The 72089-nt window shown below is 46.0% G+C and overlaps 1 protein-coding gene across 1 annotated transcript; it reads right to left on the reverse strand.

Annotated features, from left to right (window-relative positions):
• Positions 1 to 15993: 15993 nt before the first annotated feature.
• LOC136624792 (uncharacterized) lies at positions 15994 to 49176 on the reverse strand. Its single transcript, XM_066598728.1, has 7 exons — positions 49074 to 49176; positions 39971 to 40009; positions 29485 to 29549; positions 28439 to 28544; positions 28236 to 28351; positions 25862 to 25976; positions 15994 to 16904 (listed from the first exon to the last, which is right to left on the reverse strand). Exons 1-7 carry the CDS (start codon positions 49135 to 49137, stop codon positions 16729 to 16731), a joined length of 681 nt encoding a protein of 226 aa, XP_066454825.1. The 5' UTR covers positions 49138 to 49176; the 3' UTR covers positions 15994 to 16728.
• Between the last annotated feature and the right edge of the window lie 22913 nt (positions 49177 to 72089).

The raw sequence follows: 72089 nt of genomic DNA on the forward strand, positions 1-72089 counted from the left end.
TGAGAATCTTTAGCTAGACTGCTCCACCATGACTAGATCTAACTGTTAGCTAGGTCTATTTGATTATCCTGTGGCTGTATCTAGTCGGTGAGGGCTTTTACCTTGCTTTCTTCGGTCCTCATAGGGCATCTGACTGCTGTATATTCAAGTGGCCAGCTGAGGCGACCATCTAGTTTTAGCATCTGGCACTACACAGCGTGGCCGCTGACTATTTTTCAGCATTTATGCCTTGTGGCCAACCAAAGCGATCGTCTGGCACTATACAGCTTAGTCGCTGATTATTTTTCAGCGTTTACGCATTGTGGCCAACCGAAGCGACCGTCTGGTACTATACAGCGCAGTCGCTGTTTATTTTTTCAGCATTTACGCCTTGTGACCGCTTAGTCTTAGCCTCTGGCATGACATAGCATAGTCGCTGACCATCGTTCAGCGCTTACGCCGTGGTTGTTATGTCACTACTGACTCCATCTTGAATTATTACTTATTCAACAACCCTCACTGCCTAAATCAGTAACTTTGCGCCATTACGATTGAACAACTAATCTTAGATCTGTGCATCATAGCGACAGTGCTGTGGTACATATACTCTGTGTACTTTAATTCATCAACTTTAGCTCCTGATGAACCACGGTTTTTAAGTGAGGAAACGCGTTGAGCCTTAAACCTACTGAGCCTTAAGAGCCAAGTCTGAAACCTATTGAGCCTTAAGAGCCCTAAACCTACTGTCTGCAAACGTGCTTACATATTACAGGTGCACTGCAACCTCAGCTCTGGTATTAGAGCTGGAGTATTATTGTAGGCCTTCAATATGTCATTCTACTGCCATGAACTGTATTCCCAATTCGGGCCCTCCCTTTGAGCACATTGATTAGGGAGTCTCCAAAAGTACATCAGATCCACTCTAAGTTTTTTCGGAGTCAAGTACTGCATTATCAGTCCTAGCACGACACTTTTGGTTATCCTATATTTGAGTTTATCTAAGCACTGAGCTTCCATCAAACATTGATTATACCTCCGATTTATATTATTATAGAAGGAAGGTGTTTAGAAAGGGTACTTAGTATCCTTCGTCTACATGTTGTCTGTGTTCATCAGCCCATATATGTTTTTTAAGTGATATCCTAATAAAGAATTATAGTTTTTAAGTCTATAACTGTGAAGGGCTTTAACTGTTATTTACTATAGACTCTCCCGTCTCTGTGATAAACATCTTAAGACTGCATTCACAAGGGTGACACGATATCGCCACAAGAAAATCGCAGCGATATCGCATCTGTGTTCTATGCAATATCGCTGCATTTTCTAGCGGCGATATCGTGATTTTGTATTGTTACAAATTCATGTGTGAGGGGGCTTTAAATATAAGCCCTATCCTGAAAAATAAGCCCTAGATGCATTAAAAATACCCCCAAAAATATATTACCTAAGAGGCACTGTCATGTCAGGTCTTTTCTTCAGCTGTATGTTTCTTTAGTCTTTTGCCAGCCCTTCCTGGATTAGAGGTTCAAAATCCAGGAAGCGCTGGCTGTGATTGGTTATCGAGCACCGTGGCTCAGCCAATCAGAGCCAGCACACGATGAACCAATCACAGTCATTCAATCTTTTGAGCAGAGTCTGTTCTATTTTTGAGCGCGGTATTCGCCACAAGATCTCTGCAGCTGAAAACAAAAGAAAAATCGTGACGATTTCCGCAACACCGGTGTGAGGGAAGCCTTAAAGGGGTTGTCCCGCGCCGAAACGGGTTTTGTTTTTTTTTTTAACCCCCCCCCCCCCCCCCTTTGGCGCGAGACAACCCCGATGCAGGGGTTAAAAAAACAACCCGCACAGCGCTTACCTGAATCCCGGCGGTCCGGCGTCTTCATACTTACCTGCTGAAGATGGCCGCCGGGATCCTCTGTCTCCGTGGACCGCAGGGCTTCTGTGCGGTCCATTGCCGATTCCAGCCTCCTGATTGGCTGGAATCGGCACGTGACGGGGCGGAGCTACACGGAGCCGGCATTCTACACGAGCGGCCCCATAGAAGACTGCAGAAGACCCGGACTGCGCAAGCGCGGCTAATTTGGCCATCGGAGGGCGAAAATTAGTCGGCACCATGGGAACGAGGACGCCAGCAACGGAGCAGGTAAGTATAAAACTTTTTATAACTTCTGTATGGCTCATAATTAATGCACAATGTACATTACAAAGTGCATTAATATGGCCATACAGAAGTGTATAGACCCACTTGCTGCCGCGGGACAACCCCTTTAAGGCTCAGTAGGTTTAAGGCTCAACGCGTTTCCCCACTTAAAAACCATGGTTCATCAGGAGCTAAAGTTGATGAATTAAAGTACACAGAGTATATGTACCACAGCACTGTCGCTATGATGCACAGATCTAAGATTAGTTGTTCAATCGTAATGGCGCAAAGTTACTGATTTAGGCAGTGAGGGTTGTTGAATAAGTACTAATTCAAAATGGAGTCAGTAGTGACATAACAACCACGGCGTAAGCGCTGAACGATGGTCAGCGACTACGCTATATCATGCCAGAGGCTGAGACTAAGCGGTCACAAGGCGTAAATGCTGAAAAAATAAACAGCGACTATGCTGTATAGTGCCAGACGGTCGCTTCAGTTGGCCACAATGCGTAAACGCTGAAAAATAATCAGCGACTAAGCTGTATAGTGCCAGACGGTCGCTTTGGTTGGCCACAAGGCATAAATGCTGAAAAATAGTCAGCGGCCACGCTGTGTAGTGCCAGAGGCTAAAACTAGATGGTCGCCTCGGCTGGCCACTTGAATATACAGCAGTCAGATGCCCTATGAGGACCGAAGAAAGCAAGGTAAAAGCCCTCACCGACTAGATACAGCCACAGGATAATCAAATAGACCTAGCTAAAAGTTAGATCTAGTCATGGTGGAGCAGTCTAGCTAAAGATTCTCAAAGCAGCTCAGCTAAAGCACCAGATATAGAGCGCAACAAAATAAATGAAAGAAAGAATATCAGGGACCTGTGCTCTGATGGTGAGCAACAGGTCATAATGACTGTCTAGGCATCAGCGCCAGAAATACCTTGCCTGGGACTCCCCCCTTCATTATCCAACCAATCGGGGAAAACCTGGGAGTGACCCATGGGAGGGGAGAGTAATAAATGAAAAAAAAAGATTAAGGTAAGCTGCGCACAGTTAACCCTTTTGTATGTATCCATGAGTGTATTAGGCAGATAGCGGTGTAGACGATCGGTCACCGCTATTACCGATGTCTTACATTTCCAGTATGATACTAAGTTCAGGCTTCTAAGTGATCAGGACCGTGTGTGCATGCGCGCGCCGCGTAGTGACGTCGGCGCATTGGTCACGTGATGGCTGACGCCGATCATGTGATGCGGAAGTCTCCGGTTGTTATGTGATGGCTTGCCTGCAGTGTAAACAGGGCTGGTCATGCCGCATGGTGACATGGGAGAGCCGGTCACATGGTGGAACAGCGCCGATCATGTGACGCAGAGACGTCCGGACCACCGAGCCTGTAATGTAAACAGTGCATGGAGTGCAGTCAAAAAGAAAGTTGAAGCCATACAGCGGGGATTTGACTTCTGCAGATACCGGTCATACATTGGTCCTAATTTAATTTTGACACAGATTCGCGAGTACTATGTATGCAGTAGCTCGATGCGGTCTCTGTGTGTTCCATATCACTAAGTGTGCAGCAAAACCAAGTTCGCATAAAATACAGGTTGTAATCAAATCATTGCAGTAAGCCGCAGGATTTTGGCATCGGTGTAATAAACCGATGTAGGCAAGGTGCAGAAGGTATCAAGCATAAAAGTAATAATTAAGATGTCAGATGGATGATGCATAATATAAAGATTAAGGCTCGTGGTAGAGCTGCAATGGTAAGGGGGGATCGGGCATTTGCGGAGGGGAGAAAAAAACGTTAAGGAATTTTGCAAGATGGCGAAGAAACGGAGACTGATTACAAAAAACAATTGAAACATAGATTCTCATTCATTCCAACTGGATTCAGGCTGTTGAGGCGGTAGATCCACGCGGCTTCTTTTTGCAATAAGCGTTGATCTATGTTGCCCCACCTACCATGCGTGCGAAGGAGTTCAATACCCTGAAATTTTAGGGCATGAGCATTGCCATTGTGTTTTTCCCAAATGTGGTCAGCAAGGGGTGTGGACTCATGTCTTTGTACATTGCCCACGTGTCCCAGAATCCTGCGACAAAATTGTTGTATCGTCTTGCCTATGTAATTCCTGGGACACGGGCAAGTAGCCATATAGATGATGTTCTGCGTTCTACAATTTATGAAATCGCGACAGTAGTATACTTTATTTGAAGAAGCACTTATGAAGGAGTTGCCCTTTAAGATAAAAGGGCAAGCCGCACAACCACGGCACGGGAAGGTCCCGCAGGGTTTGTTAGACCCCAGCCAGGTCTTTTTGGTTTCGTCCGGGTACAGGTGACTTTTCACCAAATGGTCCTTGATGTTATGCCCAAGTGATGAGTGGTGCCGGTGAAATTGAATTCGTGATATCCGGATCATTTTTAAGGATGTCCCAGTAGTGGGACAAAATTTGTCGTATTGGAGTTGCGGCTGCATCGTAAGTGCCTATGACGCGGGTGAACTGTTCTACTGGACGAACGCGAGGTGTAAGGAGATCTGTGCGTTTTTGTTGACATGCATAGTTAAATGCTTCCAGAACTACTTTCTCTGGATAGCCTCGAGCCTTGAACCTTTGGATGAGTTTCTCACTTTCGTCCCTGAAGGACGAGTCGTCCGAACAATTACGTCTTAGACATAAAAATTGGCCCTTCGGGATTCCTTGCTTAAGGGGGGTAGGATGATAGCTAGGCCAGCTGAGCAGGTTATTTGTGGCGGTGGTTTTGCGGTACAGTGTGGACGCGATAGTGCCATCCTCGTTTTTATGAATCAGTAGATCTAGGAAAGGTAAGATAACAGGGTTGATCTCACTAGTAACTCGTAAGTTTAGAGTGTTGTCATTTAGTGAGTCCATAAAATTTCTAAATGAAGCAGGAGTGTCTTTCCAAAAAACGAGGATGTCGTCAATGTAACGCAGCCAAAGTATGATGTTGTCAGACCATGGTAAATTATTGTAGATGGTCCTTTCCTCCCACCAGCCCAGGTACAGGTTGGCATAGGATGGGGCACAAGGCGTCCCCATCGCTGTACCCCTGAGCTGGTGGAAGTACTTGGAGTCGAAAAGAAAATAATTGTGTGTTAAGATGAACTCGACAAAATAGCGGTGACCGATCGTCTACACCGCTATCTGCCTAATACACTCATGGATACATACAAAAGGGTTAACTGTGTGCAGCTTACCTTAATCTGTTTTGTTTTTTTGTTTTTTTTTCATTAATTACTCTCCCCTCCCATGGGTCACTCCCAGGTTTTTCCCGATTGGTTGGATAATGAAGGGGGCAGTCCCAGGCAAGGTATTTCTGGCGCTGATGCCTAGACAGTCATTATGACCTGTTGCTCACCATCAGAGCACAGGTCCCTGATACTCTTTCTTTCATTTATTTTGTTGTGCTCTATATCTGGTGCTTTAGCTGAGCTGCTTTGAGAATCTTTAGCTAGACTGCTCCACCATGACTAGATCTAACTGTTAGCTAGGTCTATTTGATTATCCTGTGGCTGTATCTAGTCGGTGAGGGCTTTTACCTTGCTTTCTTCGGTCCTCATAGGGCATCTGACTGCTGTATATTCAAGTGGCCAGCTGAGGCGACCATCTAGTTTTAGCATCTGGCACTACACAGCGTGGCCGCTGACTATTTTTCAGCATTTATGCCTTGTGGCCAACCAAAGCGATCGTCTGGCACTATACAGCTTAGTCGCTGATTATTTTTCAGCGTTTACGCATTGTGGCCAACCGAAGCGACCGTCTGGTACTATACAGCGCAGTCGCTGTTTATTTTTTCAGCATTTACGCCTTGTGACCGCTTAGTCTTAGCCTCTGGCATGACATAGCATAGTCGCTGACCATCGTTCAGCGCTTACGCCGTGGTTGTTATGTCACTACTGACTCCATCTTGAATTATTACTTATTCAACAACCCTCACTGCCTAAATCAGTAACTTTGCGCCATTACGATTGAACAACTAATCTTAGATCTGTGCATCATAGCGACAGTGCTGTGGTACATATACTCTGTGTACTTTAATTCATCAACTTTAGCTCCTGATGAACCACGGTTTTTAAGTGAGGAAACGCGTTGAGCCTTAAACCTACTGAGCCTTAAGAGCCAAGTCTGAAACCTATTGAGCCTTAAGAGCCCTAAACCTACTGTCTGCAAACGTGCTTACATATTACAGGTGCACTGCAACCTCAGCTCTGGTATTAGAGCTGGAGTATTATTGTAGGCCTTCAATATGTCATTCTACTGCCATGAACTGTATTCCCAATTCGGGCCCTCCCTTTGAGCACATTGATTAGGGAGTCTCCAAAAGTACATCAGATCCACTCTAAGTTTTTTCGGAGTCAAGTACTGCATTATCAGTCCTAGCACGACACTTTTGGTTATCCTATATTTGAGTTTATCTAAGCACTGAGCTTCCATCAAACATTGATTATACCTCCGATTTATATTATTATAGAAGGAAGGTGTTTAGAAAGGGTACTTAGTATCCTTCGTCTACATGTTGTCTGTGTTCATCAGCCCATATATGTTTTTTAAGTGATATCCTAATAAAGAATTATAGTTTTTAAGTCTATAACTGTGAAGGGCTTTAACTGTTATTTACTATAGACTCTCCCGTCTCTGTGATAAACATCTTAAGACTGCATTCACAAGGGTGACACGATATCGCCACAAGAAAATCGCAGCGATATCGCATCTGTGTTCTATGCAATATCGCTGCATTTTCTAGCGGCGATATCGTGATTTTGTATTGTTACAAATTCATGTGTGAGGGGGCTTTAAATATAAGCCCTATCCTGAAAAATAAGCCCTAGATGCATTAAAAATACCCCCAAAAATATATTACCTAAGAGGCACTGTCATGTCAGGTCTTTTCTTCAGCTGTATGTTTCTTTAGTCTTTTGCCAGCCCTTCCTGGATTAGAGGTTCAAAATCCAGGAAGCGCTGGCTGTGATTGGTTATCGAGCACCGTGGCTCAGCCAATCAGAGCCAGCACACGATGAACCAATCACAGTCATTCAATCTTTTGAGCAGAGTCTGTTCTATTTTTGAGCGCGGTATTCGCCACAGGATCTCTGCAGCTGAAAACAAAAGAAAAATCGTGACGATTTCCGCAACACCGGTGTGAGGGAAGCCTTAAAGGGGTTGTCCCGCGCCGAAACGGGTTTTGTTTTTTTTTTTAACCCCCCCCCCCCGTTTGGCGCGAGACAACCCCGATGCAGGGGTTAAAAAAACAACCCGCACAGCGCTTACCTGAATCCCGGCGGTCCGGCGTCTTCATACTTACCTGCTGAAGATGGCCGCCGGGATCCTCTGTCTCCGTGGACCGCAGGGCTTCTGTGCGGTCCATTGCCGATTCCAGCCTCCTGATTGGCTGGAATCGGCACGTGACGGGGCGGAGCTACACGGAGCCGGCATTCTACACGAGCGGCCCCATAGAAGACTGCAGAAGACCCGGACTGCGCAAGCGCGGCTAATTTGGCCATCGGAGGGCGAAAATTAGTCGGCACCATGGGAACGAGGACGCCAGCAACGGAGCAGGTAAGTATAAAACTTTTTATAACTTCTGTATGGCTCATAATTAATGCACAATGTACATTACAAAGTGCATTAATATGGCCATACAGAAGTGTATAACCCCACTTGCTGCCGCGGGACAACCCCTTTAAGCCAGCTGCAGACAAATGGGTGAGATTCTGCATGCGGGATCCCACAGCAGAGTCCGACCCTGTGTCTGGCCAGCAACCCCGCTTATCTGTCTGAAATCTACTTAATCTGTAATGCGGATAGTCTGGACGGCACACATGCACAGCACAGATCTTACCGTGCCTTCGCTAGGCGATGACACGGATTCCGTGACCTTTTCGCCATGATGATTTGGAATCCGCCTAAAAATAGAGCACGCTGCAATTTTTCCTTCGCCCGTGTGCAGGCAGCTTAACACAGTACCACACTATTTTTGCTGTATTGGGTTATACAAGCATTAAGTCATATGGGGCTGGTTATCAACCTGATCTATACATATCCTATTATGTCACTTTGTTCATGTATTACATTATGCAAAGAAAACTATAAATGTGACCTTACTGTTTTCTTTTCTACAGGTTCTTGGTTAATTAAGGATTGTGATGTCTACCATCTTGGAACCGTGGGTTATTGTTTTGCTCATCATATTCACAGTATTAATAATGAATTCCTTACTGCTGCTACCTTCAGGCATTCTCATTTTATGGAGGAAGAAACACGTGCCACTTATATCATTAAATGGAACTGTATAAGCAACTAAATACAAAACTTCATTGCTAAAGACGAAAGGATTAAAATTGAGGCCCATTTGATTCAGCATGAGTCTGAAGAACATCGGATCTTTTTCACACTGATGGTCTTATTTATTGTGCTTTATGATCATTCTTACTTTGCTGTAACTTCCTGGTGAGTCCTTGATAGCCTGTGTTATACACAGCAACCACTCAAAGTAGGAAGCATCAACCTCAGCCAATCATGAGACAGAATGTCTTTCTTTGAACCAATGATGAAACGGTAGGTGTGTCTCAGACTACTTGTAGACACTAGATAAACTGCAATCACATATCCCAACTCGGGCATAATGGAACTGTGCTAAAAAAAAAAACAGCCAAGGAATAAGGTAATCATCCCTATAAATATTGGTTTGCATATCATTTCCAGCTCATAAGTGGAGGTAGTGTAAAAAGAACATCACAAAATCAACAAATTACAAGTGAAAATTAGGAAAGCCAAATATTGGACTGCTGTAAGACAAAAAGTAGAGGAACTCCCATAATAACCAATCAGTTTGCATTTTCTACTATAGGTGAAGAAATTAAAGCATTAAGTTGATTGGGTTCTTTCTTTCAGGGCATTTTTTATGAGGTTTGTTGTGCTAATGTATCCATTCTGTGTAAAAGTGGTTATTCTGAATGTTAATGATTGTCCTGAAATGAGTATATGTTCTGTGCCAGGTCTCCTTTTTTTTGATGGTGGCATCATTTTTCAATTGCTGCCTATTTTTCAGCCATTATGAAAAATAAATACCCCCGCTATCTATTGAAACGTTTTTATTAGAGATGAGCGAACGTGTTCTTAACGAACACTTACGCACCCAGACACCGGCTTTGCCGAGGACTTCAGTGTCCGCGCGTAAAGCTTCGGGGGGCGCCGTGGGGCGGGGAGAGGCGCGGCGGCGCGGGCGGCAGCAGCGGGGAACAAGGGGGAGCCCTCTCTCTCTCCCTCTCCCCCCCACTCCCCGCCGCACCCCCCCGCGCTGCCACGGCGACCCCCGAACTTTTTTCGCCCGAGCACGGAATTGCTCGCAAAGTTCGGTGTTCGGGCGAAAAGGGGCGGAGCCGAACACGTTCGCTCATCTCTAGTTTTTATGCATTTCTGCCCTCTCTCTATGGTGGCATGCACTACATGTTATTATTTACATACACAACTTTTTGGCATGTCACTTCCACCCTGGCTAAAAGTAAATATCTGCGATGAGTTTGCTGAGTGGGACTGCACTTTTAGTTCTAGCCTCAAGACAACTCTTATTAAATAGAAGCCGGCCTCGGGTTCAGTTGATGATGACAGGTTTAGCTTTTTTACCCCCTGGCAAACATCGTCTGTGGATGCTACATCCAACCATACAGGGAAAATATTGTATTACATTAATGTGATTGACCAACCACTGGCAAAGGTCAGCAAGCTGGAAGTTAAAAGAGAAGCTTCCAACGCAATATAAAACTAGCAATAACCTTGAAAAGCTCATAGTCTCTTTGTCGTCAGCTGTGCTCACTTCAGATGAAGAGCACACAGATTGTGCAATGAAGCCGTATCTTCCCAAGGACTATGAATTCACCAGAAGTGCTGTACCCTTATCGAGTGGAAAAACAACTTCCAGTGTTTGTTATATTGCAGTAATGGCTATGTTAATCTTTTATTTGTACAAAGTGATGGTAACCATGGATACATTACTCTCAGTAACTTCTAAATTGATAGGTGAATGCACCGAGCTGTAAGGAAGAAAAATTATGTATTTTACTCAAAATGTGCTGTTTTTTTTTTTATTCCTCCATGACAATTCAACATTTTGATCACTTACAAGCCCATATTTTTACAAGGACATAATGTATTCATCGCTACAACTCTTGCAGCAAACTGAATAATAAGCCTACAAGTGTGTCATAGGCTTTATACATAGAGACTTCATTGAGCCCAGATGACTGTAATGTGCCCACCAAAAGTAATTGTTTTGCAATCAGCCCATAGCAGCACTGTGGCTGCAGCGGCATTCAGTTTCCATGCCTGTATTAGGGGGCCTTCACACTGGTAAGGAAATCTAGCAATTTTCTTGTGCTGGAAGAGTGAGCGAAAACGCATTATTATAATCTTCTGAACAGAGACAAAAATACGGACCTGGATTTGGAAAGAGCTCACAGAGTATTCAGACCAAGATCATCGAGTACAGATAGACCAAGGGATATTCTTTGCTGTTTCCAGAGCTTCAAAATAAAAGAGGAAATTCTCCATAAAGCCAGACTTTTGAAGAGGAATGAATATGATGATAAAGAAATTCAAATCTCCCAGGATCTCTCAAAGTTTACACTTGATTTATGAAGACAACTCCATTCTCTCACGTGAGTTCTGAGAGAAAAAGAAATTCCATACAAGTGGATTTTTCACTTTGGTTTGGCTATATAAAGCTACAATAGAACCTGGACTATTCGAACACCAGAAGACTTACCTTTGGTCCTGAGCAAATTGGATCTCTTGCATATTCAAATCCTAGATTGGATAACCGCAGAGGAGTCAATATCCTTACCTGCCCTTACAAAGTCAGAAAACTGGACTCAGGTCACACCAAATAAACCCCCAAAAAAGTGAGAAGATTGTATCCTGATCCCAGAAGAGGATGTACATCAGAAAATACCTAAGGTCCTTTGTCATCTCACATTACTCAAACCGACACTTGAAAGCTAATGCTAGCTCCTTAGCGGCATTAAAACAAAAATGCCTGCTTCTTGTGTTTAACAATTTTTTACTCCACAGGTCTGGGACGTCTTCTATGACTTGCCTACCTCAACACAACACTGTTAATTACTGTTTAATAGTATTGGGATCTATCATGATCCCTTTCACTGAAGTACGCACCCCCACCCCCCGCAAATAATGATTCCTGCTTTTGAATCTGGTCTGGAGTGGACGATGTACTGAATCTCCTGTCCAGCTGCAAAACACCAGAGATTATTGTTCACTCTTAGGCCTCATGTCCACGGAGAAAATCAGGCCCACCACGGATCTGGCCGCGACGGAGGGCAGATCCGCAGCATCCGGACAGGTAAGGAAATTGTTATTTTTAGGCCTCATGTCCACGGGGAAAATCAGACCCACCGTGGATTCTTCATGCAGAATCCCGCATCGGGTCCCTCCTTTCCCGCGGACATGAGGCCTAAAAATAACAATTTACTTACCTGTCCGGATGCTGCGGATCTGCCCTCCATCACGGCCAGATCTTCTTTCTTCGGCCCGGCGGATGTGCTCGACACGCTGGCAGCATGCTGCGCGCATGCGCCGTGCACTCTTTTTCTTTTTTGAACTCCTGCTCTAGCGCACTCCCATGCCGGAGAGCAGGAATTCAGCTACAGGTGTGCCACGGATCCAGACGGTTTCCATAGGCTTTAGTAGAAGCCTGCGGGAGACCTGCACTAAAATGGAGCATGCTGTGGGTGTTTTCCTGCACATGCAATCCACGCCTCAGGGGAAAATGACATCCGCAGGTATTTAATTACCTGCGGGTGTCCAATGCATCCCTATGGGGCGCGGCTCACGCGTTCGGGACACCCTCTCCGGATCTGTCCCCGTGGACATGAGGCCTTAATGATACAATGTTATTGATTTCTGTTTATGTTATCGTTTACCATATTAGTACAATTTTGGACCATTCTGCTGATTCTATGCATATGAGAAACGATCTCAAATACCAATATAAATGACAAATCTACATATAGCCTCATTTAATGTTAGAGGTATCAATGTCCCTCAAAAAAGAGCTCAGATGCTCTGTTACCTTGAGACAAATAAAATTGATATTGCTTTCCTGCAAGAAACACATTTTTTTTTAAAAGCTACACACTCTTAACCAAAAATAGAACTTTCACAAGATGGTACAATGCATCCTCTCCCCTCAAGAGACATAGAGGTATAGCAATTATGAGTAAAACAATTCCTTTTCAGCTCTGTTAAATCAGACACAGAGTGTCGGTACATTTTCCTATAAGTTGTAATATATGAGAAAACCTTTACTTTTGTAAACATATATGCTCCAAACACCAGCCAGGTAAATTTGTTTTTCCTCCACATTTGACCAATTAGAAAATTTCATAGAGGGGGAATTAAATTTTGGGTGAATACTTTAACATACCCTTACAACCCTCTTTTGATACCTCAAACGGTGCGTCCTCAATACCTTTCTCAAAACTCAAAAAAATCTGAAGTTTTTTCTCTGGTTGCATCTGGTTGATCTTTGGAGAATCTCCAATCCTGCTGCCAAGGAGTATTCCTTTTATTCCACAGTGCACAAAAAATACTCTAGGATAGATTATATATATATATATATATATATATATATATATATATATATATATATATATATCCCACTCCTTGATTGGGTCGGCAACCAAGGCTGTATATGACTATGCTATACTCGGATCACGCCCCCTTTTTCCTAAACCTTGAACTCTCCACCAAGAAAAGATGTCCCATCAATTGGAAATTAAACGATAGCCTTCTTTAAAAAGGGAGGATATTGAAGCCATTAGGCAAAGCATCCAAGCATATTTTTGAGAAAATGAAATCTATGCAACAAACCCTGCACTTATGTGGGAAGCCCATAAAGCAGTCATTAGAGGCCTACTGATTCAAATTGGCTCCAGAAGAAAAAAAGGAGAGAGAGAGAAAGAAGTATTCTTTGCGGGTGAGCAGGCAGGTACTCGAAAAGGATGATACTCGCTCGAGTATCTGTCCTTAACGAGTACGCTCGCTCATCTCTAGTGGCTAGAAACCACAGTTGTAAATGTTCCATGTGACCCAGTGCCTCTCAGTATCAAGTAATGAGAAAAATAAAGAATTCAGACTTGAAGAACTTTAGTAAAACTGGAGGCACACGGTTTACTCAACACTTGATATATCATGAAACAGTTCATAACTTTGCAGATGTTACAGACAACGACAATTTCAATAGATGTGCTGGTGACACTCATATCAGGCATTAATTCTTTAACTCTCTCTCTCTCTCTTTGGTAAGATGCGCCCACTAGTCTATATTATCTGGTGGCTGCTTTAGATAGTTGTTTGTGGAGGAATGGAGGGAAGCAAATGGTCTCTCTTTCTTTACTAGACACGCCAACTTCTGACCAAGCCGGAATAATATCCACTCACGATCTCTAGGCCTGTCCTCCTTCCCAGAACCCCGGAGTCTGCCCTGGCTTGTTTCCACCATTAGGCAGGGAATAAAAAGACTGTCTACCAGCTGGCTCCGGCTCTAATCTTTCACCCATTTCCTCGGAGGTTTCCCGAGCTAAACCTAGGCTGAACTGTACTTGAGCTTAGCTCAGACTAGCAGCTCTGAGCCTAAACTTGGCTCCACACGTCCTTCCTCTCCGACTACATTTTTACTTCTCCCTTCTCTCAAGCCTGACTAAACATAATCCCCTCCTCTACCAATCCTAACCCAGCCACAGACAACTGACATGACACAGAGCAGGTTCGGGTGACAGGAGTACAGACATACACAAGTTAGACAACACTGACATACTTACATAGATACACATAGACATTCCACAGGAGGTAGCTTAAGAAGTGCTGTGGGGGCCCTAACTCTGGGCCACTACAGGTGCCTGGGCAATTAGTTTTGTCTGGTGTGTGAAGGTGTATTCTCACACTGGCTTACTCCTGGTTTAACTCATACCTGTTCTACACAAATTTTCAATCAATTCAGCCACTTTAGACCACAAGGGTTTTATTTTCTCACATTCCCTCCAAACATGAATGTAGGAACCAGCTGAACAAAAACATCGCCAAGAAAGTTCAAGCCTAGATCTGTCCATTTTATGAAGTAATTCTAGTGTGTTATACCATCCACTGGTCAATTCATAACATGGTTCTTGTAGATTAATGCACCTTAATGGGCCGAAGCTATTTCTATAGACTTGAGCTATTTTGTGAATAATAGTTTAGTATTAGGAACCCTAGATTTTCAAGATCATTTTTTTAGCCTGTACAAAGACAATTAACTGTTCAAACCAAGATAGATTTCTAAAGAAGCCCTTAGCCACCATTTGTTGAAATATATCGTACTTTTAACCTTTTCATTGATTACAAAGTATCAATTTAAAATCTAAAAGTCTAACTCAAGGCAAATATTGGAGATTTAACTTTGGCAGATTTATGGCGCTCTGCTTCTACCAAACTTTTACTAATGTGAATAGAACCTATCATCTGGAGTGGACAAATCAGTACAATTACTACAACACACAAACAAATCATATAATAATAACTGAGCAGAGTTAACCCTTTCCAATCCACTGTCTGACATCTGAAGACATTAGGATTTAAGACTGTGCAGCTCCGATGTTAGAAGACGTCCGTTGGAGTTCTCTTACTGTACATTGCCAGCCTCTCTGCTGTCGGAGCCTATCCAATGTGTCACCTCATGCAGTACTGGCTTTAGCCAGCATATAGTGCCATTGTATAATAGCAGAAAAAGAGTAAGACCCCTAGGAAAACCAGGATACAAATTGGATTGGAAAGGGTAAAGCACTAATCAGTTTTGCATAGGAAATACTCTAACTGACCTATAACATGTATAGACTTACATATCTACTCTTCCAGATTTCCCTGAGTTTCCTGAAAGTGGGAAATCTGCAGAACTCCGGGAGGGATAAATAAGTCTTTTGCAAATGTGGCAGACAGTCACCACTAGTGGCAGCTTGTTGCAAATGTAATCATGCACTGATAATCTTCGTGAGGATCAGGATACTAGATATACAGATGTTGTTCACCCTTGCCTTATCTCAATTTGGCTAAACCCTGCAATTTCTCAAGAAACCAATTCAATGCAGTATTGCAACATGGGAATTCTGCAATTCACGTCATAACCACTGGGTGACTGCAATAGACACATATAGCAAAGACGTCTTGTGACAGAGTATCACAAAATCATGTTGTTTTGAAAAGCTAATCATCTTCTGACACACATATCTGAGCATTAGGGAGAAGATAAGAAAGGGCAGATCTGTAGGTTGAATAAATGGGGTTATCTCTGATGGTTTTTGAGTCAGGCTAATAATATAATTACAATAAAACATGGAAACAGTTATGGCTATTAAGAAAAAATAACCATAAAAAATCATGGTGCTGATGTACCAAAGGAGATTTGGATGTTGTATGCATATAATTTTACACCCTTCTGAAATTGGCCTTAGTTAACACATGACATTGAGTTTAGTTATAAACTTCAGTTATACTCAATTACACTTTGTTTAGTGTAAAGTATAAAAATTGTCCTAGCTATCAGAGGCGCAAAATGTCCAAAATCCCATAGCAGAGATAGGGTTAATACGTATGGTATAGACAGCATGCTCATGGTTAGGCTGCTTTTATACGAGTGCATGATCTCTATGATCTCTAGACCTACAGTTAGTGCAGAACACTTGTTCTAGGTATAGATACAAAAATGTGCTCATAATGCAGTAATTAAAAACGACCTTACAAGGAAGTCATTAAAACCTGCCTAGACATCAGATCATTCAAAAGTAAGAATCTGATAGGTAAAGACACAGCATTTGGTTGCAAGATATTTTATTGTCCTTAGATTACATAAAAGTGTTTCAGTAGTGAGATTAGCCATAAACCTATTAAAGTAGAAAAACATTTAATTGCCCTAAGTGACCAGCAAGGGCTCCCACACACATTTTTTAACGCTTTTTTTTAACGCTACGATATCGCTGCGTTTTTTTTTACGCAATTGTCAATGGGACTTTCTAATGTTAAAACACTTGCACAAAAATCGCAAAGCACAAACTTGCAATGCAAGTTTAACAAAAGAAAGTCCCATTGACAATCGCGTTAAAAAATGCAAGTGTGTGGGAGTCCAAAGGGTACCGTCAAACATTGCATATTCACTGCAGGCTTTCCACAGCATTAAACCCGCAGCAAATACGCATCAAGACTGCAATTCTCCAACATATCTAAGTTGTTAGCAATTTAGAAAATCTGGAGAGTTCTTGACACTCAAAATGCAATAGAAGACCAACCAAGAGTGAGGCCTCTCTCTCTCCAAGTACCCCATAAAAGCTGAATGGGAGCCACTATGGTATGTATGCCCTTGATGAAATGTCACTAATAAGCCAAAATTAACTTTTATTTTTAAGTGTAGCTCTATGTATGCAAATAACCATTCATTTTCTACATTGTATCCATATAAATTACTAAGATTTGTAGCTCAACATTTAGTGAATTGAACTTTGGAGAATATAGAAAAACCCCAATAATTATTATCTTTTCTAGTTTTTTTTCATATTCATTATCCACACCTAAGAACATCCAGGTATTCATTGTGGTTGTTTGTTATTCCATTATCTTTCAGCTCTTTTATAAATTCTTCTATATATGCGTTTTCTGTACCCTTGCTCAGGGCTTCTTGGCACTTTTCATTCTTGAAATATGTTGAGGATTGTCCACTTATGGCAGTGTCTGAAGCTGTAATTAAAGAAATACAATATCACAGGTCTAATAACACTGCAGCATTAGAGGGACCAAAAGAAGGGAAGGCTGTTGCCCCGTGGGGGGGGGGGGGTTATTTTGAAAACTGCAGCGTTTCATAATAAATATACTTTGAAGTCTGACTCCGAGTCATGGGGGCGGACCATGCCAGCCTCACCCTGCTCCCTACATGCAGAGGGACAGCTCCTCTCCTTATACACAAGCAGAGGAAGAGGAGGTGTCAGTCTTCACGCAGTGGGTGGGGAGAGGCCAGTATAGTCCGCCCCAATGACTTAGAGCTTATCACTGAGCCAGACTTCATAGTGTATTTATTCTGAAACTTTTCAGACTAAAACACATACAGCTGCAACAAGCTTGGGTAACCTGGGTTTATACTACCTGTGGTTCGAGCAGCCTGAAACTAATGACATAATCCCTCTCAAACAGCTCCATGCAACATTTTGTTCAGTTAACCATATGAAATATGGATGTTGCAGCTGTAGATATATATATATATATATATATATATCTGTACACAGAATAGTCTGCAGAGGGCTGTAAAACAGGCATTCTGTGTCCTAGTAAGCAGGAACAGCTATATGTGAATGTCTGCAAGAGTTAAAACCTCCAGACACATTGAGTTTGGTTGCTGAAAGTCAGAGCAAGGCCGCTGCTGGAGGTACTCCCTGGTAGAGAAGCTGGGAGGAGGCCAAATGCCTGAGTTCTGTGAGAGACAGGGCTGTGGCACAGTCACGAGTCTCACAGGGAAGGATGCCCCTAGACTGACACCTGCTTGGGTTCACTGTTGAACATTGCTGTGATGTGAAATGGGGTCGGCCACTATGTTAGATAGGAAAGAATCCTATGTGATTTAGTAGCCAGACACCCAGGATTTCGGTTGTTAATGTATGTGTGTATTGTGACTAAACAAGAGTGTAACATTTGTGACTAATATTTACTGCCAAAATAAAATGGACTTCTTGAATTTTACTACCTACTCTGGTCCGGATATGGGCCATTGAAGTGTGACCACCCACATAGGTGGAAGAAAGGTGATGACCCTACAGGGTGACTAATCCCATACTTGTCACTATATATATATAGATAAATATATATATATATGTGTGTGTGTGTATATATATATATATATATATATATATATATATATATATATATATGTGTGTGTGTGCGTGCCTGTATATATATATATATATATATATATATATATATATATATATATATATATATATATATATATATATATATATATATAGAGATAGAGATAGAGATAGAGATAGATACATATACAGCATTAAAGGGGTTGTCCCGAGGCAGCAAGTGGGTCTATACACTTCTGTATGGCCATAATAATGCACTTTGTAATATACATTGTGCATTAATTATGAGCCATACAGAAGTTATAAAAAGTTTTTTACTTACCTGCTCCGTTGCTAGCGTCCTCGTTCCCATGGAGCCGACTAATTTTTGGCCTCCGATGGCCAAATTAGCCGCGCTTGCGCAGTCCGGGTCTTCAGCAGTCTTCTATGGAGCCGCTCGTGCCAGAGAGCGGCTCCGTGTAGCTCCGCCCCGTCACGTGCCGATTCCAGCCAATCAGGAGGCTGGAATCGGCAGTGGACCGCACAGAAGAGCTGCGGTCCACGAAGACAGAGGATCCCGGCGGCCATCTTCAGCAGGTGAGTATGAAGACGCCGGACCGCCGGGATTCAGGTAAGCGCTGTGCGGGTGGTTTTTTTAACCCCTGCATCGGGGTTGTCTCGCACCGAACGGGGGGGGGGTTTAAAAAAAAAAAAACCCGTTTCGGCGCGGGACATCTCCTTTAACTCACAGGAAGCTTCTATAAAACATAACCAACCCTCAATAAATCTTCATAAAATATTCTCCTGTTGCAAGAAAAAGGTTAAGAAGTAGAGATCAGCGAGCACCAAAATGCTCGGGTGCTCGATACTCGGGATGAAATTATTGCGATGCTCGAGGGTTTGTTTCGAGTAATGAACCCCATTGAAGTCAATGGGCGACTCGAGCATTTTTGTATATCGCCGATGCTCGCTAAGGTTTTCATTTGTGAAAATCTGGGCAATTCAAGAAAGTGATGGGAACGACACAGCAACGGATAGGGCAGGCGAGGGGCTACATGTTGGGCTGCATCTCAAGTTCCCAGGTCCCACTATTAAGCCACAATAGCAGTAAGAGTGGGCCCCCCCCCCAACAACTTTTACTTCTGAAAAGCCCTCATTAGCAATGCATACCTTAGCTAAGCACCACACTACCTCCAACAAAGCACAATCACTGCCTGCATGACACTCCGCTGCCACTTCTCCTGGGTTACATGCTGACCAACCCCCCCTCCACCCCCCCCCCCCCCCCCCCGCACGACCCAGTGTCCACAGCGCACACCAAACTGTCCCTGCCCACCCTTCAGCTGCCCTCATGCCACGCCACACTCATGTCTATTTAGAAGTGCGTCTGCCATGAGGAGGAACCGCAGGCACACACTGCAGAGGGTTGGCACAGCTAGGCAGCGACCCTCTTTAAAAGGGGCAGGGCGATAACCCACAATGCTGTACAGAAGCAATGAGAAATCCAATCCTGTGCCACCTCCATCTGGAGCTGCACACGTGGGCATAGCAATGGGGAACCTATGTGCCACACACTATTCATTCTGTCAAGGTGTCTGCATGCCCCAGTCAGACCGCGGTTTTTTATAAATAGTCACAGGCAGGTACAACTCCGCAATGGGAATTCCGTGTGCATCCACAGCATGGGTGGCTCCCTGGAACCCACCGGCGGTACATAAATATATCCCATTGCAGTACCCATCACAGCTGAGGTAATGTCGTGCTTAATGCAGGTGGGCTTCGGCCCACACTGCATGCCCCAGTCAGACTGGGGTTCTTTAGAAGTGGACACATGCAGTTACAACTCCCTGTGGACCCACAGCATGGGTGGGTGCCAGGAAGCCACCGGTGGTACATAAATATATCCCATTGCATTGCCCATCACAGCTGAGGTAATGTCAAGCTTAATGCAGGTGGGCTTCGGCCCACACTGCATGCCCCAGTCAGACTGGGGTTCTTTAGAAGTGGACACATGCAGTTACAACTCCCTGTGGACCGACAGCATGGGTGGGTGCCAGGAAGCTATCGGCGGTACATAAATATATCCCATTGCAGTGCCCAACACAGCTGATGTAACGTCAGCTGTAATGCAGGTGGGCTAAAAATTAATTTGATTACACTGTAGGCGAGGGCCCCCAAAAATTGGTGTACCAACAGTACTAATGTACCTCAGAAAAATTGCCCATGCCCAACCAAGAGGGCAGGTGAAACCCATTAATTGCTTTGGTTAATGTGGCTTAATTGGTAACTAGGCCTGGAGGCAGCCTAGTTAAAACAAAAATTGGTTGAGGTGAAAGTTTCAACGCTTTAATGAGCATTGAAACGTATAAAAATTGTTTACAAAAATTATATGACTGAGCCTTGTGGGCCTAAGAAAAATTGCCCGTTCGGCGTGATTATGTGAGGTTTCAGGAGGAGGAGGAGGAATATTATACACAGATTGATGAAGCAAAAAGGTCCCCGTTTTTGATGGGGATAGAGAACGATGCTTCCATCCGCGGGTGCAGCCTACGTATTGTTTAGGTATCGCTGCTGTCCGCTGGTGGAGAAGAGAAGTCTGGGGAAATCCAGGCTTTGTTCATCTTCATGAGTGTAAGCCTGTCGGCACTGTCGGTTGACAGGTGGGTACGCTTATGCGTGATGATTCCCCCAGCCGCACTAAACACACTCTCTGACAAGACGCTAGCCGCAGGACCAGCAAGCACCTCCAGGGCATACAGCGCGAGTTCAGGCCACGTGTCCAGCTTCGACACCCAGTAGTTGTTGGGGGCAGAGGCGTCACCGAGGACGGTCGTGCGATCGGCTACGTACTCCCTCACCATCCTTTTACAGTGCTTCCGCCAACTCAGCCTTGACTGGGGACCGGTGACACAGTCTTGCTGGGGAGCCAAAAAGCTGGCAAAGGCCTTGGATAATGGTCCCCTGCCTGCGCTGTACATGCTGCCTGATCTCTGCGCCTCCCCTGCTACCTGGCCCTCGGAACTGCGCCTTCGGCCACTAGCGCTGTCGGATGGGAAGTTTACCATCAGTTTGTCCACCAGCGCCCTGTGGTATAGCATCATTCTCGAACCCCTTTCCTCTTCGGGAATAAGAGTGGAAAGGTTCTCCTTATACCGTGGGTCGAGCAGTGTGTACACCCAGTAATCCATAGTGGCCAGAATGCGTGTAATGCGAGGGTCACGAGAAAGGCATCCTAACATGAAGTCAGCCATGTGTGCGAGGGTACCTGTACGCAACACATGGCTGTCCTCACTAGGAAGATCACTTTCAGGATCGTCCTCCTCCTCTGGCCATACACGCTGAAAGGATGACAGGCAAGCAGCATGTGTACCCTCAGCAGTGGGCCAAGCTGTCTCTTCCCCCTCCTCCTCATGCTCCTCCTCCTCCTCCTCCTCTGGCCATACACGCTGAAAGGATGACAGGCAAGCAGCATGTGTACCCTCAGCAGTGGGCCAAGCTGCCTCTTCCCCCTCCTCCTCATGCTCCTCCCCCTCCTCCTCCTCAACGCGCTGAGATATAGACATGAGGGTGCTCTGACTATCCAGCGACATACTGTCTTCCCCCGCCTCCATTTCCGAGTGCAAAGCGTCTGCCTTTATGCTTTGCAGGGAACTTCTCAAGAGGCATAGCAGAGGAATGGTGACGCTAATGATTGCAGTATCCCCGCTCACCATCTGGGTAGACTCCTCAAAGTTTCCAAGGACCTGGCAGATGTCTGCCAACCAGGCCCACTCTTCTGTAAATAATTGAGGAGACTGACTCCCACTACGCCGCCCATGTTGGAGTTGGTATTCCGCAATAGCTCTACGCTGCTCATAGAGCCTGGCCAACATGTGGAGCATAGAGTTCCACTGTGTGGGCACGTCGCACAGCAATCGGTGCACTGGCAGATGAAACCGATGTTGCAGGGTCCGCAGGGTGGCAGCGTCCGACTTGGAGTTGCGGAAATTTGCGCTGACCCGGCGCACCTTTCCGAGCAGGTATGACAAGTGTGGGTAGCTTTTCAGAAAGCGCTGAACCACCAAATTAAAGACATGGGCCAGGCGTGGCACGTGCGTGAGGCTGCCGAGCTGCAGAGCCTCCACCAGATTACGGCCGTTGTCACACACGACCATGCCCGGTGGGAGGCTCAGCGGTGCAAGCCAGCGGTCAGTCTGCTCTGTCAGACCCTGCAGCAGTTCGTGGGCCATGTGCCTCTTCTCTCCTAAGCTGAGTAGTTTCAGCACGGCCTGCTGACGCTTGCCCACCGCTGTGCTGCCACGCCGCGTGACACCGACTGCTGGCGACGTGCTGCTGCTGACACATCTTGATTGCGAGACAGAGGTTGCGTAGGAGGAGGAAGAGAAGGGTGGTTTAGTGGAGGAAGCATACACCGCCGCAGATACCACCACTGAGCTGGGGCACGCAATTCGGGGGGTGGGTAGGTTGTGAGCGGTCCCAGGCTCTGACTCTGTCCCAGCCTCCACTAAATTCACCCAATGTGCCGTCAGGGAGATATAGTGGCCCTGCCTGCCTGTGCTTGTCCACGTGTCCGTTGTTAAGTGGACCTTGGCAGTAAACGCGTTGGTGAGGGCGCGTACAATGTTGCGGGAGACGTGGTCGTGCAGGGCTGGGACGGCACATCGGGAAAAGTAGTGGCAACTGGGAACCGAGTAGCGCGGAGCTGCCGCCGCCATCATGCTTTTGAAAGACTCCGTTTCCACAAGCCTATACGGCAGCATCTCCAGGCTGATCAATTTGGCAAGTGCACGTTTAACGCTTGAGCATGCGGGTGCGTGGCGGCGTACTTGCGCTTGTGGCGCAGCGACGTGTGGACGCTGCGCTGAGAGACATTGCTGGATGGGGCCGAGGACAGCGGAGGTGAGGGTGTGGGTGCAGGCCAGGAGATGGTAGTGCCTGTGTCCTCAGAGGGGTGTTGGATCTCAGTGGCAGGTTGGGGCACAGGGGGAGAGGCAGTGGTGCAAACCGGAGGCGGTGAACGGCCTTCGTCCCACCTTGTGGGGTGCTTGGCCATCATATGCCTGTGCATGCTGGTGGTGGAGGATCCCCAGCTGATCTTGGCGCGACAAAGGTTGCACACCACTGTTCGTCGGTCGTCAGGCGTCTCTGTGAAAAACTGCCACACCGTAGAGCACCTTGACCTCTGCAGGGTGGCATGGCGCGAGGGGGCGCTTTGGGAAACAGTTGGTGGATTATTCGTCTGGCCCTGCCTCTACCCCTGGCCACCGCACTGGCTTGGCCTGTGCCCACACCCTGACTTGGGCCTCCGCGTCCTCGCCCGCGTCCACGTCCTATAGGGCTACCCCTACCCCTCAGCATGGTGTATTACCAGTAGTGCAGAAACAGAACGCTGTAATTAAATGTGCCGCTTATTGGCCTGTGGTTGGAGGCTGACTTCGCTTACGGAACGCCAGGAAATAATTTTGTGCAAGCCTGCTGTAACACTTAGCTGGCTGCGTATGAATTAGGAGGACTACTACACCCAGCACAGACCCAGAACACTGAGGACAGTCACAGGCAGCCCAAATAGATTTTTTTCCCCAAATGTTTTGGCAAAGGCCCACTGCCTATATTCAATAAATATATCTCTTCTCTCTCTGCGTCACCGCTACTGGCCCTGGAGTATGTCAAATAACTGCAGAGTGTTGCACTGTGGACTGGAATACAGCGGTGATTTAACAGCCAACACAGACCCAGGAAATAATTTTGCGCAAGCCTGCTGTAACACTTAGCTGGCTGCGTACGAATTAGGAGGACTACTACACCCAGCACAGACCCAGAACACTGAAGACAGTCACAGGCAGCCCAAATAGATTTTTTTTCCCAAATGTTTTGGCAAAGGCCCACTGCCTATATTCAATAAATATATCTCTTCTCTCTCTGCGTCACCGCTACTGGCCCTGGAGTATGTCAAATAACTGCAGAGTGTTGCACTGTGGACTGGAATACAGCGGTGATTTAACAGCCAACACAGACCCAGGAAATAATTTTGCGCAAGCCTGCTGTAACACTTAGCTGGCTGCGTATGAATTAGGAGGACTACTACACCCAGCACAGACCCAGAACACTGAGGACAGTCACAGGCAGCCCAAATAGATTTTTTTCCCCAAATGTTTTGGCAAAGGCCCACTGCCTATATTCAATAAATATATCTCTTCTCTCTCTGCGTCACCGCTACTGGCCCTGGAGTATGTCAAATAACTGCAGAGTGTTGCACTGTGGACTGGAATACAGCGGTGATTTAACAGCCAACACAGACCCAGGAAATAATTTTGCGCAAGCCTGCTGTAACACTTAGCTGGCTGCGTATGAATTAGGAGGACTACTACACCCAGCACAGACCCAGAACACTGAGGACAGTCACAGGCAGCCCAAATAGATTTTTTTCCCCAAATGTTTTGGCAAAGGCCCACTGCCTATATTCAATAAATGTCTTCTGTCCCTGCCTCACAATATATGTGTTCTGTCCCTGCCTCACAATATATGTGTTCTGTCCCTGCCTCACAATATATGTGTTCTGTCCCTGCCTCACAATATATGTCTTCTGTCCCTGCCTAACCACCACTTCTGGCCCTGGAGTATGAATAATTACTGCAGGGCGCAATGCTCTGCACGGCCGATATACAAAAAAAAAAATGTGCAACACTGCAAAAAGCAGCCTCCACAGTACTGCACACGATTAGATGTGGCCATAAGAAGGACCGTTGGGGTTCTTGAAGCCTACAATACTCCTAACGCTCTCCCTATAGCAGCTCCGGCACCAACAGCACTTTCCCTCCTCTATGTCAGAACAAATCTGTGGCGAGCCGCGGGAGGGGCCGATTTTTATACTCGGGTGACACCTGATCTCGCCAGCCACTCACTGCAGGGGGTGGTATAGGGCTTGAACGTCGCAGGGGGGAAGTTGTAATGCCTTCCCTGTCTTTCTATTGGCCAGAAAAGCGCGCTAACGTCTCAGAGATGAAAGTGAAAGTAACTCGAACATCGCGTGGTACTCGTCACGAGTAACGAGCATCTCGAACACGCTAATACTCAAACGAGTATCAAGCTCGGACGAGTACGTTCGCTCATCTCTATTAAGGAGGATAGAGGGAATGGCATGCTAGTACTCTCACCCTACAATTCCCCTAGTTACATAACCATACTAATCATGGGACCCTCAACCAATAAGGATTATCCTGTCTGCTGCAATCTAGGCTATATCACCCTATTATGCCCCAACATCGATGGTAAATAGAAATTACATAAAACGGGGTTGTACCTAATATCAGTGTGTCATCCTCACCAAAAAAAGGGCTAAATGAGGGGTCACACCAGTGATTCATGAAGATGTATAGCTCAAAAAAGCTCATAAGAGGGATACCCATTTCCCACTGTATAAGAAAATACTACAAATCCAGTGCGCCCCCAGCTGGTCCAAGGGTACCATATTGGAGGTATTTATTGGAGAGATACTAGCTTATGATCTATTGAGAGTATTGTAGCATTTGAAATTAGTTGCTTTGCATGTTCACCTTTCCTATCGGCCATTGTTTAACAGATGTTCTTCTCTGGAAGCATATGAGGTGTTGATTAGCTGTCTGGCCCAATAGATTGGATTCACTTAGTTGTTCTATGGATCATGATATGGAATCATATTCATCAATCATATCTTAGATGGGACCTGTGGGTGTGCTGAATTTATATTATTTCACATACTTTCCATTTATTAGTGGTGTGCTGATGACTGCTCAGTAAGTGTTCTGATAGTTATTACCCTACAGTAGTACTATAATTATAAATGTACACAGCATCAAAGCAGGACATAGCCACATTTACCTGTACATTCAGCTAGTCTGTTTCCACCAATATACTGAGAGGTCCAGGAAAACGCTGTTGATGGTCCGCATGTTTCATACAACCTACTTCTTCTTAGAAATGAAAAGTCATAGCCCTAGGAAAAAAACAAGAGGTGTTTACCTACCTTATTTGATAAGTTATACAGCTGTGTATTACTATAAAAGAACACAAAACATATAGTAAGAGTCATACTTATGCATCTCAATTGAGCCAACACCTCCCAATGTAAAAACTATGGTGCTTAGAGTGACATTGAAAATCATAGGAACTGATATGCTAGCAAATGCTGGCCAAAGGTATGCCGAGTGGACACTGTTTTCATACTATGGTAGATAGGAGTATTTCTTGGCCTTTATGTTGAGTGTTCATCTTTAACGGATTTGGAGCCTAGTCTTATCTATTGATTATGGAGACGCTCTATGTCTAACTCTATGTGTGTCAGGAAGGGTATCATCTCACCTTAACCCCATCCCGCCCCATGATGTAAGGGTACGTCATGTGAGAGGGGTACTTCCCGCAAAATGACGTACCCTTACGTCATGGGGATAGCGCGAGAACATAGTAGATCTCACGCTATCCCGCAGTGGGAGCCGGCTGTCACTAGTAGCCGACGCCCCGGTGCAACAGCGATCGCCAACAGGATGCCAGATACCGGCGTCCTGTATTGCCATAGCCTGTGATCGCTATAGTAAGCAATAAGGGATGGCAGGAGAGAAGTCCTGCCATGCCTTATTGTAGCAATCTGCAGTGCTGCAGTAAAAGTCCCTCAGAGGGACACAGACTGTGTAAAAAAAAGAGAAAAATAAAGTACGAAAAATAAAAAAGTAAAAAAAAGGTTAGAAAAACCTTTTTTATGCTTTTTTTCATATTAGCATAAATTTTTTTTTTTTTTTAATTAAAAATTCCACATATTTGGTATTGATGCGTCCGTAACAATGCATACAACACATTGAACGTGCTTATTATCCTGCACGGCAAAAAGCTTTAAAAAAATGCTAAAAAACTGAGGCAAAATGCTAATTTTTAGCAAAAAACGCAAAAAACGCAATACTCCAAAATGGTACCAATAAAAACTACTGCTCGTCTTGTAAAAAATAAGCCCTCAGAGAGCTCTGTCCATGGAAAAATAAAAAAGTTATAGCACTTTGAATGCAGTGAGTTTAGAAAAAAATTATAATTTCCAAAAAAAGGTTTTTTATTGTGGACCGAGCCGCAGAAAAAATGTATTGTATCATTTATGCTGCATACTTTACGCTTTAAAAAAAAAAAAAAGCTATGGCAGAATTGATGTGTTTTCTCTCCCTACGATTATAAAAAAAATGATAAAAGTATTACAATATAGTCTTTGTAACCAAAAATGGTACCAATAAAAACTACAGTTCGCCATGCAAAAAACAAGCCCTTATACGGAAAATAAAAAAATTATGGCTTTTGAAAAATGAAGATGAAAAAATACAAAAAATGGTTTGGTCCTCAACGCCAAAATAGGCCATGTCCTTAAGGGGTTAAAGAGAGCGCCTAGAAGGTGAGTGAGGAGACTTATAAGGCCATGCATGCTCCTCTGGGAAATGTATGCAAATAAGGAAGAAGGAACAATACCTCTGCAACGCCACCTATTGGAAGGCAGTATCCCTGCAAATCAGTGTCAAACCCTTTACACAAGTCTTTATAACAATGATTTGAAATTGCCAGTCATTGTTATAAAGAGTTAAAGGGGTTGTCCCGCGCTGAAACGGGTTTTTTTTTTCAATAGCCCCCCCGTTCGGCGCGAGACAAACCCGATGCATGTGTTGAAAAAAAAAAACAGATAGTACTTACCCGAATCCCCGCACTCCGGTGACTTCTTACTTACCTTGCGAAGATGGCCGCCGGGATCTTCACCCTCGGTGGACCGCAGGTCTTCTGCGCGGTCCATTGCCGATTCCAGCCTCCTGATTGGCTGGAATCGGCACACGTGACGGGGCAGAGCTATGAGGAGCAGCTCTCCAGCACGAGCGGCCCCATTGAACACGGAGAAGACCGGACTGCGCAAGCGCGTCTAATCGGGCGATTAGACGCTGAAAATTAGACGGCACCATGGAGACGGGGACGCTAGCAACGGAACAGGTAAGTGAATAACTTCTGTATGGCTCATAATTAATGTACAATGTACATTACAAAGTGCATTAATATGGCCATACAGAAGTGTATACCCCAACTTTGTTTCGCGGGACAACCCCTTTAAATAAAGGCTTTGCCATTGATTTGCAAGAATGCTATCTTCCAATAGGTGGCGCTGCTGAGGTATTGTTCCATCTTCCTTTTTTTCATAACTGTATACGTAAAATGCTGAAAATATAAGAGAATTAAATACCTGATTACACATTGGTTTGCAATAGCAAATGTCATCAAAGTAAGCACACACCAAACCACCATTTGTAGGCAGCAGTGGCATCGGGCACTTGGTTATCAGCTTAGTTTCGTTATAAACTTTAGACAAGAAAAGAAGAGAATAATTGAAATTAGCTAAATTATAGGCAGAAATATAGCAGTTTGATTCTGTGTGAAGAGCCTTACTTTTCAATTGCTGTTCTTTAAGGCTGACAAGTGCCTGCTGCATCATCCAGATAAGTGAGTTAATCTGAGACAGGGTCTGGTTGGCAAGATCACGATTATTGAAGTGCTAGAATATAAACGTTATGGACATATTTTAGCAATGCAAAGTCCATTTTAAAGCTCCATATGGGAGACTTATAAATGACTATACATTAAACCTCACCTAGCAGAGACAAGATTCAGAGGTCCCATACGTATGACACAGCAATCTCAAGCAGGGAGCAATTCAGGACTTCTAGATGCCAAGCGGGTTTAAATACCGCTGTCAGATTTTGCAGTGGGATTTAAATGGTTAACAGCCCCAATTGGGGTGGCTTTTGCAGCAGGTATCAGCTGTCAAAGAGCATACTCCATACCAACCTCACACACATGTTATCAAATGTCACTGAGTGGCTAAGCTTTGCAATTAGAGATGAGCGAACATACTCGTTAAGGGAAAATACTCGATCGAGTATCATCCTTTTCGAGTACTTGCCTGCTCATCAGAAAAGATTTGGGTGCCGGCGGGAGTGAGCGGTGGGTTGCGGGAGTAAGCAGGGGGGAGCGGGGGGAAGGAGTGAGAGAGAGATCCTCCCCTCCTGTTCCACCCCGCTCTCCCCCGACGCCCCTCGCTGGCACCAAAATCTTTTCTGACGAGCAGGCAAGTACTTGAAAAGGACGATACTCGATCAAGTATTTTCCCTTAACAAGTACGCTCGCTCATCTCTATTTGCAATACAAACTCAGCAACACAATATCAAATCAAAATGACCTCAGCGCCAATGCAAGATCTGCAATGCAAGTTTCTAGAGCAGAATACCCACATGGTATGGCATCTGATTTATTTTTCAGAATCTGTATGCTCTGTTTCTGATTGGACGTAAATGGCGCCGATGTAGGAGCCTATAGAATGGATGCTTTCTATCTTTTATACCACTTGAAGATTGGAGAGAGTCGTAATATAGCCATGACTATGAGCTATAAAGTCAATTATTCTAAAGAAGACAAATGTATTTTTTATTTAATACCTTTAATTTTTGGCGCAAAGACATGCAAGGTGTAGCTTTAGTATTGTCCTTATTTTCAGATAATTCTGAAAGAAAAACATGATTTATGGAAGCCATTACCAGCTGTAAGCCTAATTCACACAGTGCAGTTATTTTATCTTTCTTATGCCAATCCAGACAGTTAATAAAAATAAAATGCTAGAAGTTTAAGTCCATATATTGTTTCTTCCTTTAGGATAAACTCGGGCTGAAATTAACATATCAATAAAATGCCCTGTGTAAGCCAGTCAATAATAATACTATTTACTGCCATATTTTACAGCGCTGTACAGGGACTATATTGGGCAAAATTTAAACAGGATAAGCATTTTCTTTACATTATATCTCCTTGTAATAGGGTTGAACTACAATTACCCATATTCATACCTCCCAACTTTCAAAACTTTTAAAACTTAGTCATAGTGCACCCGCCATGGCCCCACTTATATAATGTGACCAGAGATTAGGCACTATGACTAAGTGAGGGTGCTATAAATAAGAGCACTATTATACTGTACAGCCACAGAGGGGCGCTATAAATAACAGTGTCCCCATGAATAGAGCCCTCTCTGTGGCCCCATTTAATCATTTAAAAGCTCCCCCACTTGGTAGCAGCAGTAATTACCTACTTCAGTCACACAACACTCTAATGTGTACAATAATAACTTCACTCCGCCCATTGGCTTTGGACATGCTGTATTCAGAGCAAAAGTCGGGAAGGGGGGTGAGTGGGATGGAACAAGCTATACTGTGTACAGAATGCACAGAGATTGGAATATGTTGCATGCCTCTTTAGACAGTGCAATTAGGGGAGATGGAGAAATACCTCTGCAGTGCCACCTATTGGAAGGCAGCATTCCTGCAAGTCAATGTTAGACCCTTTATACAAGCCTTGTAACAATGACTAGGGCTTTCAATTCGCAGTCATTGCTACAAGGCTAGTATAAAGCGTCTAACACTGACTTGCAGGAATGCTACCTTTCAATACCTGGCGCTGCAGAGGTATTGTTTCATCTCCCTTATTTGCATATTACCCAGAGGAGCATAAATAGCCTTATAAGTCTACTCACTCACCTTCTAGGCGCTCTCCTTAAGGAGAAAAGATAGCGTTCTTTAAACAATGATACAGCCCCCAAAATCTGAGACTGTCATGATGAATCAGTGACTGTTAGGAGGGTTACCTATACGCACTCCATTACAGAGTTATAATGTGATGTTTTTTTAGGTGCACTATAAACAAGGTTACTCGGCCTTTAGTTGTGATAATACTGTAATGCTTGAAACTGTAATTGTACCCACAGAGTCAATGCATCCCATGGTTCATAGAATATGAGATGGTATACCACTTTTCAGCTGCATTGCCATTCAAGCGTTAATGACATCAGGGAAACATTCCTGTTGTCATCCTGCAGGAAGAGCAGGTGTCAGTCTGAAAGAAGAGTTGTTAATGCCCTATGTCTTATTTGATATGGACCTTCAGATGCTAAAAGTGCTGTTTGTAGGTGGGGTTTAAGGTACATCTGCATAACGATGTGTTTGGTGCCTTTGGGATGAATGTGGGCACAGTGAGATCGTGAAAGAAAATGAGATCCGGTGTGAGATTGGCAGAGATTTGAGCCTTGGCAGCCATGGAGGAGCATGCCAGTGGATTATGGAAAATGGAGAGACTGGGCAGTAACCAGAGCCGGTGAGGAATGAAGCTCCAGAAGAGCCAGAGCTTCCCTAGACAAGTGGCCCTGTGAAATAACACCTAGGCACGGTTTGTTGTATGAACTGGCCTCCTTTAGACACACAGCGACACATCAGCTATGCACCAGGCTTCAACCAATTACTGCAACTGTTCTGTTACTGTTCTGCTGATAAGGAAATGTTTCTCACCATATGTGAGAACAACCACTAAGCTGCGTGCCTCTCCTAAGGCCTACAACTATAACATTTTTGTGATCCACTTAAAATGCCAGTAACCTGCAAAGAGTATAATTTCTCTACATAAGAAAATAATTTGTTCCTTTTTACATCCAAAAATGTCTGTGACATTCCAGCCGAATACATTGCATTTAGAGATGAGCGAACGTGTTCTTCCGAGCTTGATATTCGTGCGAATATTAGGGTGTTCGTAATGTTCGTTATTCGTAACGAACACCATGCGGTGTTCGGGTTACTTTCACTTCCTTCCCTGAGACGTTAGCGCGCTTTTCTGGCCAATTGAAAGACAGGGAAGGCATTACAACTTCCCCCTGCGTCGTTCAAGCCCTATACCACCCCCCTGCAGTGAGTGGCTGGGAAGATCAGGTGTCCGCCTAATATAAAAGTCGGCCCCTCCCGCGGCTCGCCTCAGATGCCTGGTGAGTTAGATGAGGGACAGTGCTGTTTGTACCGGAGCTGCTGTAGGGAAAGAATTGGTAGTTAGTGTAGGCTTCAAGACCCCCCAAAGGTCCTTATTAGGGCCACTGATAGCTGTGTGTTGGCTGCTGTTAGCAGTGGCAATTTTTTTTTTCTCAAAATCGCCTCTGCAGAGCGTTGCACCCGGCATTAGGGACAGAAGTGCTGCATAGGCAGGGAGAGTGTTAAGAGTGAGTGTAGCCTTCAAGAACCTCAACGGTCCTTTCTAGGGCCATATTTAACCGTGTGCAGTACTGTCCAGGCTGCTGTTAGCTGTGCTGCATTTTTTTTTACTTCTCAAAATCGCCTCTGCAGAGCATTGCACCCTCCATTGATACTGCAGGGAAAGAATTGTGTAGGCAGGGCCACAACACAGTTATTATTCATTGAATATACGCAGTGCTGCCTTTTGGTGCAAAAAAACGGAAAATATTTCTATTTGTCCTGCCTCTGTCCGTCCTAAGGGCGGTGGACACGTGTCGGCTGCGTGTGCAACCTTTAAAAATCAGACGCACCCAGCTACGTTTTACTCCTGGCTTCGCCATTTGCTTTCCTTAATTGGGAAAAAAAATACCTGCTCTGCCACAGTTAATAACTCTGCTACCCTCACGTTCTGTGACACATTAGCAGGAAAACAGCACAGTTATTAAACTTCTCATGTTCATAGAATATACGCAGTGCTGCCTTTTGGTGCAAAAAAACGGAAAATAATTCTATTTGTCCGGCCTCTGTCCGTCCTAAGGGCGGTGGACACGTGTCGGCTGCGTCTGCAACCTGTAAAAATCATACGCACCCAGCTACGTTTTACTCCTGGCTTCGCCATTTGCTTTCCTTAATTGGGAAAAAAAATACCTGCTCTGCCACAGTTAATAACTCTGCTACCCTCACGTTCTGTGACACATTAGCAGGAAAACAGCACAGTTATTAAACTTCTCATGTTCATAGAATATACGCAGTGCTGCCTTTTGGTGCAAAAAAACGGAAAATAATTCTATTTGTCCTGCCTCTGTCCGTCCTAAGGGCGGTGGACACGTGTCGGCTGCGTCTGCAACCTTTAAAAATCAGACGCACCCAGCTACGTTTTACTCCTGGCTTCGCCATTTGCTTTCCTTAATTGGGAAAAAAAATACCTGCTCTGCCACAGTTAATAACTCTGCTACCCTCACGTTCTGTGACACATTAGCAGGAAAACAGCACAGTTATTAAACTTAGATTATACATTCACTAGAGGCAGTGGGGCCTTTCGTTTTCAAAAAAGGGAAAAAATTATATTTGGCCTGCAGTCTTGCGCCAATTTATTAGCTGCCTGTGAAATCAAATCACTGGTAATACAGCATGCTGAGGGGTAGGGGTAGGCCTAGAGGACGTGGACGCGGCCGAGGACGCGGAGGGCCAAGTCAGGGTGTGGGCACAGGCCGAGCTCCTGATCCAGGTGTGTCGCAGCCGACTGCTGCGCGATTAGGAGAGAGGCACGTTTCTGGCGTCCCCACATTCATCGCCCAATTAATGGGTCCACGCGGGAGACGGTTATTAGAAAATGAGCAGTGTGAGCAGGTCCTGTCCTGGATGGCAGAAAGTGCTTCGACCAACCTATCGTCAACCCGCAGTTCTGCGCCGTCCACTGCTGCAAATCCGAATCCTCTGTCTGCTGCTCCTCCTTCCTCCCAGCCTCCTCACTCCACTACAATGACACCTGCTCAGGAGCGGGAACACTCCCAGGAACTGTTCTCGGGCCCCTGCTTAGATTGGGCAGCAGCGGTTCCTCTCCCACCAGAGGAGTTTATCGTCACTGATGCCCAACCATTCGAAAGTTCCCTGGGTCCGGGGGAAGAGGCTGGGGACTTCCGCCAACTGTCTCAACAACTTTCTGTGGGTGAGGAGGACGATGACGATCAGACACAGTTGTCTTGCAGTGAGGTAGTAGTAAGGGCAGTAAGTCCGAGGGAGCAGCGCACAGAGGATTCGGAGGAAGAGCAGCAGGACGATGAGGTGACTGACCCCACCTGGTGTGCAACGCTTACTCAGGAGGACAGGTCTTCAGAGGGGGAGTCAAGGGCATCAGCAGGGCAGGTTGCAAGAGGCAGTGCGGTGGCCAGGGGTAGAGGCAGGGCCAGACCGAATAATCCACCAAGTGTTTCCCAAAGCGCCCCCTCGCGCCATGCCACCCTGCAGAGGCCGAGGTGCTCTAAGGTCTGGCAGTTTTTCACAGAGACGCCTGACGACCGACGAACAGTGGTGTGCAACCTTTGTCGCGCAAAGCTCAGCCGGGGAGCCAACACCAACAGCCTCACCACCACCACCATGCGCAGACATATGATGGCCAAGCACCCCACAAGGTGGAACGAAGGCCGTTCAGCGCCTCCGGTTTGCACCCCTGCCTCTCCCCCTGTGCCCCAACCTGCCACTGAGATGCAACCCCCCTCTCAGGACACAGGCACTACCGTCTCCTGGCCTGCACCCACACCCTCACCTCCGCTGTCTTCGGCCCCATCCAGCAGTGTAGTTCAGCGCACCGTCCAGCCGTCGCTTGCGCAACTGTTGGAGCGCAAGCGCAAGTACGCCGCCACGCACCCGCACGCTCAAACGTTAACCGTCCGCATAGCAAAATTCATCAGCCTTGAGATGCTGCCGTATAGGGTTGTGGAAACGGAGTCCTTCAAAAGTATCATGGAGGCGGCGGCCCCGCGCTACTCAGTTCCCAGTCGCCACTACTTTTCCCGATGTGCTGTCCCAGCCCTGCACGACCACGTCTCCCGCAACATTGTACGCGCCCTCACCAACGCGGTTACTGCCACGGTCCACTTAACTACGGACACGTGGACAAGCACAGGCGGGCAGGGCCACTACATCTCCCTGACGGCACATTGGGTGAATTTAGTGGAGGCTGGGACAGAGTCAGAGCCCGGGACCGCTCACGTCCTACCCACCCCCAGAATTGCGGGCCCCAGCTCGGTGGTGGTATCTGCGGAGGTGTATGCTTCCTCCACTAAAACACCCTCCTCCTCCTCCTCTGTCTCGCAATCAAGATGTGTTAGCAGCAGCATGTCGCCAGCAGTCGGTGTCGCGCGGTGTGGCAGCACAGCGGTGGGCAAGCGTCAGCAGGCCGTGCTGAAACTACTCAGCTTAGGCGATAAGAGGCACACGGCCCACGAACTGCTGCAGGGTCTGACACAGCAGACCGACCGCTGGCTTGCGCCGCTGAGCCTCCAACCGGGCATGGTCATGTGTGACAACGGCCGTAACCTGGTGGCGGCTCTGCAGCTCGGCAGCCTCACGCACGTGCCATGCCTGGCCCACGTCTTTAATTTGGTGGTTCAGCGCTTTCTGAAAAGCTACCCACGCTTGTCAGACCTGCTCGTAAAGGCGCGCCGGCTCTGCGCACATTTTCGCAAGTCCCACACGGACGCTGCCACCCTGCGCACCCTGCAACATCACTTTAAGCTGCCAGTGCACCGACTGCTGTGCGACGTGCCCACACGGTGGAACTCTACGCTCCACATGTTGGCCAGGCTCTATGAACAGCGTAGAGCTATAGTCGAATACCAACTCCAACATGGGCGGCGCAGTGGGAGTCAGCCTCCTCAATTCCTTTCAGAAGAGTGGGCCTGGTTGGCAGACATCTGCCATGTCCTTGGTAATTTTGAGGAGTCTACCCAGGTGGTGAGCGGCGATGCTACAATCATTAGCGTCACCATTCCTCTGCTATGCATCTTGAGAAATTCCCTGCAAACCATAAAGGCAGCTGCTTTGCGCTCGGAAACGGGGGCGGGGGAAGACAGTATGCCGCTGGATAGTCAGGGCACCCTCCTGTCTAATTCTCAGCGCGTACAGGAGGAGGAGGAGGAGCATGAGGAGGATGAGGAGGAGGGGGAAGACACAGCTTGGGCCGCTGCTGACGGTACACCGGCTGATTGCCTGTCATCCTTTCAGCGTGTATGGCCTGAGGAGGAGGAGGAGGAGGAGGATCCTGAAAGTGATCTTCCTAGTGAAGACAGCCATGTGTTGCGTACGGGTACCCTGGCACACATGGCTGACTTCATGTTAGGATGCCTTTCTCGTGACCCTCGCGTTGCACGCATTCTGGCCACTACGGATTACTGGGTGTACACACTGCTCGACCCACGCTATAAGGAGAACCTTCCCAGTCTCATTCCCGAAGAGGAAAGGGGTTCGAGAGTGTTGCTATACCACAGGACCCTGGCGGACAAGCTGATGGTAAAATTCCCAGCCGACAGCGCTAGTGGCAGAAGGCGCAGTGCCGAGGGCAAGGTAGCAGGGGATGTGCGTAGATCGAGCAGCATGTACATCCCAGGCAGTGCAACAGTCTTTAAGGGCCTGGCCAGCTTTATGGCTCCCCACCAAGACTGTGTCACCGCTCCCCAGTCACGGCTGAGTCGGCGGGAGCACTGTAAAAGGATGGTGAGGGAGTACGTAGCAGATCGCACGACCATCCTTGGTGACGCCTCTGCCCCCTACAACTACTGGGTGTCGAAGCTGGACACGTGGCCTGAACTAGCGCTGTATGCCCTGGAGGTGCTTGCTTGTCCTGCGGCTAGCGTCTTGTCGGAGAGGGTGTTTAGTGCGGCTGGGGGAATCATCACAGATAAGCGTAGCCGCTTGTCAACCGACAGTGCCGACAGGCTAACACTCATCAAGATGAACAAAGGCTGGATTTCCCCAGACTTCTGTTCTCCACCAGCGGACAGCAGCGATACGTAAGCAATACGTAGGCTGCACCCGCGGATGGAAGCTACGTTCTCTCTCACCATCCAAAACGGGGACATTTCTGCTTCATCAATCTGTGTCTAATATTCCTCCTACTCCTCCTGCTCCTCCTCCTGAAACCTCACGTAATCACGCTGAACGGGCAATTTTTCTTAGGGCCACAAGGCTCACTCAAATAATTTTTCTGAACAATTTTTATAAGTTTCAATGCGCTTAAAAGCCTTGGAACTTTAACTTGAACCAATTTTTCGTTACACTGGGCTGCCTCCAGGCCTAGTTACCACTTAAGCCACATTAACCAAAGCGATTCACCTGCCATCTTGGTTGGGCATGGCCAATTTTTACTGAGGTACATTAGTACTGTTGGTACACCAAATTTTTGGGGCCCTCACCTACAGTGTAATCATAGCAATTTGTATGTTCTTCGCCTGCACTCATGGTACAGAAAGGTGTGTGGGGTTGGCGTACACTTTAGCTACATAAATGTAACTTAGGCCTTGGCTATACTAAGGCTACTTAAATGGAATGAAGACTGTGCTCCCGCTATACTGCTGCTTCGGAATTGTTACTGGGGCCTGTCTTGAGTGCTACTATTGCTGACATGGAACGAAGACTGCGCTCCCGCTATACTGCTGCTTCGGAATTGTTACTGGGGCCTGTCTTGAGTGCTACTATTGCTGACATGGAACGAAGACTGCGCTCCCGCTATACTGCTGCTTCGGAATTGTTACTGGGGCCTGTCTTGAGTGCTACTATTGCTGACATGGAACGAAGACTGCGCTCCCGCTATACTGCTGCTTCGGAATTGTTACTGGGGCCTGTCTTGAGTGCTACTATTGCTGACATGGAACGAAGACTGCGCTCCCGCTATACTGCTGCTTCGGAATTGTTACTGGGGCCTGTCTTGAGTGCTACTATTGCTGACATGGAACGAAGACTGCGCTCCTCCTATAATGCTGCTAGTGATATGTTAGTGGGGCCTGTCCTAATGCTACGGCTGAAATGTTACGAATTCTGGGCTCTGCCTATACCGCTGCTAATGGTATGTCTCTGGGGTGTGGAAACAGAGGCTTCCCAAAGACATGATGGCGGCGAGGCCATTTCCCACCAACGCGGTTACTGTAAAGGTGCATATAACCACGGACACGTGGAGAGGACACGTAGTGCCTCAAAAACATCCCCCTCCTCCTCCAACAGGGAAAACATTCTTGGCAAATGCCTTTGCATTGGTTCGTCTGGTGGCAGTCCAAGAATTTCACCTTTACCGACACAACAAGAGAGCCCCCACACCATCACCCCGCCACGGCCCACTTAATCCTGGCCGCATTCCGAAAACCAACAAAATACAACCGTGCTACTAGGTCCGCAGTCACCACCACATTACCACCAACGCGGTTACTGTAAAGGTGCATATAACCATGGACACGTGGAGAGGACACGTAGTGCCTCAAAAACATCCCCCTCCTCCTCCAACAGGGAAAACATTCTTGGCAAATGCCTTTGCATTGGTTCGTCTGGTGGCAGTCCAAGAATTTCACCTTTACCGACACAACAAGAGAGCCCCCACACCATCCCCCCGCCACGGCCCACTTAATCCTGTCCGCATTCCGAAAACCAACAAAATACAACCGTGCTACTAGGTCCGCAGTCACCACCACATTACCACCAACGCGGTTACTGTAAAGGTGCATATAACCACGGACACGTGGAGAGGACACGTAGTGCCTCAAAAACATCCCCCTCCTCCTCCAACAGGGAAAACATTCTTGGCAAATGCCTTTGCATTGGTTCGTCTGGTGGCAGTCCAAGAATTTCACCTTTACCGACACAACAAGAGAGCCCCCACACCATCCCCCCGCCACGGCCCACTTAATCCTGGCCGCATTCCGAAAAACCAACAAAATACAACCGTGCTACTAGGTCCGCAGTCACCACCACATTACCACCAACGCGGTTACTGTAAAGGTGCATATAACCACGGACACGTGGAGAGGACACGTAGTGCCTCAAAAACATCCCCCTCCTCCTCCAACAGGGAAAACATTCTTGGCAAATGCCTTTGCATTGGTTCGTCTGGTGGCAGTCCAAGAATTTCACCTTTACCGACAAAACAAGAGAGCCCCCACACCATCCCCCCGCCACGGCCCACTTAATCCTGGCCGCATTCCGAAAACCAACAAAATACAACCGTGCTACTAGGTCCGCAGTCACCACCACATTACCACCAACGCGGTTACTGTTAAGGTGCATATTACCAGTCTGACTGGGGCATGCAGACACCTTGACAGAATGAATAGTGTGTGGCACATAGGTTCCCCATTGCTATGCCTACATGTGCAGCTCCTGATGGCGGTGGCACAGGATTCTATTTCTCATTGCTTCTGTACAGCATTGTGGGCTATCGCCCCGCCCCTTTTAAAGAGGGTCGCTGCCTAGCCATGCCAACCCTCTGCAGTGTGTGCCTGCGGTTCCTCCTCATGGCAGACGCACTTCTAAATAGACATGAGTGTGGCGTGGCATGAGGGCAGCTGAAGGCTGCGCAGGGACACTTTGGTGTGCGCTGTGAGGGGGAGGGGGGGCGGTTGGTCAGCATGTAACCCAGGAGAAGTGGCAGCGGAGTGTCATCCAGGCAGTGATTGTGCTTTGTTGTAGCTAGTGTGGTGCTTAGCAAAGGTATGCCATGCTAATGAGGGCTTTTCAGAAGTAAAAGTTGTTGGGAGGGGGGGGCCCACTCTTGCCGGTATTGTGGCTTAATAGTGGGACCTGTGAACTTGAGATGCAGCCCAACATGTAGCCCCTCGCCTGCCCTATCCGTTTCTGTGTCATTCCCATCACTTTCTTGAATTGCCCAGATTTTCACACATGAAAACCTTAGCGAGCATCGGCGAAATACAAAAATGCTCTGGTCGCCCATTGACTTCAATGGGGTTCGTTGTTTGAAACGAACCCTCGAACATCGCGGGAAGTTCGTTCCGAATAACGAACACCCGAACATTTTGGTGTTCGCTCATCTCTAATTGCATTGCTTTCATCCTCATGGGTGATGAACCTGAACACACAAGCATATTGCTCTTAAAATGGCACACTTCTCGACTAATTTTGGTGCCATTTGGCCATGCCCTTTCCTTCACTTTAAAGGTTTAAAAAGTTTGAAACCCATAATAAATTAGTTCTATGCGATGAAAATATAAAAACAAATTCTCACTGATTCCAAACATTTAAACATTAGTGTATACCTACAAAGTAATGGCATTTTTACAGACAGAGTAAACTACGAAAAGAGGTGCAATGAAAATACAGTAAAAAAATAACTACACAGTAACATGGGCGTTAGTTAATGATCAACTCTTTGTAAGTTTACCTTGAGACGTTGTGTTGGACCCCTCCGAAAAATCATTTGCTAAAAAGAAAAAAATATACAAAACGTTGTAGCACTTGAAATGAATGTGTCATCAGAAAATGACATATTATATTTATGACACTTTTGTGTTAAACATATTTTTTAAAGAATTTTTGTTACATTTTTTTTTTACTTTTGGTAACAATCTATATTTTTAAAAAGTCCTAAAATTCTGTATTTTTAACACTGAGCACAGAGCTGAATATTTGTCAGTCATTGCCTGATTTGTAGAGAAAACTTTGCAGCAGTCATCTCACTAAGGGTCCTTTTGGGCGAGCTGATAATCGATTGAATGAGCGAGTGACGTCACCACTAACTCATTCGCTCTTGTGCAGCCTGTTTAGATGGGCAGACACATCATTGGCTGATTCAAACAAGAATCACTCAGTCTCTCACATTTGTAGTATAAACGAATGAGAGGGAACGAGGTAGCGCTGCTTAAACCAAATGAGAAGTGAACAAGTCAACAATGTTTCTTATGCTGCACAAAATGAGTGACAAACAAGAAGTGATTGATTATATTCGTTGTTTAGTTGTTGCCTCGCTTTTAGACCAAACGACTATCGTTCACTCTCGCTCATTTAAACAATTTTTTGAATAATAATTGTTCAGTTTAAAAGCACCTTAACATCACAGGCAGGATTACACTGAGAGGTGGCACCTATATATAGATAACACAGGTTCCACTATTCACAGTAGGTAATGGCACAGCTCACCTCCTCCTCCTCCCTGTACACTGACCACTAAGCCTAATAATAGTCCAACACTTCCTGTTCTGTAGAGCAAGCTTCTAAGCTGTCATCTTATTATCATCACAGGCAGGATTACACTGAGAGGTAACACCTATATGTAGATAACACAGGACTCGCCATTCACAATAGGTGTAAGCTGTGTTTGTCTACCCCCCCCCCCCCCCCTGCACAATAACCTCTGTACATATCACAGAGCATGTCTACAACAGTCTCCCATACAAGTCAGTGGATCCCTACAGGAGGGGAGCTGGAGGCGAGTTTATAAATAGCAGTGCAGGGGGGTAGAATTGAAGAAGTAGTCAAGGAGAATCAGAATGAGGAAGAGAAAGAGAGTAAGAGCAGTAACCAAGTGTTGAGCCTAGTCTAAGCCTAGACTAAGAATAGTGGACAGAGAAGGAGAGTCTATTTCTGTCCCACTGAAACGCACATACCCAGTGCAGGCAAGACCTCACGAGTCCCAGGAGCAACAGTCAAGCAGCCATTGTCAACAGTGAGTAGAGTTACCACTGAAGAGCAGCAGGACAGGAACAACGGGAATGCCAACTTAAGTTCCCTTCATTCCTCCACAAATAATGTTACCTCAGTGTCACTTAAGTACAGTGTCTGAGAAAACTCTGCCTTTTTCTGATGTCTATTGAATAACCAACGTTTAAGCTTGTTATCATAGCAACTATTAATAGACTGTGTTCAAGAGTTGAGTAAACTTTTTTACCCTTGGTTTACCATAACGTCTGATGTCTGGACTGTCTTCAATTATCTTCATCAACCTGATTAAGTTAAAGGGTATTGGCGTCACGAACTGTAATTTAAGTTTATTTGCAACTAGCACGTATCTGAGCCAGGCCACAGCCGATCTATGGAGCGGAGCAGGAGAGCCGCCCATGACAGCCATGTTCTAAACCCTGCTGTCTCCCTCACACGGTAAGGTCTCCGCTCGAAAACTGTAGTTACTACAACCTGCTCTGAGACATCTGGGGAAGATGTAGCAGCAGCATCAATCACTCTAGAGAACAGTTTATATTCTGCACGCTTTAGGGTGCTTTCACATGCGCAAATTCAGTACCAGTTTGTGAAATATGGACCATTATCGCAGTCTTAAGTTTTCAATTTTGGTCTTTGAATGTGATGTGTTTTGCAAGAAAAACATGTTGCATCACCACACATGCGATTTTCATGCATGTAAAAATCATGTGGAGGATTTATTCTATCTCCCTTATTTGCATATTACCCAGAGGAGCGTGCATGGAAATTTGAGTCTCCTCACTTATAGTTTATAGTAAAGTTGCTCTCCCTAAGGAGAAAATATAGCGTTTCTGACCCCCATCCCAGGCCTCTCACTAGCAAAGCCAGACTCCTACTGTACACTGATGAAGGGCAAAAACCCTGAAACAGCAGTAGCTACATGGAGTCTGGCTTTGCTTTTAATTCCCAGTCATTGTAACAAGGCTTGTATAAAAAGTCTGACTTTGACTTGAAGGAATGCTGCCTTTCAATAGGTGGCACTGTGGAGGATTTATTCCATCTCCCTTATTTGCATATTACCCAGAGGAGCATGCATGGCCATTTGAGTCTCCTCACTTAGTTTATAGTATATTGTTGCTCTCCCTAAGGCCTCATGTCCACAGGGAAAATAAGAATTAAAATCCGCGCCCCATAGGAATGCATTGATTACCCGCGGGTAGATAAATACCTAGGGATGGTATTTAACCCTTTCCCGCTCCTGGACGTACCTGGTACGTCATGTCATTAAAGTGTCGCCGCGGTGACAATCGCGGCAACACAGCAGTGATGTCTGCTGACATAGTCAGCAGACAAGTGCTGCGTCCGGGCTGGGGACCAATCAGAGCGGTCCCTCCCCCACGATCGCTGTGATTGGTCAGGGAAAAACTCCCTGACCAATCACAGCGCAGCAGCGGACTTCGCGCTGTTTACAGTAGGGGCTCCATGTGCAAGCACCGCAGTGTGTTTCCGGTGCTTGTAGATAGAGCACCTACTGTGGTATTTGTGATAAAAAAGAGCGATTACTGTGTAGATTAGGCAGGGAGTGCGTGATCAGTGTAGTGTAGTGTAGTGGAGTGGAGTGTAGTGTAGTGGAGAGGAGTTAGTGATCAGTGTGGTGGAGAGGAGTTAGTCATCAGTGTGGTGTAGTGGAGTGAGTGTTAGTGATCAGTGTGGTGTAGTGGAGTGAGTGTAGTGAGTGATTGATCAGGCAGTGTAGTGTAGTGAGTGTAGTGAGTGATTGATCAGGCAGTGTAGTGTAGCAGAGTGGAGTGAGTGATCAGAAGTGCAGTGTAGTGTAGTGAGTGAGGGATCTGTAGTGTGTGATCAGAAGTGTAGTGAGTGAGCTGTAGCGTGCGATCAGCAGTGTAGTGTAGCGCAGCGTGTAGTCAGTGTATCCCTAGGTGTAAAAAAAAAAAAAAAAAAAGTTCCTGTTGTTCCCATTTCGTTACCTGTCCCGTCACCCGCTATTAGTTAGTGTAGCGTTTAGTTAGTCCGTCTAGTGTGTAGCGTGTCGTTAGTCCGTGTATTGTCAGTGTATTCGTCTGTGTAAAAAAAAAAACAAAAAAACAAAAAAAGTTCCTGTTGTTCCCATTTCGTTACCTGTCCCGTCACCCGTTATTAGTTAGTGTAGCGTTTAGTTAGTCCGTCTAGTGTGTAGCGTGTCGTTAGTCCGTGTACTGTCAGTGTATTCGTCTGTGTAAAAAAAAAAAAAAAAAAAAAAGTTCGTGTTGTTCCCATTTCGTTACCTGTCCCGTCACCCGTTATTAGTTAGTGTAGCGTTTAGTTAGTCCGTCTAGTGTGTAGCGTGTCGTTAGTCCGTGTACTGTCAGTGTATTCGTCTGTGTAAAAAAAAAAAGTTCCTGTTGTTCCCATTTCGTTACCTGTCCCGTCACCCGTTATTAGTTAGTGTAGCGTTTAGTTAGTCTGTCTAGTGTGTAGCATGTCGTTAGTCCGTGTACTGTCAGTGTATTCGTCTGTGTAAAAAAAAAAAAAAAAAAAAAAAAAGTTCCTGTTGTTCCCATTTCGTTACCTGTCCCGTCACCCGTTATTAGTTAGTGTAGCGTTTAGTTAGTCCGTCTAGTGTGTAGCGTGTCGTTAGTCCGTGTACTGTCAGTGTATTCGTCTGTGTAAAAAAAAACCCAAAAAAACAAAAAAAGTTCCTGTTGTTCCCATTTCGTTACCTGTCCCGTCACCCGTCATTAGTTAGTGTAGCGTGTCGTTAGTCCGTCTAGTGTGTAGTGTGTCGTTAGTCCATGTTGTGTCAGTGTATTCGTCTGTGTAAAAAAAAAAAAAAAAAGAAAAAACACTTACGTGAATACACCACATAAGTTTCCGCGTTCTTTCCGACCCCCGTCCCGTGGTCACCCCATCCCGCAGTGTCCCATCTAATAAAACTTTTTCCCCGTGTGCCCCATTTTATATAAATATGGCCCGCAGGAGGTACACTTCAGAGGAACTGTATGCAATCATTGCATTAGACTCAGACTCAGGTAGTGGTGATGACGACCCCACTTTTTTGGCATTCTCCGACTCCTCATCCTCATCCAGCGAGTCTGAGCTCCCTGCACCCCCGAGAAGGCGCCCAAGGACCGCCACTGACCCCAATGCATCAGATGCTCACTGGAGTACCCCGGAAGATTACAGACCCCAGATCCCTGATTTTATTGGGAACCCAGGGATTCAATTTGACACGGAAGGGCTCAGAGGGAAGGACTTCTTCAAGTTTTTTTTTTCTGAAGAGTTCATTGCCCATATTGTTACCCAGACGAATTTGCACGCCCAGAATTTTATAGAAGAAAATCCCACCTCCAGCTATGCCAGACCTGATAAGTGGACCCCTGTGGATGCACCAGAGATAAAAAAATTTGGGGGGCTTATACTAACCATGGGGCTAATAAAGAAGCCAACAATCAGGGCGTACTGGTCTACCGATATTTTGTACCACACCCCAATGTTCCGCATGGCGATGTCGAGGACGCGCTTTGAGTGTATTTTAAAATTTCTGCACTACAATGACAACCAGCTGTGCCCCCCCAGCGATCACCCCAATTACGATCGGTTGTATAAGATCAGGCCCGTAATAGACCATTTTAACGCCAAGTTTGCCCAGGCGTATGCCCCACAGATAAACATTGCTGTAGACGAGTCCCTGGTACACTTCAAGGGGAGGCTAAAATTCCGCCAGTACCTGCCCAGTAAGCGGGCACGGTATGGTGTGAAGTTGTACAAGCTGTGCGAAAGTACATCAGGGTACACCCACAAGTTCCGTATTTACGAGGGGAAGGACACTAAAATTGAGCCCCCAGAATGCCCCCCCGTGCTGGGAGTAACAGGGAAAATAGTGTGGGAACTGGTGCACCCACTATTAGACCAGGGTTACCATCTGTACCTGGATAACTTTTATACCAGTGTCCCCCTGTTTCAATGCCTCGCTTCCAGAGGAACAGTGGCATGTGGCACTGTTCGGAAAAATCAAAAAAGCCTCCCTAAGACGCTGCTTGGGCAACTGCTCAGAAGGGGTGAGAGCCGGGCCCAATGCAGCGACAATGTATTGTGCATTAAATATAAGGACAAGAGGGATGTCCTTATGTTGACGACAATACACGGCCACAGCAGTACCCCCTGCCCAGTACGAGGTACCAGTGCAGAGACCCCCAAACCAGACTGCGTCCTCAACTATAATAAGTACATGGGAGGGGTCGATCTATCAGACCAGGTACTGGAGCCCTATAGAGCCATGCGGAAAACATGGGTGTGGTACAAAAAACTGGCCGTGCACCTCATACAGATGGCACTGTATAATGCCTACGTGCTGTTCCGAGGTGCAGGCCACAGGGGGACATTCCTTGAATTTCAAGAGGAAGTTATCAAGGACCTAATATTTGGGGACCAGGAGGTGGGGGAGAGGCCCAGTACTTCTGGAAGCGAGGCCACAAGAATTGTACCAGGGCAGCATTTTCTCAGTGAAATTCCCTCCACTGCGACGAAGGGAAGGACCCAAAAGAGGTGCAGAGTGTGCTACAAACAGGGGATAAGAAAAGACACCATATACCAGTGTGAAACGTGCCCCACACAACCCGGCCTCTGTATAAATGAGTGTTTTAAGATCTACCACACGTCCTTGAAATTTTAATTTTTTTTATTGCCCTGACGTTTTACCCTGATGTACTTCGCACAGCTTGTACATAAAGCCACATGCTAAGTCCTTCCCTTCTGAGCCCTGCGCCCTAAAAACAGTTTAGATTCACATATGGGGCATTTCCCTGTTGGGTAACATCATGGGTTACGTTTTCTCCTTCTGCTCCTGGTAAAAAATAAAAATCTGGGCCTAAACTGAGCATTATTGGAAAAATGTGAATTTTTCGTTCTCAACTCAAATTGTTAAAAAAAAATCCTCAAATACCTGTGGGTTCAAACCGCTCACTACACCCCTTAAAAAATTCCCTGAGGGGTGTAGTTTCCAAAATGGGGTCAGTTGTTGGGGGTCTCAAATGCACTGGTACCTCAGGGGCACTGCAAACACTACACGGTGTCTGAAAATTATTCCAGCAAAATCTGCATTCAAAAAAAGCGCTCCTTTCTTTCTGAGCCCTGCCATGTGCCCAAACAACAGTTTACATCCACATATGGGGCATTTCCGTGCTCGAGAGTAATTGGGTAATGCATTATGGACTATGTTTTCTCCTTCTGCCCCTGGTGAAAAATGAAAATCTGGGCCTAAAGCTGAACATTATTGGAAAAATGTGAATTTTTCGTTCTCAACTCAAATTGTTAAAAAAAATTCCTCAAATACCTGTGGGTTCAAACCGCTCACTACACCCCTTAAAAAATTCCCTGAGGGGTGTAGTTTCCAAAATGGGGTCAGTTGTTGGGGGTTTCAAATGCACTGGTACCTCAGGGGCACTGTAAACACTACATGGGGTCTGAAAATTATTCCAGCAAAATCTGTATTCAAAAAGCCAAGAAGCGCTCCTATCCTTCTGAGTCCTGCCATGTGCCCATACAACAGGCTACGTCCACATATGGGGCATTTCCGTGTTCGAGAGCCATTTATAATACTTTGAAGGGTGCTGATTTTAAAATGGGGCAATTCATGGGGGATTCTGATATACAGGCTCGGCAAAACTATGTCTGAACTGCATTGGTCCTTAAAAAATTTAGATTTTGAAATTTGCTAGTAAATGTGAAAAATTACTGCTAAATTTATATACTTTGTGGAGTCTGCAAAAAGTAAAATAACACTTAAAAAATGATTGCTGTGTAAAGTAGGCCTATGGGAAATGTTAATTAATAACTATGTTGTGGTGTTTGACTTTCTATCTTACAAAGAAAACAATTCAAAGTTTGAAAATTGTGAATTTTTCCAAATTTTCAGTAAATTTGGATTTTTTTTCCTAATAAGGACAAAATTTATTGATGAAATTTTTACACTAACATAAAGTACAATATGTCACAAAAAAACAATCTCAGAATCACCTTGATAAGTAAAAGCATTCAAAAGTTATTAGCACAGAAAGTGACAGATGTCAGATTTGAAAAATAAGGCTTGGTCCTTAAGCTCAAAATAGGCCATGTCATTAAGGGGTTAAAAGTGAATTTAAAAATTTTTGGAGCATGAAAAAAAATGGACATGCTCCATTTTAGGCCTCATGTCCACGGGCAAATTAAGAATTAAAATCCGGAGTGTTTTTCCCGCACGCGGATCTGCGCCCCGTAGGAATGCATTGACCACCCGCGGGTAGATAAATACCCGCGGATGGTCAATAAAAGTGAATTTAAAAATTTCTGGAGCATGAAAAAAAATGGACATGCTCCATTTAGGTGCGAATCACGCGTGCGGGAGCTCATAGAGCACATAGCTCAATTGATCTCCTGCATGAAAAATAAAAGACAATTACAGTCTGCATTAGCAGCCCTAATCCATGTTACAAATCCGCAGCGGATCTGATTTTCCCCGTGGACATGAGGCCTTAGGAGAAAAGAGCGTTTCTGACCCCCGTCCCAGACCTCTCACTAGCAAAGCCAGACTCCTACTGTACACTGATGAAGGGCAAAAACCCTGAAACAGCTGTATGTACATGGAGTCTGGCTTTGCTTTTAATTCCCAGTCATTATAACAAGGCTTGTATAAAAAGTCTGACTTTGGCTTGAAGGAATGCTGCCTTTCAATAGGTGGCACTGTGGAGGATTTATTCCCTTATTTGCATATTACCCAGAGGAGCATGCATGGCAATTTGAGTCTCTTCACTTGGTTTATAGTATAGTTGCTCTCCCTAAGGAGAAAAGATAGCGTTTCTGACCCTTGTAAAAATCCCATCGGTGTTACAGAATTAAAAAATAGAAATTCACATAACACTCGTACCGAAAAGCAAGTGCTATTTTTTTTTATTCCGTAGGGAATAATAGCCAAACACGCAGTGCTATCGGCGCTATGTAAATTAACCCATTGAAGCTAATAGGTTATTTTCCCATGGGAGTTCGATCCATATTGCAATAGAACATTGACTTGCAAAAATGCTGCCTACTGATATCTCCCATATCTTGAATAGTGAATTCACTTCCTTAAATAAGGTAACAATTTCTATAGTAAAGCTTATTTTAGGTATAAGTTGGCTGTTTACTAGAATCAGAGCGTAATTTTTACAGTAGAAATGAAGCAATAGTTTTACCCATCTTCATATTCATGGTGACCATTTGTAATATTTTAATAGGTCGCACCCAAGAGGCATTATACTAGCTCTCATTTGCATACTAGATTTACCAGAGGAGCATTATTTGCCTTATAAGTCTCTTCACACCCACACAGCGAAACTATACCACCTATTTAAGATAATAACACAAAAAACACAAATCTGTTCTAAAAGCTTTATAAATATAACATAAAATCTGTTCAACCTGCAAAGAAGCCACATAAATACTCTTTAAGAATTTCATAGCTGACAATTACTGTTTGTTGGAGAGATATAATGGTGTGCTCTATGATGACGAGGATAGCCGGTGCCCACGTAATGTTCTTATACGGAGCCCGTCAGCAGCTGCACTACGATATTTATAATATTGGTGAGAAAATACTACATGGTCTTCACTGTCTATACGGTACTGGACAAATATCAAGTGCAACGGAGTGACTGCTATAGGACACGGTCATGATAATGCATTGCACAGTTTAGCTCTAGATGTAACTGCACTGGGTAGGTAAAAACACAAATTTTATCTGTATATACTTAGTGAATATTCCTTGTTTACTAAACCATAATTACAGGATTTTTCCTGGCAAACTAATTGCAATATTCATACTTACAAACACTTACCTAAGCCATGGATAGTTACTTTACAATATATAACAGCAAACATTAAAACTAGAGACTTCTGCATGGCTGCTCTCTAAACTAAGTCCTGCTAGGTAATGTCATGCGTAGAAGAATGTAATATTTACTGGTTATATTTGAGTTGATTGCCCAATTGTTGATTCTGCAGGAAGGCAGTGGCTTCCCATAAATCACTAAAGATTGCTGATAACATGTTACGGTTAAACTCGTCACATACAAAACAGTCAACAATTGTCTTCTCTGTCTACAAATATCTGAAGGACTGTCACACTGCAGAGGGATCAGCCCTAATCTCATTTGCACAAAAAAAAACTAGCAGCAATGGATAAAACTGAAAGGGAGGAGACACAGATTAGATATTAGATAGTGAGGGGGATCAATGAGTGGAATAGGTTGCCACGGGAGGTGCTGAGATCTCCTTCAGTGGATGTCTTCAGAGGCTGGACAGACATCTGTCTGGGATGATTTAGTGATCGTGCATTGAGCAGGGGGTTTGACCCGATGACCCTGGAGGTCCCTTCCAACTCTGCCATTCTAGGATTCAGTCAGAATTTAATGGCAATCAGTTTAATTAGATGTACCATAACTTTATGATCGGTGGGAGTCCAACTTCAGGCAAGCTCTTGCTGCTGAGAATGAAGGCAATGGGGTCCTGCTGTAGAGCTGTGTCCTGTTCTACATTTTTCCTTTACAGCAGTGCCCTGGCCAACCAGCTGTGTTAGAAAGTGCAACTGTGGTGTCCCAGAGTTGGGGCCCCCACAGCACTTTAATAGCTACCTTATGTGGTGTGTGTATCTGTATGTCTGTGTGTGTTGTCAATTGTATTAAATTATGTGTATTGTCTATGTCTGGTGTTTTCTCTATATAACCTATGTGTAACCTAGCACAATTCACCCTAACCCACTCTATGTTCTGTCAATCATCTCTAGCTAGCCCTGATATTGGGTACTGGGAACTTCCTCAAGCTCAAGATTGGTTTAGGGGATTGATATAAAAAGTCAGCTCTTGGGTGTAGAAAGAGAGAAGAAGAGAAAAAGGGAAAGGAAGAAGGAGAAAAAGGAAAAGGGGTTGAGTAGAAGTGGGGAGAGTTAAACCCCAGAGGAATCAAGTTAAGCCTGAGCTCAGGGCAAGTCTGAGCTCATGTCAGGTACAGATTAATGAAGACTGGATCATATCAAGCTGTGCCTTGGGGAAGTGAGTTGTGAAGCCGGGCCCAGAAGTGTCTTTTTCCACCCTACCAGAAGGCATCTGAGTCAGGGCAGACCCTGCGCAGCTGAAAGGAAAGTGGGCCTTGTAACCGTGAGTGATTCGCAATCCTGCTGTTACCATGAGGCCGATCAGGGACCACGTGTGGCAGTGGCGCGGTTCACCGCGGTGTTCTGGGATGGTGTTGCGCCCACGTTCGAGTCAGCGAGTGGCGGCGCCGTGCTCCGGTGTGTGGGCGCGGCATGTGGCGCGAGCTGCTGTGCGCGCATGCCTGCTATGAGAAGCGCGCACGCTCTACCTCTGTGATTTATAGTGGCTGGCTGGGAGCTCCAGTCAGCCGGCTTGATTGGTTTCCGCCCAAGGGGGAATATAGTCTGAATATAGTCTGGCAGCTGCTGATAGCAGTTGCCAGTTATTGGTTCCGTTCCCTGTGTGTCTGACTTCGGTCCTGCTCCAGTGAATGTTACCTTGTCTCGATCCAGCTCTGCCTGTGTTCTGTGATTTTCCTGTCATGTTGGTTTATTCTATCGTCCTTGCCTGTCGGTACTAGTAAGTTGTCTTCCTGCCACTAGGCAGCGTAGGGTCAGTGTTGGCGGCCTGGGCCTGTCCACCTTTGGGGCTACCTCCAGGAAGGGATATTGGCATGGGAGAGGGTCAGGGAGTTCCGCGCTGTGTGTACCTGTGCACACTACTAGTAGTGTAACATATAACTGGCCCAAAAAAATGTTTTTTGAGGTGGGATTCACGGTGTGAATGGAGTCCTACAATACGATTACTGGTCAGATTCGTGACCTGGCCAGGATGGTTCAGGATCTGTCGGGGCGTCTCAGCCATCATGAGCAGCGGTTGGTTGTGCCCGCTGATCCAATACCTGAACCTAAATGCCCATTACCTGAGGTGTTCTTGGGGGACCGGAAAAAATTCTTTGTCTTCCGGGAGGCTTGTAAGTTGTTTTTTTGCTTGCGGCCTCATTCCTCTGGGTCTGAGCCCCAATGGGTGGGGATTGTTATGTCTCTGCTCAGAGAAGGGCCTCAGTCATGGGCCTATTCTTTACCGGCTGACTCTGCTTGTCTGCAGTCGGTAGATTCTTTTTTGATTGAGCTCTGGAATATTTTTGATGAACCCGATCGTGCAGGTAATGCAGTCAGTAAGTTGTTGGCCCTATGCAGAAGAATATTGTTCTAGTTTCAGGCAGTATTCAGGCGAATCTGCATAGAAACAACTGTGCGCTCAAATATTTGTTTTTGGTAGGTCTGTCTGACGTAGTAAAAGATCTATTGCTGTCCCATCCGTCACCTTCTACTTTGAATCAGGCTATGGAATTGGCAGTCAGAGCTGAACGTAGCCTCAAGTCCAGAAGGGAAGCTAAGTTATAGTACCGACAAGAACGTGGTGCTAAGTCTCTGGTGACTTCTACAGCCTGTACCTCATTGTCAACCCCCGGAGCTGATGGTATGGAAGTGGACCAGTTGAGTCCTGAAGAACGGAGGCGGTTCCAGGTTTCAAGCCAACTTTGTTTCTACTGTGGCAAGGCTGGTCATTGTATCGCGTCCTGCCAGAAAAGGCAACTATGGAAGCAGCAGGAAAACTTCAGCTTCTAGGTGACTGTCGGGAGGGTCATCTAGGAGGTCAGGTACTCCCTAAATTACTGGTGCCTTGTATTGTGTCTTACAAGGCTTTTCACAGGGTGGGACAGGCATTTATTGATTCTGGGTCGGCCGCGAACCTTATTCATTTGCAGTTTGTAAAACCACTGTTATCAAGTTTTACTGCGTTAGATTTGCTGATCCACTTTACCAGTATTGATGCAACCCCTCTGTCCTCAGGGGTAGTGTGGTGGAGGACACCAGAACTTCGGTTCATGGTGAGCGCATTACATTCAGAGGTTATTTCATTTCTGGTCATGAAGAAGATGTCCGTGGATATCGTTCTGGGATAACCGTGGCTAAGGACGCACAATCCTCAGTTCGATTGGACTACTCTGGAGCTAGTTCAGTGGGGGAGGGTGCTGTCAGGAACATCTGGTGCCTGTTACATTGTGCTCCACCGATACTGTTAGTATTCCAGACTAATCATGGGATTTTCAAGATGTGTTCTCTAAGGTGCTTTCTGAGGTATTATCCCCACATCGCGAATGGGATTTTAGGATTGATCTGCTCCCGGATAGTCCCATCCCTAAGGGGGCCATATTTAATCTGTCGGGTCGGGAGCATGAGGCTCTTAAATCCTATATTTCAGAGGCTTTAGCCAAGGAACATATCAGATCATCAAAGTCACCAGCTGGAGCAGGCCTATTTTTTGTTGAAAAGAAAGATGGGTCTTTGCGGCCTTGTGTTGACTATCGGGATTTAAAGGACATCACCATAAAAAATAAGTGTTCGCTCCCTCTGATCCCTGATCTGTTGAATCAGGTGGTGGGAGCACGCTGGTTCTCTAAGCTTGACCTTCGGGGGGCTTATAATCTCATACGTATTAAGTCTGGTGACGAGTGGAGGACCGCGTTCAACACCCCGTTGGGGCACTTCGAGTGTCTGATTATGCCCTTCGGGTTATGCAACGCCCCTGCAGTTTTTAAGGGGTTTATAAATGCGATCTTCCATGATTATCTAGGGGTTTTCATGGTTGTCTATTCGGACGATATTTTGGTGCACTCGTCGGATTGGGACACGCATGTCAGACATCTCTATTTAGTGTTAGAGCGGCTACGGGAGTACCAATTGTATGTTAAATTGGAGAAGTGCTCATTTGGGGTCAAGCATGTGTCATTTCTTGGGTATATCCTTATTCCAAGTGATGTGTGAATGGAGTCAGACAAGGTTGTGGCAATTGCACAATGGGCTAAAACAGATAATTTGAAGGCTCTTCAGAGCTCTCTTGGGTTTGCCAACTTTTACAGAAAATTTATCAGAAATTTTTCAGTGATTGCACAACCGCTGACTGATCTCATGAAAAAAGGAGCGGACGTGACGTCATGGCCCCCAGAAGCTTCAGAAGCGTTTGAGCAACTTAAGAGGGCTTTTTTCACCGTGCCGGTGCTTGCTCAGCCTGACCCTTGGAAGCCCTTTTTCATGGAGGTAGACACTTCGGAGGTTGGGGTGGGGGCAGTCCTCTACCAGGAATTGGGGGGCCATTCAGGGTATAGTCCATGTGCCTTCTTTTCCTGTAAATTCAGTAGCGCCGAGCACAACTATGATGTTGGGAACAGGGAACTGTTGGCAATAAAATGGGCATTTGAGGAATGGCGTCATCTTCTGGAGGGGGCCCAGCACCAGGTGACAGTCTTCACCGATCACAAGAACGTAGTGTATCTTGAGAATGCTAAGCATCTTAATGCGCGACAAGCTAGGTGGGCGCTTTTCTTTTCGAGATTCAATTTTACAGTCACGTACCTGCCGGGAGATAAAAATGTGAAAGCTGACACCCTTTCCCGCAGTTTCGGGACTCCAGAGGTTAAGGACTCTTCTCCGGAAGGCATCCTCCTGCCCGGTGTCGTGGTGGCAGCCCTGACACGGAACCTTCTGGCTCAGCTTCAGGAATATCAACAAGAAGCCCCGGAGGGGGTTCCAGCCGGGAAATTATTTGTACCGATGTCTCTGCGGTTGCTGGTTCTGGAAGAGTCTCATTCCTCCGCTTTTGCAGGGCATTCGGGGGTCCAGTGGACTCTTGAGCTATGTTCCCGATTTTACTGGTGGCCCAGCATGGTATGGGAGGTCCGGGAGTTCGTAAATCGGTGTTCAGCTTGTGCACGTGGTAAGAGTCGCCGTAAGAGCACTGAGGGACCATTAATGCCACTGTCAATACATGGTAGTCCATGGTTGCACGTGTCCATGGATTTTGTCACTGATCTGCCTCTGTTACAAGGTTGTTCCACCACTTTGGTAATTGTTGACAGGTTCTCGAAAATGGCCCATTTTGTTGCTTTGGAAAAATTGCCGTCTGCCGCTGAATTAGTGAAGATTTTCATTAGAGAGATTATAAGATTGCACGGAATACTGGACAATATGGTTTTGGATCGGGGGGTGCAATTCGTGGCCCAATTTTGAAGAGCATTCTGTGAAAACTTGGGAACATCTCTGAAATTCTCATCAGCGTTTCATCCGCAGACGAATGAGTTGGATTTACCGAGTTCTTGGAGGGTGCATAGGGTGTTTCATAAATCCCTTTTGAAGTTGTTTATCCCTCCAGGTGTGGCGTCACGTTGAACTATTACGCATTGCTGATATCAGTCCTCCTTACGTAATACGTTGACTGTGCGACCATTGCTCTATGCAGAGTAGCCACCACCATGACTAAGCCTGAGTTAGAAAACCCACTCAAGCTACTTCTGCCCACTTCAGCTCGTTGCACAGCTGGATAGTTACTTTACAATATATAACAGCAAACATTAAAATTAGAGACTCCTGCATGGCTGCTCTCTAAACTAAGTCCTGCTAGGTAATGTCATGCGTAGAAGAATGTAATATTTACTAGTTATTAGAGATGAGCGAGCACCAAAATGCTCGGGTGCTTGTTACTCGAGTCGAACTTTCAGTGATGCTCGAGAGTTCGTTTTGAGTAACGAACCCCGTTGAAGTCAATGGGCGACTCGAGCATTTTTGTATATCGCCGATGCTCGCTAAGGTTTTCATTTGTGGGAAATTCAAGAAAGTGATGGGAACGACACAGAAACGGATAGGGCAGGCGAGGGGCTACATGTTGGGCTGCATCTCAAGTTCCCAGGTCCCACTATTAAGCCACAATAGTGGCAAGAGTGAGACCCCCCACACACACACACACTGTCAGCATAAAGATCGTTCTCCTCTGCCACAGCTGTAACAGCTGTGGCAGAAAAGAACGATGTTAGCCCATTGAATTCAATGGAGCCGGCAATACAGCTGGCTCCATTGAAAGCAATGGGCTGCTGGCGATCGCGGGATGAATTGTCGGGAAGGGCTTAAATATATAAGCCCTTCCCTGCAATTCATCCAGAAATGTGTAAAAATAAAAAAAATATATACTCACCTTGTCCCGGCAGAACGATGTTAGCCCATTGAATTCAATGGAGCCGGCAATACAGCTGGCTCCATTGAAAGCAATGGGCTGCCGGCGATCGCGGGATGAATTGTCGGGAAGGGGTTAAATATATAAGCCCTTCCCTGCAATTCATCCAGAAATGTGTAAAAATAAAAAACATATATATACTCACCTGGTCCCGGCAGACGGAGTTCAGCGCGGCCAGCGGCAGTCTTCCTGAACTGCTCTGAACAGCTGTGAGTAGTATTCAGCAGCCGGGGATTTAAAATCCCCGCCTGTTGAATGAGCTGCCTCTAATTGGTCACAGCCTGACCAATCAGAGGCAGATTCCACTCACACACCCATTCATGAATTTATGAATGGGTGAGTGACTGCTGCCTCTCATCTGATTGGTCCCGCTGAGCCAATCAGAGGCAGCAGTCACACATCTATTCATAAATTCATGAATGGGTGTGTGAGTGGAATCTGCCTCTGATTGGTCAGGCTGTGACCAATTAGAGGCAGCTCATTCAGCAGGCGGGGATTTTAAATCCCCGGCTGCTGAATACTACTCACAGCTGTTCAGAGCAGTTCAGGAGGACTGCCGCTGGCCGCGCTGAACTCCGTCTGCCGGGACCAGGTGAGTATATATATATTTTTTATTTTTACACATTTCTGGATGAATTGCAGGGAAGGGCTTATATATTTAACCCCTTCCCGACAATTCATCCCACGATCGCCGGCAGCCCATTGCTTTTAATGGAGCCGGCTGTATTGCCGGCTCCATTGAATTCAATGGGCTAACATCATTCTGCCGGGACAAGGTGAGGGTGCGGGCAGACGAGCGCATAAACGGCGCATTTTTGCGACCAAACGTATATACGTGACCATCTAAAGGCAATGGTTTCGAATGTATTCGTTCACATGGGCGATTTTACGGCGCGTAAAAACGGCAATTCGAAAAAAAACGGAACATATGCGACCGAAATACGCGCCAACACATATTCGATCGCCGAAAAGACCGTTTGCAAAGTAGGAACAAACGAAAATACGCTTTCTAGCTCTGGTCGTGATCGGTGAAAAACAATCGCTCGGGCGATTATACGTTGCGCTCGTGCGAACGTAAATACGCCTACGCTCGTCTGCCCGCACCCTGAGTATATATATTTTTTTTTTTACACATTTCTGGATGAATTGCAGGGAAGGGCTTATATATTTAAGCCCTTCCCGACAATTCATCCCGCGCTCGCCGGCAGGCCATTGCTGTATTGCTGGCTCCATTCAATTCAATGGTCAGTGCTCATTTAATCGAGACGAGTACCGCGTGGTGCTCGTCTCGAGTAACGAGCATCTTGAGCACCCTAATACTCGAACGAGCATCAAGCTCGGATGAGTATGCTTGCTCATCTCTACTAGTTATATTTCAGTTGATTGCCGAATTGCTGATTCTGCAGGAAGGCAGTGGCTTCCCATAAATCACTAAAGATTGCTGATAACATGTTACGGTTAAACTCGTCACATACAGAGCAGTCAACAATTGTCTTCTCTGTCTACAAATATCTGAAGGGCTGTCACAGTTCAGAGGGATCAGCTCTATTCTCATCTGCACAAAAAAGCTAACAGCAATGGGATAAAACTGAAAGGGAGAAGGCAGCGATTAGATATTAGACAGTGAGGGGGATCAATAAGTGGAATAGGTTGCCACGGGAGGTGCTGAGATCTCCATCAGTGGATGTCTTCAGAGGCTGGACAGACATCTGTCTAGGATGATTTAGTTATTGTGCATTGAGCAGGGGGTTTGACCCGATGACCCTGGAGGTCCGTTCCAACTCTGCCATTCTAGCATTCAGTCAGAACTTAATGGCAATCAGTTTAATTAGATGTGCCATAACTTTATGAACGGTGGGAGTCCAACTTCAGGCAAGCTCTTGCTGCTGAGAATGAAGACAACGGGGTCCTGCTATAGAGCTGTGTCCTGTTCTACATTTTTTCTTTACAGCAGTGCCCTGGCCGACCAGCTGTGCTAGAAAGTGCAACTGTAGTGGCCCAGAGTTGGGGGCCCCACAGCCTTTTAATAGCTCCCTCATGTGGTGTGTGTATCTGTATGTCTGTGTGTGTTGTCAATTGTATCCTCAAACCCAAGTCTCCTTTATTAGAAAATCTCCGAGCTGTCTCCCTCCTAGCCTACCCTTCAATCTTGTTTTGTTTGCTACCAGGTGGTTCAGCTCCATAATTAAATGCTGAGAGTTCAGCTCCTCTGTGCATTAAAGATATAAATGGTTCCTGATGAACTGCCTAAATAGAGAGGGAAACACGTTGAACCTATGAACTTATGTACCCACGAATTTTATTAATTTTGAACCTACAAATTAAATTATGCACTCATGAAAGCCTTGGTCTATTAAAATTTTACCACTGGAGATATATGACAACTTGGCTAGCTATTATGCATGCACTGATGGTTTAGTCACTCCTAGTGGCCTTCTTCCTTTTTTTCTCCACCAGGTGCCATTTTCACTACAGCACTTGGGAAACGTGATGGCTAAGTTGCTATTGAACTGCGAACCTTAAACTGAGTACCCAGTATATGAACTACTTGGTGCAGTGAGTGCCTAGTTTTGTCCTATCTTTTTCTCCCAGGATCTCTGAGAGGGTGCTCCCTCTCACTGACCTGAGTGCCTTCTTGGGTGTTTATACCAAGCAACCCCGCTACTTTCTCAGTGATAAACTAGAGGTCGGCAATTTGCTACAACATAGACCTCGCTACCTGAGCTTGAATTACCTTTATGTTTTGTTTGTTTGATTAGTTTACCTACATTTACACTATCTTGCATATTCCTCAATGATAGTGAACCAAACTGCTCCTTGAGGTCCCTGCAAACTGTTTGTCTGTTGGTGTGTTTTTCTCAGCCCTAACCTTTTAATGATTACCAATAGAATTCCTTTCTTTTATCTAAGTTGTCTATACTGTAAAGGGCCTAAGCGTATTTTGGTTGTGCAAAAGTGCTGCACACGACCAAAAATCGATTACCCGTACGTTTTTTATCTTCTTTGGCGTGTATTTATGTGCGCAAATACATCCCGTATTTGCTCACACAAAAAAGAATGCAGACAGGCTCACTGAAATGGTGTACAAATACGCAGTGAATACACAGGACTCCTGCACATTTACTGTGTATTTGCATCTGCCCATTTAATATAATGGCCTATTGCGGTGCATAATATGCTTTCAAATATTTCATGGCACATATTTTTTCACACAATTTCAAATACGCTCATGTGAACAAACCCACTGAAATCAATGGGTTATATTCACTGCGTATTACGTGTGCAAGAATTGTGTGCATAATACGCTGTGCAAATACGCTCAAGTGAACGAGCCTTTACAATACAATTACAATCGGCCCTTTGCAGGCAATTACAAGCCAGATGTGGCTCTCGGTGAAAATAAGTTTGACATCCCGATATAGAGTATGATTAATTTAGCTGGTTCTGGTCTAAAGTCTGATTAGATAAAAGGTATGGTGTCTAATTAGTTTAGTATGGTGTCTAATATGATTAGTGGGTCGAAGGTCTGTTCTGGAGTCTAATCTAGGATCTTAACTAGAGATGAGCGAGCACCAAAATGCTCGGGTGCTCGTTACTCGAGTCGAACTTCCCGCGATGCTCGAGGGTTCGTTTCGAGTAACGAACCCCATTGAAGTCAATGGGCGACCCGAGCATTTTTGTATGGGACCTATGCTCCGCTAAGGTTTTCATTTGTGAAAATCTGGGAAATTCAAGAAAGTGATGGGAAAGACACAGAAACGGATAGGGCAGGCGAGGGGCTACATGTTTGGATGCATCCCAAGTTCCCAGGTTCCACTATTAAGCCACAATAGCGGCAAGAGTGCCCCCCCCCCCCCCAACAATTTTTACTTCTGAAAAACCCTCATTAGCAAGGCATACCTTAGCTAAGCACCACACTACCTCCAACAAAGCACAATCACTGCCTGCATGACACTCCGCTGCCACTTCTCCTGGGTAACATGCTGCCCAACCGCCCATTTCAGTAATAGTAGCAGTCAAGACAGGCCCCAGTAACAATTCCAAAGCAGCAGTATAGGGGGAGCACAGTATTAGTTCCATTTGAGTAGTAGTAGCAGTCTGGACAGGCCCCAGTAACATATCACTAGCAGCAGTATAGGGGGAGCACAGTATTAGTTCCATTTCAGTAATAGTAGCAGTCAAGACAGGCCCCAGTAACAATTCCAAAGCAGCAGTATAGGGGGAGCACAGTATTAGTTCCATTTCAGTAGTAGTAGCAGTCTAGACAGGCCGCAGTAACATATCAGGGGTCTACCCCTACCCCTCAGCATAGTGTATTACGAGTAGAGCAGAAACAGAACGCTGTAATTAAATGTGCCGCTTATTGGCCTGTGGTTGGAGGCTGACTTCGCTTACGGAACACACAACAGAGCCAGGAAACAATTATGCGCAAGCCTTTAGTGAGACATAGGTGCGTATGACTGAGCTACTGGAATTCACAGGGCAGAACCAGTCAAGTGGCCAAAGGCCAGTGGTAGGCCTTAAGTATTTTGCTTCAATTTTTTAAAATGGTGAGGTGAAAAACCAGACAGACACCGTATGCAGCGTATATATGTATACTCTTTCCCTCTGGCAGGATGACGGCGATCATGTAACGGACACAGCAGAGCCAGGAAACAATTATGCGCAAGCCTGCTGTAGCGCTTAGCTGGGTAATAATGAGCGACTACTACCCCCAGCAGACACGCAGTAAACTGTACACGGTCACAGGCTTGGCTGGGTAATAATGAGCGACTACTACCCCCAGCAGACACGCAGTAAACTGAAGACGGTCACAGGCAGCCCAAATATAGTATTTTTTTCCAATTTTTGGGAAAAAGCCCACTGCCTATATAGCCTGTATATGGATTTCCCTGTTGGAGGATGACTGTGGTTATTGAAAGTACAGTGCAGCCAGAAAAAATTATGCGCAAGGCTGCAGTAACACCTAGCTGGGTAATAGTGAGCGACTACTACCCCCAGCAGACACGCAGTAATCTGAACACGGTCACAGGCAGCACAAAGATTTTTTTTCCAATTTTTTTGAAAAAGCCCACTGCCTATATAGCCAGTATATCTCATTCCCTGTACCACTGTCCCTGCCTCACCAGTAATGCCCCTATACTCAGTAAAATGACTGCAGACTGAGGACGCTATGGTCTGCAAGTCCGATATACAAAAAAAAAAGTGCAAAACTGCTAAAAGCAGCCTCAACAGTACTGCACACGGTCAGATGTGGCCCTAAGAAGGACCGTTGGGGTTCTTGAAGACGAAGATAACAGTCTAACACTCTCCCTATAGCAGCTACAGCAGGACGGCACTTCCCCTAATGTCTCTCAGCGTGCATCTGTGGCGAGCTGCGGCCAGCCCCAGTTTATATACTCGGGTGTCACCTGATCTCCCCAGCCACTCACTGCAGGGGGGTGGGCTAGGGCTAGAACTTCACAGGAGGAAGTTGTAATGCCTTCCCTGTGTTTCTATTGGCCAGAAAACGGCGCAAACTTTTCTGGGAAGAAAATGGAAGTGAATCAAACATCGTGTGGTGCTCGTCTCAAGTAACGAGCATCTCGAGTACCCTAATATTCGAACGAGCATCAAGCTCGGACGAGTACGCTCGGTCATCTCTAATCTTAACCCCTTAAGGACACAGGCCTTTATTATTTCTATTTTCAGTTTTTCCTCCCCACTTTTAAAAAATCATAGATGTCTGAGAGCTTGTTTTTTTTACGGGATGAGTTGTATTTTTTAATGCTACTGGAGTACCTGGGGAGTGGGACACAGCCTAGGAGACAGAGTTTGGGGCCCTGTCACGGTGGCTCTACCGTCTCCCACCCAGAGGTTAACCAGTGACACATCCAAGGGCCGAGGGCAGGTTAATAAATGGGGAACGCAATACTGGATTACCTTGTCCTGTTCTGTGTCACGTTAGATGCAATGTTTCTTCTGCCGTGGGGAAATTGCTGAATGGCGGAGAAAAACTCACTCTCACACAGCCTCCGTGGGGGAATTCCTAGTTGTTGAAGTAAATCCACACATACACAGGATTCTTTTAAGACACAGCCTCCGAAAACAGGCGGGCGACTAGTCGTTTTACTTGAGGTAACTTGATTACAACTTCAAAATACACGCCAGCAGGAAAACAGTGCAAAAACATCAAAGTGGTGTGACAGTGTGGACACACGGGTGAACAGGAGAAACCACAGTCTTGTTATCTGTAGGTCCTGATCCCAGCAACACACTCTCTTCTCTCCAACAATCTACCAGACAACACTCACATTTGATAGAAAGGGTACGCTGCATGGCAGTTCCTCACTCTCTCTCTCTTAGTACGAAAGGAGTCCTTTCATATCTTCTGGGTACAGCAGGCCCATGACAGGTTGTAGACTTCTTTCAGCCTCTTCCATTCTTGGCCACACAGGCTGAAGGTGCCTGCGTGGTCTTCTTACAGAACACTGACCTAACTCTGCACAGACTAACTCACTCCTGCAAGCCCAGAACAACCTCTTGCGCACACCATGCAAACATATATTTCACACCAGGTCACATGACAAACAAACAGATACATTTTCCAGACAGTCACCTCAAATACCAGACAGTTAACCCTTTCAGTGCTGCAAATATGCGATACACCTCAATCACACAACACAAAGGACACTGACCAAACAATACTGAATGTATACACTTTTGAGGAGGGGCCCCATTGTACTGGGCCACTACAGTACTATATAATGTTCTAAAACACTTTTCCAATTTTCTAAATAGAGTGAAATGAAAAAAAAAAAACTGCAATGCTGCCATCTTTGGGGGGATCTTGTTTTTACAGTGTACACACTGCGGCAACAATGACATTATAACTTTATTCCATCAGTCAGAACAATGATGACGACACCAAATATAGTTTTTTAGCTGTACTACTTTTGGGAAAATAAAATCTTTAAATAAAAAAAAATTTAGCCCCTATAGTGGACTTGAGCTTGCCATTCTTTGATCACTTATGCCATAGACTTGTACCATATTTGTCTTGCTATAGAGTCTGAGGATGGGCCTCAAAATGAGGGGCAAAGATGGCTTGGCAGCAATGCCTGCAGCTGTGGGATGCTTATGTAAACAGGTTGGTCTTATCAGTGATTGACAGCTATGTGTGAATGACTGTGCATATAAAAACAGCTATCAATCACTGATAAGACTGTCCATTGGACCACTAAGAGCCTGTCACTCTATTGCATTGAAAAGCAGGCCACAATAGCTCTACGTGCAGCGCTATTTTGTCCTGTAAAATGCCAGAAGGACTTCTGGAAACTAATTAGACACCATTATAATCAGTGGGGTCCATTTGATTCCGTAATATGACGGTTTCATTTGGTCACTGGATTCTGTGTTTCTGTTCCCATAACATAGCAGGAAAACAGAAGCCATAGCGCTAGTGTGAACAAGCCTTAAGCCTAGAATGAACATAGGCCTAAAGGAATAAAATATGTTATGCTGAAACTCTCCCCGTAAAACTGTATATTAGAGATGAGCGAGCACCCAAATGCTCGGGTCCACGTTATTGGAGTTGAGCTTTTCGTAAAATTCGAGAACTCTACTCTAGTGACAAACCCCATTGACTACAATGGGAGACTCGAGCATTTTTGTATGTGGGACGCCGGGTGCCGAGCTTTTTTTTTTCCCTAGGTCTCTCTCTCCAGCCAGCCAGCCAAAAAATTTGCCAATGACGCGTGCTGCGTCGCGGCGGGGTGGGGCCAAAACAGGCATGTCACAGTGGGGAGGAGCCAAAAACTGGGGCGGGGTCGAACACGGCTTGATGCTCGTTCGAGTAACGAGCACCATCGAGTACGCTAATGCTCGAACGAGCATCAAGCTCGGCAGAGTATGTTCGCTCAACTGTATATCCATCTGCTCAGCTCCTCCTGCTCTATAATATGATGAAGCCACTTGTTATAATAGTTGAATTGTTCTTGTTTACTTTCGTGTTGTAAATGTTTGTAAATTTGGCAAATAAACCTGATTTTTAATGGAGGGCTTGAATAACTGTGATTGGAACTGTACATATCTTGGAGAAGCAGATTCATATGTGACAGCAGAGATGTTCCGTATCCCGTACTATGTGCAGATCAAATGTTGATGGATAGTCATTTGCTTAGCATAAGTATACAGAAGAGCAACCGGGTGCACAATTTGTGCAATCCAGGGGGAGGTATATTAGGCATAGAGCTACAGTGCTATATGGTGACTTTAGCCTCAATGGGCATCCTGAGACCAAAGACCACTGAGTAGTACTGCATGACTGCACTGCCATTGAACTCAATGAAGTCACAATGGAAGTCGGAGGTTGCAGTGACCACAACGTTGCAATCGCAAAAAACCCAAACTGGCTAATAAATGTGTGTGAGAGCATTTGTTGAAAATACATTGTTTATGTCTATTTCTGAATATGTCTGTGGGTGTCAGGAGCAGGAGAGAGCGCTAGAGCTGTAAATTGAGTCTTTGTTCTGATAAGGGCCAATAGGGGCTGTAAAGAAATTAATAAATGTCGCTAATCAAAAAGGAGTTAATATATTTTGCTTAGTAATCTATTTGAATCAAGAAGGTTGAATACTGCAAATATTCTATTCTGCTCTGAAGGACTCATGACTATTGAGTAATAGGCCAAACGTCTGATCTAAGTGGAATCAGGAAGTTCTAAGACCAGATGTCTCGGAAGACATAGCCTAACCGCAAAGAAGTTGCTAGCTCTTACATGTGAAATCAGCTATTTCTTGAATGTCATATATCAAGCCTAAATGTCATAAGTTTATTGTCAGATATAGAAGTCATGAGTTTATCATGAGGTTATTCCTTGTATTACCAGAGGTCGCATCCCTGCATGGGCGATCTTCTATATAAACTGAGACTATGCCAATAAAGACTTAGAGTTCATTACTTCACCATATACCGTGTGTAATGGTCAGTACTTTGACTCTCAAAAAGGAGCGCTCCTCCTGCCTAGGTCAATTTGGAACCGACAACATAACTGACCAGTCTGTTTGAACAAATTAACCCTCGACAGTTCCAGGTGAAAGAAAGCCTGTCAATGACTGAATCAACTATGACATCATTTAAGAGGAAATTAACAGTAAAATATCACCATATGAAAGTACATTTAAAAGTGAAAGAATTTATGTAATACACATTTCACTTATTTCATATGAGCTTGATGGAAAATCCTGCATAGAGGGAGAGAAATCAGACATATGTACAACTTCTCCATGTGTTACTCCACCTCACAAGTACTTTTTTGTGTTGCAAGGAATGTCTATTACTTGTTATGAATCATGCGATGACCTTTCCACTTTGCATACCAAGCTGTTACAAATCTAGTTCTCTATTACGCACTCAAAATTACTTGAGTTTCTACTTTCATTCATCAGGCTTCTGACAAATATATTCTGATGCTTAACAAGTTTCCTAATATTTCTCAATATTTTGCAATGATATTTAACATCATCTAGATTCTTGGACACACTGCAAGTGGCTAAATTAATCCAATTATAGACCAACTAGTGGACTAGCCATTACAGAAGACCCTAAGCCAGTGATGGCGAACTTTTCAGAGACCGAGTGCCCAAACTGCAACCCAAAACCAACTTATGTATCGCAAAGTGCCAACATGTCAGGGGGCGGGGCTTATAACGACATGATTTTACCCCCGTCATTCTAAAAAGGACAGGGCTGCTTAAAAATAGACAGGGTTCAGATTCTGACTGCTTTTTGGATGTGGAAAATTCTGCAGCATTTCTGCATCCAAAAAGCGGTCAAAATCTGCACCCTGTCTATTTTGAAACAGCCCTGCCAGTTTCTGCCGCATGTAAACATACCCCAGTGGTAATAGTAGCCCTCCTAGCGATAATAGTGACACCCCCCCCCCCAGTGGTAATAGTGACATACCCCAGCGGTCCCCCAGCAGTAATAATGCCCGCTTCCCCCCCAGCGGTTCCCACAGCAGTCATATTACCCCCCCCCAGTGGTCCACCAGCAGTCACAATGCCACCCCCAGCTGTCTGCCAGCAATAATGCCCCCCTCCCCTCAAGCAGTTCCCCCAGAAATGATAATGCGCCCCCCTCAGCGGTCCCCTCAGCAGTCATAATGCCTTCCCCCCCAGCGGTTCCCCCAGCAGTACTAAAGCCTCACCCCCCAACAGTTCCCCCAGCAGTCCTAAAGTCTTCCCCCCCCAGCGATTTTCCCAGCAGTCAGAATGCCCCCCCCCCCAGCGATTTTCCCAGCAGTCAGAATGCCCCCCCTCCCCCCCCGTGATTTTCCCAGCAGTCAGAACGCCCCCCCCTCCCCTCCCCCCCCAGCGATTTTCCCAGCAGTCAGAATGCTCACCCCCCAGCGATTTCCCCACCAGTCAGGATGCCCCCCCCCCAGCGATTTTCCCAGCAGTCAGAATGCTCCCCCCCAGCGATTTTCCCAGCAAACAGAATGCCCCCCTCCCCCCCCAGCGATTTTCCCAGCAGTCAGAATGCCCCCCTCCCCCCCCAGCGATTTTCCCAGCAGTCAGAATGCCCCCCTTCCCCCCCAGCGATTTTCCCAGCAGTCACAATGCCCCCCCTCCCCCCCAGCGATTTTCCCAGCAGTCAGAATGCCCCCCCAGCGATTTTCCCAGCAGTCAGAATGCCCCCCTCCCCCCCCCAGCGATTTTCCCAGCAGTCAGAATGCCCCCCCTCCCAGCGATTTTCCCAGCAGTCAGAATGCTCCCCCTCCCCCCCCCAGCGATTCTCCCAGCTGTCAGAATGCCCCCCCCCAGCGATTTTCCCAGCAGTCAGAATGCTCCCCCTCCCCCCCCAGCGATTCTCCCAGCTGTCAGAATGCCCCCCCCCAGCGATTTTCCCAGCAGTCAGAATGCTCCCCCTCCCCCTCCAGCGATTCTCCCAGCTGTCAGAATGCCCCCCTCCCCCCCCCAGCGATTCTCCCAGCTGTCAGAATGCCCACCCCCTCCCCCACATACGTACCCCTCCTCCTCGCGGGAGCGCCGCTCCTCTCCTGCCTGATCCCAGGTGCTCACTGAAGGCAGTGTGCTGCTGTTAGATGCCTCCTCCCCCTGCTCTTGCGGAACCAAAGTAGGAGACGTCGGGGGACGGGGGAGAAGGATCCTAGCTGCACACTGACTCACAGTGTGCGCCGGGATCAGCACAGAAAGCAGCGCTGAGTGAATGTCAGCAGGGGAGCCGCGGCCCCTGCAGGCATTCACTAAGGTGGTGATGAGTGGCCGATGGCGACGCGTGCCAGCAGGGAGGGCTCTGCGTGCCGCCTCTGGCACGCGTGCCATAGGTTCGCCACCACTGCCCTAAGCGCTCATGACCAGAGAGAGTCCAAAGCCTCAGAGTCAAAGGCATTAAAGTTTAGGTGCAGAATCAACAAAAAAAAACAAAACAAAAATACGTAAGTTCAGATGTATCATAATAATTCATTATTAAGGTCCCTGTACACGGAACAACTGTGGCCCCAACTAGCACTTCTGTGCTTACACAGCAGCAATAGTCATTCAAGTGAATGGAGGTGGAGCGGGCCAGGATTGTTCTTGCTGACTATTTCCATTCATAGCAAACAGGAGTTGCTCAAACATTGAGAGGCCCTTGTTTACATAGGCCAATAGTTACTTGGTTTTCAGTTCTGCTAAAAAACCAAGCAACTGCAACAAATGAGTGATTTCTCGCTTAGTGCCCTGTTGGCGGCCACATGTTCACAGGGCGATTATCATCCGAACTTGCTCTTTCCAAGTAGAAAATCACCCCATGTAAAGTACTCAGGACTAGAGATGAGCGAGCATACTCGGAAAAGCACTACTCGCTCGAGTAATTTGCTTTATCCGAGTATCGCTGTGCTCGTCCCTGAAGATTCGGGTGCCGCTGCGGCTGACAGGTGAGTCGCAGCGGGGAGCAGGGGAGAGCGGGCGGGAGAGAGGGAGAGAAAGATCTCCCCTCCGTTCCTCCCCGCTCTCCCCTGCAGCTCCCCGCTCCGTGCCGGCACCCAAATCTCCAGGGACGAGCACAGCGATACTCGGATAAAGCAAATTACTCGAGCGAGTAGTGCTTTTCCGAGTACGCTCGCTCATCCCTACTCAGGACCCATCATGATTATTGTAAAGCTCACAAGACCACTCTCTGTCCATCCCTGATTTTTAGTGCAGTTGGCACAGATTCAGGACGTGGGGCCGCCCCTGTATGGGTGATCGACCCACTTTAAGCAAGGCTTTTTTTCATTCTGGCTATTAGGGCTCTTTTACACCAGCATATATCGGCCCACCATTTTCACAGTCGGCCGATATACGCTACGATCTGTTGCATTAGATTCCAATGCATCAGATCACATGACCGTATTCCCGCAACGTGAAAGCACCCGGCCGGCCAATATAGCGCTGGACGTTTTTACGTTGGGTGCAACTTTGAAGCAACTTTGTTTATGGTGTCCTTCCATTAATTTCATTCTTGTTCAGTGTTTTTTTAATAGTGGACACATGAACAGAGCTTTTTGTAGGTTGTAGAGTCCCGTGTATGTCTTTTCCTGCTACCCTTAGGTTCTTTCTCATCTCTTTCCGGATTGCCAGTTGTGTTCTTGAAGTGATCTTAACAGAATCCCCACACTTACAGAGAGTCCAGAATTTTCTCCATTTATAGAGATTTTGTCTATCCATGGATTGATGTGCAGTCAAGTTATCTATGGATCTTTGTTCCCGGACACCTTTTCACGAACACTCACTGATTCTCTAACAGTACACACTGACAGAGTAGAAGATTGCACACCACGCTGCACAGTGGGCACTCACACTTTTGGCAGCTTCTTGCTCTCTTACTTCTTCAGGGAGGGAAGAAGAAAAGATCCACACCACTCGTCAGCTATCCTTTCAGCCTCTTCCATATTCTCTACACACAGACTAAAGGTGCCTGTGTGCAGACCGGCTCCTCTCAGGAAAGACAGATAGGAAAGACCACACTCATGCACAATGTATCCACATAGATAAAACAAGGTCACATGACATACAAAGAGATACATTTCCAGACATAACCCAGACAGTAACCCATTCAGTGCTGCAGCGAGGCAATATACGTCATATTCACTCACATAGAACACATTGACAGTACACATAAGACTACAAAGAACATCCAGAAAGTTCTACTTATCAACTTCTGTACACTATACAGGCATTACTGAAAAAACAGCACATGTGGTGGACTCTCTGTATAATTTGCTGGTTGATGGAATTACTTTTACTGTTTGTTATTTTGTTGAACTGTTTGTTAAACGCTTACTAAGCATTCAGATGGCTTCAGATGAGAATGTCTCATGGTACTGTTGCATGCAAGCCCTAGCCTCTACTGCCCCTTCAGTGCTCAGGGCTACTCCATTGCCAGACACTGGCCACACTCTTACATCTGGTGTATTCGGCAGGATGGAGGCAGCTCTGGATGAGAATAACACCATGATGGACTCCAAGGAGGCTTCTGAGGCTACTACCTAAGAGTAATGGGAGAAGGAGGAGACCTGCAAGGCTAAGCTACCAAAAGAATTCACCAAGAACGGGAAAAGAAGGAGCAAAGGCTGCACTATTTGTTGAAAAAAATGGCTCAAGGTCTAACTTAAAGTGTTGACACATTTATCTATTTCAATCCACAGAAAGGCTACGGTTTTATCTGCAACATCTTGGAAGGCAATACACTCTGTGAGCCAGACCTCTATATGTACAGTGTAAAAGTTACTCTCCCACTTGAACTGTCTCGAGGCAAAATGCTTTTCTATACCAAAGGACATTACTGAAACTGAGCACACAAGGTGGAATCTGGATATAATTTGCTGGTTGATGGAATTACTTTTACTGCTTGTTATTTTGTTGTACTGTTTATTAAAAGTTTACTGATCATTCAGATAGGCCTTCAGAGAAAATGTCTAATGTCAACACAGTCCCCACTACCCCTCCAGAGCTCAGGGCTACTCCACCACTGACACCGGCCACACGCTTGACGTTTACTTGATGACTCAATAAAAGATATGAACTGTATAACTGTTTATGCGTTATGAGTTCAGTTCAATTGTGTGATCTATAAATGTGACTTAAGGAACCACATTTTCTTAAGGCCCATTTACACAAAGCGATGATCACTCAAAGATCGCTCAAACCACAGTTTGAGTGACAGCTTTGAGCGATCATTTTTCATAAACTTTTAAGTAGCTGATCAGCTACTTAAGTACCAATTAGATGTGCAAATAAAGCCTTCCCTGAATGCAGTTAATAGCCCGAGGCTATAATTGATGTGATTGGCAATAATAAGGGCCCAAATTTCTCCACATTGTTTAATTGACCAATGGAGAGAAAATACTGTAAATCATCATTTCACTTGGACAAAAGCTATCCCATACTAGTTTAATCCAGGAGAATATGTAGCCGAATACTTCTGTTAACTGGAAAGCATTCTTTCACATTCCTATTTGAAGAATTAAAAGGGTTGTCCAACCCAAGTCTATTGTAAATCATAAAACTTAAAGGGGTTGTCCCGGTGCAGAAATGAAATTTGTTTTTCTTCCCAGTCCCCCTGCAAAAGCAAACATACTACACTACCCATGGAAAGCGTTATAAAAGAGCGTTTCTACTCACCATTACCTCGTTTTGTGAACTTTTAAAATTTCTTCTTTAAAGATGGCCGCCGGTCCTTTCCCAAGGTGCACCGCGGGTATTCTCCCACGGTGCACCGCGCTTGCTGTAGCCCTGCATGCGCACTCCCGAGACGCCGGTCACGTGATGCAGTTGATGACGTCATCGCGGGAGGTGGGGACCTCTACTGCATGTAATGCCGATTCCAGCCACCCCATTAGCTGGACGGCACGACGTGCAGTAGGGAGGTGGAGTCAGTTGAGAGGTCGGCCAAGGGAGGAGTCAGCTACCAGCTGTGTCTCCCTCGACAACCAGACGCCCTGCGGCCGCCGACTGGATCCCACAGCCACCGACTAGGCCTCGGGATTGAACACGGCCGACCGCGGCACACGCTCTTGGGCCACAGTAACCGACCGCCAGGCAGCGGCGCTAGGCCCCGGCTCCCCGGCGCTAGGCCTCGGCCCCCGACACTAACCCCAGAGCTAGGCCCTGGGCCACAGCGGTGGGCCCCCGGGGCCCAGCGGTTGGCCCCTGGCCATAGCGGTAGGCCCCTGGCCACAGAGGTAGGCCCCGGGCCACAGCGGTAGGCCCCCCAGAGTAAAGCAGGGGCCCCTGACCGTAAGTCCGGGGCCTAGACAGTCCCCCCAGCGCCCACAGCACCCCCGACCCCTCACTTACCTGGGCGGCTGGGCTGCACGGCTTGGCTGACGGCTGCTCGGCTTGGCTGCTCGGCTGGGCGGCTGCTCGAGCTCCTGCACCTTTCTCTGTGGGAGGCTGGTAGCTGGTAGAATGGCCGCTCCCGCGCGCTCCCGAGAAGTGACAGCTCTTCTGCGCATGCGCAGATGAGCTGTATCGCGCGAGCACGCTGAAGCGGCTCGTCTACAGAGAAGAAGTAAAGACTACGCAAGCGCGTCTAAAGAAGGCACAAGATACTGAAATTAGTCAGAGCCATGGAGACCGGGATGCCAGCAACGGAGTGGGTAAGTGTATAACTTCTGCAGGGCTCATATTTAATGCACGATGTATATTACAAAGTGCATTAATATGGCCATACAGAAGTGTATAACCCCACTTGCTTTCACGGGACAACCCCTTTAACGTTTTCCTTATACTTACTGTTATAAATAAAGATCCTGTGAAGTCATCACATTTAGGGCTCCCACCCAATGGCGATATTTTCCCCACTGCGATGCGATTCTAAAGTTAAAGTCTCGTGTCGCAGTGCGAGAAAAAAATCTGCATCACGCCGACATATCGCCAGTCTTTACAATGGGGCCAGCAACAGCAGCGCTAGCCCCATTGAAAAGAGATGGAGAATGCCGAGGACTTCTGCCACAGCTGTTACAGCTGTGACAGCTGTGGCAAGAGTTTCCTTTATCACCGCGGGGACCGTGGGGATGAAGGAATCCTCTGCCACAGCTGTCACAGCTGTCACTGCTGTGGCAGAAGTCCCCGGCATTCTATTCCATTGCTTTCAATGGGATCGGCAGCAGTGCCGATCCCATTGAAAGCACTCCTTTCTGCCGCATCCTCCTGCTGGCTCCCCGGCACTGCTATGAAGCTCTTTCTGCAGTCGGGGATTTAAAAATCCCAGCCTCCTGAAAGGGCTGTGCAGATTGGCTGAGGGCTCAGCCAATCACACATAGCCCTTAGCTATTCATTCATGAATAGCTATATCTTAGCTGTGGCAGAAGTCCACGGCATTCTCCCTATGCTTTCAATGGGGCTAGCGCTGCTGTCGCTAGCCCCATTGAAAGCACTTGTGATATGTGGGTTCTATACCGGTCTCTTTCTTGCGCTGCGATGCGATGCGAGATTTTTCTCGTGCTCTCGCAGCGCAAGAAAGAAAATATTGCCAGTGGGTGGGAGCCCTTACTTACATAGTATGATGCCAAGTGCTGTTCACAGTATACTGTATAGCAATGTGTATGTTAACCTAACTAGATTGACCTGATGTTCGCCACGCTGACATAAAATGGTTGGAAAAATGGTTGTCGTGAACTTCTAAATATGTCTGGTTAGGTGATTATTCAAAGTGTCACTTTCTATTTGGAGCAGATATTTTGCTCTCTCTCTTGCCACCTCTCTCGCTGTCTCTCACTCTCCC

Source organism: Eleutherodactylus coqui, chromosome 4 (genome assembly GCF_035609145.1).
Source record: "Eleutherodactylus coqui strain aEleCoq1 chromosome 4, aEleCoq1.hap1, whole genome shotgun sequence".
Lineage (NCBI taxonomy): Eukaryota > Metazoa > Chordata > Amphibia > Anura > Eleutherodactylidae > Eleutherodactylus > Eleutherodactylus coqui.

What these genes read in the sequence shown, in the direction of transcription:
- LOC136624792 (XM_066598728.1), bottom strand. Translation starts at nt 49,137, where the DNA reads ATGCAGAAGTCTCTAGTTTTAATGTTTGCTGTTATATATTGTAAAGTA. An exon ending in AGTAACTATCCATGGCTTAG is followed by an intron (nt 40,010 to 49,073) that starts GTAAGTGTTTGT and finishes TTTTCTTTTTAG; the next exon opens with CAAATGATTTTTCGGAGGGG. An exon ending in CTTTGCGCCAAAAATTAAAG is followed by an intron (nt 28,545 to 29,484) that starts GTATTAAATAAA and finishes TTTATATTCTAG; the next exon opens with CACTTCAATAATCGTGATCT.